The sequence below is a fragment of the Hyperolius riggenbachi genome, chromosome 9 (genome assembly GCF_040937935.1).
Source record: "Hyperolius riggenbachi isolate aHypRig1 chromosome 9, aHypRig1.pri, whole genome shotgun sequence".
Taxonomy (NCBI): domain Eukaryota; kingdom Metazoa; phylum Chordata; class Amphibia; order Anura; family Hyperoliidae; genus Hyperolius; species Hyperolius riggenbachi.
In genome coordinates this window covers 6,460,741-6,532,829 of record NC_090654.1, presented here as the reverse complement: position 1 = coordinate 6,532,829, position 72,089 = coordinate 6,460,741, and positions in this window count along the sequence as shown.

Sequence of the window (72,089 nt, the reverse complement as noted above, 5' to 3'; positions counted from 1 at the left end):
TCACACGCACGATTGCAGGACTTCACTAGGGCTGCCCCCACGTGCATCAAAAAAGGGCGCCTGGAAAAAAAGGGCGCGGGATATAGCCGAAATTATAGGTTGTAATGTAAAACAATATTTTTTGTTTATAGCTAATAAACAAAAATGTGGTGCTAAATTGGTTTAATAAACGGAAATGAAACAGCAAATACCGTCTATAACAAATAAAATTAATTCGGAAATGAAACGTCAAATAGCAGCTATACCAAAAAACGGTATTTACAAATAAATAAATAGTATATAGATTTTACAAGTATTTTACTGCAATTATACCTAACTATAGGCTCATACAGATCTCTCCCTATACTTAACCCCTAGACCTCCCCTTTGTGTAAATATACATCATTTAATAAATGTTATATATTACAAATATTGCACTGTAACTATACCTAACCCTACTCTCATACAGAGCCCTCCCTGTACCTATCCCTAACCCCTAGACCCCCCTGGTGGTGCCTAACCCTAACCACCCCCCTGGTGGTGACTAACCCTAACCAACCCCCTGGTGGTGCCTAACCCTAACCAACCCCCTGGTGGTGCCTAACCCTAACCACTCCCCTGGTGGTGCCTAACCCTAACCACTCCCCTGGTGGTGACTAACCCTAACCACCCCCCTGGTGGTGCCTAACCCTAACCACTCCCCTGGTGGTGCCTAACCCTAACCACTCCCCTGGTGGTGACTAACCCTAACCAACCTCCTGGTGGTGCCTAACACTAAGACCCCCTGGTGGTGCCTAAACCTAACCACCCCCCTGGTGGTGCCTAACCCTAAATCTCCAGCTTGTGGTTCCTAACCCTAACCATCCCCACTGCACAAACACCCTTACACACATAAGTATAAACAATATAAATCCCTAAAATACTTCACTATAAATAACATGAATAGAATAATTTATATGTTTGTAATAGAATAAATAGCCTTAAAACCACGTACACATTAATAATATTATAAATAGAAAAAGGTATATATATATATATATATATATATATATATATATATATATATACATACACAACACACACACACACACATAGTAGGTTGCAAAAGTATTCGGCCCCCTTGAAGTTTTCCACATTTTGTCACATTACTGCCACAAACATGCATCAATTTTATAGGAATTCCACGTGAAAGACCAATACAAAGTGGTGTACACGTGAGAAGTGGAACGAAAATCATACATGATTCCAAACATTTTTTACAAATAAATAACTGCAAAGTGGTGTGTGCGTAATTATTCGGCCCCCTTTGATCTGAGTGCAGTCAGTTGCCTATAGAAATTGCCTGATGAGTGCTAATGACTAAATAGAGTGCACCTGTGTGTAATCTAATGTCAGTACAAATACAGTTGCTCTGTGACGGCCTCAGAGGTTGTCTAAGAGAATATTGGGAGCAACAACACAGTGAAGTCCAAAGAACACACAAGACAGGTCCAAGACAGGTCAGGGATCAAGTTATTGAGAAATTTAAAGCAGGCTTAGGCTACAAAAAGATTTCCAAAGCCTTGAACATCCCATGGAGCACTGCTCAAGCGATCATTCAGAAATGGAAGGAGTATGGCACAACTGTAAACCTACCAAGACAAGGCCGTCCACCTAAACTCACAGGCCGACTGTGAGGATCCACTCGGCTGCCTGCGCAGGCAGGCAGCTTTTTGACCACTGTTCACGTCTGCATTCTGCAGGTCTCTGGAAGAGAGACCTTTTGTCAGTTTTGCAGCTTCTGCTGAGGAATTTGCATATGTTTGTCATGCAGATTGCCTAGCCACATTCTTTGTAGGCTCGCTCTATATATACCATGTAATATCACAGACCTGGGCTGGTCATAAGGGTTAGTCCTGTGAAACACTCCTGGAGTGTCAGCCTTGCTCATTGTTTGAAGATTAGCCTAGAGTAATTCCTGGGACTGCACTAGGCAGGTTCCCTAGTGCAGTTAGGATTGCATATCTGTTTTGTTTGTCTGTTGCGATTGTCCTGTCCCAGCGGTGGTCGACAGGAAGTCGTTCTGATCTTTGTTCTTGGAGTGTAGCTGGAGCGGTGGTTGCTACCGGCTATCTCTTCTGATCTGTCTTGCCTGGATCGCACTCGCCTTGCGCTAGTGCTGTGGATCCGTCTGATCTCCATCTCTCTTGCTGTACTTGGATCGCACTTGCTCTGGCGGAAAGAGCAGTGGATCCAGCTCGTTCTGTTTCTATGCCTGGATCGCACTCGCCTGGCGCTAGTGCTGTGGATCCGTCTGATCTCCATCTCTCTTGCTGTACTTGGATCGCACTTGCTCTGGCGGAAAGAGCAGTGGATCCAGCTCGCTCTGTTTCTATTCTTGGATCGCACTCGCTCTGGCAGAAAGAGTAGTGGATCGTATCTCTCACTTATTCCTGTTTTCGTGTATCTGTCTTGTCTGCTACGAACGCTTGCAGGAGGCTCCGTGAGGTAACCGTTAAGCAAGCACTCGCATCCTCTGTTTCATGTTTGTCTGTCGGTGGTTAGCAGGCATGCTCAGATGTACCAAAATTCGGTTCGGGTACATTCGAATTCGGGTCCGCATGACATTCGAATTCGAATTCGCCTTCAACCACGAAATTCGGTTCGAGTTCATATTCGGTTCGAGGTTACGCCAAACAATTCGTTAAAAATTCGTATTCGTGAATTTGGGGTTTTTTTGTGTGTTTTTTTAAAGTGAATTCACATTGAAATAGGTGTACTTAAAAAAACAAAACTGAAAACATGACGTGTGGCAATGACAGCAGGCAATGCATAGTGTGGACCCTGGCGGTGGGACCACTGACAGCAGCAGGATAAATACAACAGCAGCAGTAGGAGGAGGAGTGACGTGTGGCACTGACAGCAGGCAATGCATAGTGTGGACCCTGGTGGTGGGACCACTGACAGCAGCAGGATAAATACAACAGCAGCAGGAGGAGGAGGAGTGACGTGTGGCACTGACAGCAGGCAATGCATAGTGTGGACCCTGGCGGTGGGACCTCTGACAGCAGTAGGATAAATACAACAGCAGCAGCAGGAGGAGGTGGAGTGACGTGTGGCACTGGCAGCAGGCAATGCATAGTGTGGACCCTGGCGGTGGGACCACTGACAGCAGCAGGATAAATACAACAGCAGCAGTAGGAGGAGGAGTGACGTGTGGCACTGACAGCAGGCAATGCATAGTGTGGACCCTGGCAGTGGGACCTCTGACAGCAGTAGGATAAATACAACAGCAGCAGGAGGAGGAGTGACGTGTGGCACTGACAGCAGGCAATGCATAGTGTGGACCCTGGCGGTGGGACCACTGACAGCAGCAGGATAAATACAACAGCAGCAGTAGGAGGAGGAGTGACGTGTGGCACTGACAGCAGGCAATGCATAGTGTGGACCCTGGCGGTGGGACCTCTGACAGCAGCAGGATAAATACAACAGCAGCAGGAGGAGGAGGAGTGACGTGTGGCACTGACAGCAGGCAATGCATAGTGTGGACCCTGGCGGTAGGACCACTGACAGCAGCAGGATAAATACAACAGCAGCAGGAGGAGGTGGAGTGACGTGTGGCACTGGCAGCAGGCAATGCATAGTGTGGACCCTGGCGGTGGGACCACTGACAGCAGCAGGATAAATACAACAGCAGCAGTAGGAGGAGGAGTGACGTGTGGCACTGACAGCAGGCAATGCATAGTGTGGACCCTGGTGGTGGGACCACTGACAGCAGCAGGATAAATACAACAGCAGCAGGAGGAGGAGGAGTGACGTGTGGCACTGACAGCAGGCAATGCATAGTGTGGACCCTGGCGGTGGGACCTCTGACAGCAGTAGGATAAATACAACAGAAACAGCAGTAGGAGGTGGAGTGACGTGTGGCACTGACAGCAGGCAATGCATAGTGTGGACTCTGGCGGTGGGACCACTGACAGCAGCAGGATAAATACAACAGCAGCAGGAGGAGGTGGAGTGACGTGTGGCACTGGCAGCAGGCAATGCATTCTGTGGGCGGTGGGACCACTGACAGCAGCAGGATGAAAATGAGCGCAGTGTAATATGTTGCCGCTTTAGAAATACAATAAATACATAAATAAATTGATAGGTAAATCAATGCAGCAGGCCAGCAGGAGGAGGAGGAGTCCGGTAGAAATACAATAAATAAATAAATACATAAATAAATTGATAGGTAAATCAATGCAGCAGGCCAGCAGGAGGAGGAGGAGTCCGGTAGAAATACAATAAATAAATAAATACATAAATAAATTGATAGGTAAATCAATGCAGCAGGCCAGCAGGAGGAGGAGGAGTCCGGTAGAAATACAATAAATAAATACATAAATAAATTGATAGGTAAATCAATGCAGCAGGCCAGCAGCAGCAGCAGGAGTCCGGTAGAAATACAATAAATAAATACATAAATAAATTGATAGGTAAATCAATGCAGCAGGCCAGCAGGAGGAGGAGGAGTCCGGTAGAAATACAATAAATAAATAAATACATAAATAAATTCATAGGTAAATCAATGCAGCAGGCCAGCAGGAGGAGGAGGAGTCCGGTAGAAATACAATAAATAAATAAATACATAAATAAATAAATTCATAGGTAAATCAATGCAGCAGGCCAGCAGAAGCAGCAGGAGTCCGGTAGAAATACAATAAATAAATAAATACATAAATAAATTCATAGGTAAATCAATGCAGCAGGCCAGCAGGAGGAGGAGGAGTCGTCTTGTATGGCAGGCAGCAGGCAGGCACCTCATGTCCTCCTTTCGCCGACAACAGGTGCCAGGAACGTGCCTTCTATCCAGGCCTGGTTAATCTTCAAAAATGTCAGTCTGTCCACGCCCTCTGTGGACAGGCGAGAGCGCTTCTCGGTGACCACGCCACCGGCCGCACTGAAGCACCTCTCAGACAGCACGCTGGAAGGGGGGGCAAGACAATACCTCCAGGGCGTACTGCGCAAGCTCCCTCCAGATGTGCAAGCGCTCCACCCAGTACTCCATGGGGTCCACAGGCTCTTCGCTGCCGGTGTCAAGCCCACTGAAGGACCCCATGTAGTCGGCCACCATCCGGATCATGCGCTGGCTGTGACTCTCACCGAAGGTAGCTGCTGCACGCACCTCCTCTCTCGGCTGCTGTACCTTCATGTAGAACGCCTGCGTCAATTACAGCAGGTCTCCTGGGCGCCTGACGCTGCTGCTGCTGGCCGCAGGCACCTGCTGCTGTGCTGCTGGCTGCTGGACAGGGACAGAGGGAGTGGAAGGCGGGGGGAAGGCTTCCTCCAGTCGCCGAACAAGGATCTCCTGCAACTCCCTTGCTCGCTGCTCACGGTCTCTGGCAGGCAGAAACTGATCCCACCTCCCCCTCAGCCGTGGGTCCAGGATCATGCTGATGCAGGCGTCCTCCCTCGCTTGCATCCGCTTGACCCTGGGGTCTGTGCGCAGGCAGCGCAGCATGTGCGCTGCCATGGGGAACAGGGTGGACCGTCTAACAGAGACATCAGGGTCAGCGTCCTCCTCCTCCTCCTCTTGCCCCTGAGACTCTTCCTCCTCTCTCCACCCTTGCACCACTGCTGCTGCGCTCCGATGTTCCCCCCCAGCAGCAACGTCCAGCACCTCCAACTCCTCCTCCAGGGACTCAAATACCTGCGGAGCAGTGGACTGCGCAGGCGGCTGCTGTTCCAGCTGCTTCAGGGCCTCCTCTCCCAAATCCACCAAATCGCCAAGTGCCCTGTCCAGCAGACAAACAAAGGGCACTCACTGGCAGAGGGATGCCCGTTGTTCACTCACCAGGTTGGTTCCCTGCAGGAAGGGAGCCAACACCAAGCAGACCTGCTGCATCTGCCCCCATTGCACGTTGGTGAGGAGCTGGAGTGTGGTGCTGCTTCTGCTGCCGGTGCCGGCGACAGTGGCATCATAGATGTACCGGTTGACAGCCCTCCTCTGCTCAACCAGCCGCTCCAACATCGCCAGGGTGGAGTTCCAGCGAGTTGGCACATCTATGATAAGGCGGTGTCATGGCAGGCTCTCCTGCTGCTGGATGTCTGCCAGTTTTGCTGCGGCAGCTGCTGAGCGGCGGAAAGTGCGCACAATTTTCCGCGCCACTTCTAACAGCTCCTCCATCCCCAGGTAGGTGGGCATGAACTTTTGCACCACCAGGTTCAGGACGTGGGCCAAGCAAGGGACGTGGAGCAAGTCTCCACTGCTGATGGCAGACAGCAGGTTGGCGGCATTGTCGGACACCACCAATCCCACAGTGAGGCCTCTGGGGGTCAGCCACGTCCTCTCCTGCTCCCTGAGGTACCGGAGCACGTGAGTTGCTGCTGTGCTCCTGCTGCCGCTGCTGCTGGATGGGCAGGAGGGTCGGCTGCTGCTGCTGCTGCTGAAATCTGTGCAGTGGCTGTCTGGCTCTGACCACTGCCTGCACCACTTTGCATAAGCTTCTCCAACTCATTAAAGTCCTCAAAATGTCTGCTCTGTAAGTGGGTATGCAGGCACAAGGATTTATCAAGTCATCATCATCAACCCCAAACAAATCCTGGGAGCCCGACTCAACCAACTCCTCTACCCCAACATCCCCTGCATCATGCCCCTCCTCCTCAGCGCCAACAACAAACTTCTGCACCTGTAACTCCTCCTCCTCCTTGCATGGCCCCATCATCTCCAACTCATACTTCTCCAAAACATCCCTGTACATGGTCACACAGTCTCAGGGGAGAAGAGCGTGCTCTTTGAGGGCAGGCTGGTCGATGGGGTCACCGTGACCATGGCCTCAAGCGCTGGTGGAGGCCTGCTGCGGACAGGAGTGCTGGTGGCACTAGTCTCGCTGCTGCTGGAGGCCAGGCTGGAAAAGGTGGCTTCCTGCCCCGCCATCATTTCCACCACAGCCTGCACCTGACTCTCCCCAATGGGCCGTGGGCGACGACCCGTCTCAAAGATGGGCGCAACACGCTGCTGTTGCGCCTCTGCTCCCTCCTCCCTGTGGTCAGTGGCTGGCGGCGCACCAGTCCCAGACCTGCTGCCGCTGGCAGTGGCTCCTGCAATGGCGCTTCCTCTCCTGGTGGTGCCTCGCCCTCTACCTCTGCCAGTCATTGTGCACTATACAAATACAGTAAAAAAAAAATAAGTAGAAGAGGGCGGGAAAGGGTGTAAACTTTAATAAAGTCTGTGTTGGTGTGGTGACTTGGTGGTGACTAGTAGTACAGTAGTAGACACTAGTAGTATGCACGCACGCAGGTAACTGAGAAACACCTAGCGTAATAGGCTACAAGTAAGTCGTGCGGCAGACAATCGGTGACAATTACAAACGGTCACACACGGTCAGACGCAATCAATCAATAGACTCGGGCAGGTGAGGTGACAGACAGTCACAGGTCACTCACAACGGATGCTGGTGTGGTGGCCTGTATGTGTTGTAACTCTTATTTATTACACACACTACGGATGATAATAAAATCACACAGTAAAATTGAAAAAAAAATTAGTGAACGGGTACTAGTCTAGACTAGTAGACTAGTAGTATAGTAGTAGACACTAGAAGTATGCACGCACGCAGGTAACTAAGAAACACCTAGCGTACTACGCTACAAGTAAGTCGTGCGGCAGACAATCGGTGACAAAAGACCTTATAGTTTTTGAGAAAATCGATTTTAAAGTTTTGAAGGAAAAAAGTATACTTTTAAATGCGGTAAATGTCACTTTTAGTAGCAAACCTAACGGTAGTGTAATTTTACATGCATCAAACGAAAGCGCAATACATTTCCTGACGGGGTTTCCAGGGGGTCCATACGCAGCCGCAGCGCTTTGGCCAGGGATCGCTATACAGCCGCAATATGGCTGTATGAAGATCCCTGGCATTTTTTCCTATTTTCCCAATTTTTTATTTTATTTTTTTTTTTTTTTATGTTTAGAGTGTGGGAATTTAAAAAAAAAAGCCAGAATGTGGAGCTCCGACCAGCTGCAAAAAAGATCCCCTAATGCCGATTTTTGTTCCGGGGTATATGTTGGGGGGGCCCCCCAGGTTTATTTTGCCCTGGGGCCCCATTGTTGCTTAAACCGGCCCTGGTTGTAAGTAACTCTTATTTATTACACACACTACGGATGATAATAAAATCACACAGTAAAATTGAAAAAAAAATTAGTGAACGGGTACTAGACTAGTAGACTAGTAGTATAGTAGTAGACACTAGAAGTATGCCGCACGCAGGTAACTAAGAAACACCTAGCGTAATAGGCTAAGTCGTGCGGCAGACAATCGGTGACAATTAAAAACGGTCACACACGGTCAGACGCAATCAATCAATAGGCTCGGGCAGGTGAGGTGACAGACAGTCACAGGTCAGGTCACTCACAATGAATGCTGGTGGTGACCTGTCACTCACAGTCAGTAACTAACTAACACAGTACTGAAACTAATAAAGTAACAGACTACAGCAGTAATAATTAACTAAACTAGTACTACTAGTACACAACTAACTAGAATCCCTAACCTACCTAAGCTAGTAGTAGGCTAAGGCTACCTAGGCTAGCAGGCCTAGCCTGCTCACAGACGAACACTAGCCTAGCACAGTATACACTATACACTAGCTGACTAAAAACAATCAAAATACTAGCTAACTATATAAGACAACAATAAATGTGTTTAGGAGGTGTTTAGGAAGCAAAACGCTAGGTTTAGCAGTGAAAAGCACTTGCTCATACACAGCACAGCACTGGAGAATCTCTCAGTACCAGCAGCAGTCACACAAGTGCGTGGCTCCGCAAGATGGCCGCCGCCTTATATACAGGAGGGGAGGGCCAGGCTCCCCTCCTCTGATTGGTTGCTAGGGTTGCCAGCTCCTCGGCAGGAGGACTTCTGATTGGCCCAATCACGTCATCCCCGAATCCCGAAGCCGAAACCGAACCCACAGCTCCATCCGGCCGAATTCCAGCGTGCGCATTCGGCATGCTTCGTATTCGGGTTCGGCTTGGAATCGCAGCATTCGGGTTCGGGTTCGCATGCGGCAAACCAAAAAAACACCCGAATTTTTCGGGGAAACTTCGCATTCGGGGTCCTGCTGAGCAACCCTGGTGGTTAGTTAGGCGTGCTTGTCTCTGTTGTGCTTAACACGCGGAGACCGCGCATAAACGCATGCACTGTTGCGAATGAGTGCGGTGTTCGCGTTTAGTTAGCGTTTGTTATTTTCCTTATCTTCTCATTGTATGATTTGCTGTGCCTTTGCTACTCTCGTGCCCTGCCTTGCTGTAGCCTTGTGTCGCCTCTGGCAATCGCCTCTCCCGCGATTGCGTTCCTACTTCATATCTGCTGTTGTGTATGCATCGTCGCGGGTTGGTGACTAGTTTGGTGCACACACATACAATCTGTCCCTTTGCTCAATCTCATTCGCAATCGCTTCTCAGGCGATTGCGTTCTCACTCGGTTTCCTTTATTGTGTGTCTGCCGTCGCAGGGTGGCGGCTAGATTGGTGGACATACATACATTCCTCATCTGTGCTTATTCGGTCTTGTGTCGCTGTTAGCAGTCGCCATCTCTGGCGATTGCCTTCTCACTTTGTCTTCATGGTTGTGTGTTCATCGTCGCAGGGTGGCGACTAGTTTGGTGAACACACATACCCTCTGTCACTTTGATCTCTCTCTTTCAGGGCCATCTTGCCCTGCGTTTCTTCCCTTCGTGCAATTCCTGTCTGGCGTGTGTGGCAGGGCAGAGGAGCTGTTCCTCTGCACTCCACAGCTCCACCTGCCGACAGGAATTTCACCTTTTGCTGGGTTCCCTCAAATTATACGCTTGTGGAGGATTTCCGCAGTGTCAGCGCACGTCTTGTGCGCTGATCACGGAGAGAATTCCACAATCGTTACACCGAACAAGGAGAGCGCTGATCAGAAATGCAGTCAAGAGGCCCATGGTGACTCTGGACGAGCTGCAGAGATCTACAGCTCAAGTGGAAGAATCTGTCCATAGGACAACTATTAGTCATGCACTGTACACAGTTGGCCTTTATGGAAGAGTGGCAAGAAGAAAGGCATTGTTAACAGAAAGCATAAGAAGTCCCGTTTGCAGTTTGCCACAAGCCATGTGGGGGACACAGCAACCATGTGGAAGAAGGTGCTCTGGTCAGATGAGACCAAAATGGAACTTTTTGGCCAAAATGCAAAACGCTATGGTGGCAGAAAACTAACACTGCACATCACTCTGAACACACCATCCCCACTGTCAAATATGGTGGTGGCAGCATTATGCTCGGGGGGTGCATCTCTTCAGCAGGGACAGGGAAGCTGGTCAGAGTTGATGGGAAGATGGATGGAGCCAAATACAGGGCAAACTTGGAAGAAAACCTCTTGGAGACTGCAAACGACTTGAGACTGGGGCGGAGGTTCACCTTTCAGCAGGACAATGACCCTAAACATAAAGCCAGGGCTACAATGGAATGGTTTAAAATAAAGCATATCTATGTGTTAGAATGGCCCAGTCAAAGTCCAGATCTAAATCCAATGGAGAATCTGTGACAAGATCTGAAAACTGCTGTTCACAAACGCTGTCCATCTAATCTGACTGAGCTGGAGCTGTTTTGCAAAGAAGAATGGGCAAGGATTTCAGGCTCTAGATGTGCAAAGCTTGTAGAGACATACCCTAAAAGACTGGCAGCTGTAATTGCAGCAAAAGGTGGTTCTACAAAGTATTGACTCAGGGGGCCGAATAATTACGCACACCCCACTTTGCAGTTATTGATTTGTAAAAAATGTTTGGAATCATGTATGATTTTTGATCCACTTCTCACATGTACACCACTTTGTATTGGTCTGTCACATGGAATTCCAATAAAATTGATGCATGTTTGTGGCAGTAATGTGACAAAATGTGGAAAACTTCAAGGGGGCCGAATACTTTTGCAACCCACTGTATATATATATATATATATATATATATATATACAGTACAGACCAAACGTTTGGATACACCTTCTCATTCAAAGAGTTTTCTTTATTTTCATGACTATGAACATTGCAGACTCATACTGAAGGCATCCAAACAATGAATTAACACATGTGGAAGTATCTATATATATAATAGAGTAAGTGCCTCAACCTCCAAGCAAGAAGAAGAAGTAGCGTCATATCAAACCAAGGGCAAAGAGGGATAATTTGCATATTCAGTAGTAGTGCATTGTGGGTAACCACATATGTTCACTTATAGCTGAATTATTGCAGATTTCCTTCTGTTTTAAGAAGGCAAATTACACCAAGCTTTGCTTTTTTTAGTAGGAGGGCTTTTTGGTCTCTTTTATCCTCCTATACATTCTTAGTAGTTTGGGTCACCCTGAGCTGCTTGGATACTCTATTGTACTGGTCCAAGCCCTATCTCATACAGCCATATCAAGCCTTGCCATGTACTGATGAGGACCAAAAGTCTGAAACAGGCTGTCTACATGTGGGTTTGATATGACTGTGTAAAATTTAAAGCTATATGCTTGCTATACACCAGCGGCTCTGGATGCTTGCTTGGCTTACCAAAGGGGAAAAGGGGCCATCTGCATATTTAGTAGCAGTGCATTGTGGGTAACCACAAATGTTCACTTATAGCTGAATTATTGCAGATTTCCTTCTGTTTTAAAAAGGCAAATTACACCAATACAGTGTGCGGCATTGCAGGAAGTGACGACAGCAGGGCCGGCGCTACCATTAAGGCAAAGGAGGCAGCTGCCCCAGGGCCCCAGAGCTTGTACGGGCCCCCAGTAGCTACAAGAGGAAAAAAAAATTTCAAATCGGCCTTATAGTTTGAGAAAATCGATTTTAAAGTTTCAAAGGAAAAAAAAATACACATTTAAAAACCTGCCGATTTTAATGGTTAATAGCAAATCCACCTTAAATGCTAGAAACCCTACATTTGCAGGATATGTTAAGGAGATCATTAGGAATAAGAGGAAAAAAACAATTTTTCAAAAAGACCTTATAGTTTTTGAGAAAATCGATTTTAAAGTTTTGAAGGAAAAAAAGTATACTTTTAAATGCGGTAAATGTCACTTTTAGTAGCAAACCTAACGGTAGTGTAATTTTACATGCATCAAACGAAAGCGCAATAAATTTCCTGACAGGGTTTCCAGGGGGTCCATACGCAGCCGCAGCGCTTTGGCCAGGGATCGCTATACAGCCGCAATATGGCTGTATGAAGATCCCTGGCATTTTTTCCTATTTTCCCAATTTTTTTTTTTTTTTTTTTTTTTTTTTTTTTTATGTTTAGAGTGTGGGAATTTAAAAAAAAAAATTGTGCGGTCCCCCCTCCTGAAACTTTTTAACCCCTTGTCCCCCATGCAGGCTGGGATAGCCAGAATGTGGAGCTCCGACTGATTGGGACTTCACACCCTGACTATACCAGCTGCAAAAAAGGTCCCCTAATGCCGATTTTTGTTCCGGGGTATATGTTGGGGGGGCCCCCCAGGTTTATTTTGCCCTGGGGCCCCATTGTTGCTTAAACTGGCCCTGGACGACAGTGGAACGCACGATGGAACAGGGAAGAGGTGAGTCATCCCCGCCTGCTACCTCTTACTAATAGTGGCTGCTGCTACTGTGCTTAAGCAGGAGGGGGAGCGCACATGGGGGACCCAGGTGAGGGGGGGTCCAACCCCCCTCCCCGCCGCTGTGCCCAATACCCCCTTCCTGCCCTCTACCCTCTTATGCGGCGTATGCTACGCCGCGGGTCGGCTAGTAGTACATAATAAAACAGTGTGAAACAACTGAAAATTTGTCATATTCTAGGTTCTTTAAAGTAGCCACCTTTTGCTTTGATTCCTGCTTTGCACACACTTGGCATTCTCTTGATGAGCTACAAGAGGTAGTCACCTGAAATGGTTTTCACTTCACAGGTGGGCCCTGTCAGGTTTAATAAGTGGGATTTCTTGCCTTATAAATGGGGTTGGGACAATCAGTTGCGTTGTGGAGAAGTCAGGTGGATACACAGCTGATAGTCCTACTGAATAGACTGTTAGAATCTATATTATGGCAAACAAAAAGCAGCTAAGTAAAGAAAAACAAGTGGCCATCATTACTTTAAAGGGAAGGTTCAGGGACTTTTTGCAAAAAATAAAAATCGATATCCACTTACCTGGGGCTTCCTCCAGCCCGTGGCAGGCAGGAGGTGCCCTCGCCGCCGCTCCAGAGGCTTCCGGTCGTCTTCGGTGGCCGACCCGACCTGGCCAGGCCGGCTGCCAGGTCGGGCTCTTCTGCGCTCCAAGGCCCGGCACTTCTGCGTCCCACGCCGGCGCGCTGACGTCATCGGACGTCCGCCGGGCTGTACTGCGCAGTAGTAGCAGTAGTTCTGTGCCTGCGCAGTACAGCCCGGCCTTGGAGCGTGGGACGCAGAAGTGCCGGGCCTTGGAGCGCAGAAGAGCCCGACCTGGCAGCCGGCCTGGCCAGGTCGGGTCGGCCACCGAAGACGACCGGAAGCCTCTGGAGCGGCGGCGAGGGCACCTCCTGCCTGCCACGGGCTGGAGGAAGCCCCAGGTAAGTGGATATCGATTTTTATTTTTTGCAAAAAGTCCCTGAACCTTCCCTTTAAGAAATGAAGGTCAGTCAGTCCGAAAAATTGGGAAAACTTTGAAAGTCTCCCCAAGTGCAGTCTCAAAAACCATCAAACGCTACAAAGAAACTGGCTCACATGCGGACTGCCCCAGGAAAGGAAGACCAAGAGTCACCTCTGCTGCGGAGGACAAGTTCATCCGAATCACCAGCCTCAGAAATCGCAGGTTAACAGCAGCTCAGATTAGAGACCAGGTCAATGCCACACAGAGTTCTAGCAGCAGACACATCTCTAGAACAACTGCTAAGAGGAGACTGTGTGAATCAGGCCTTCATGGTAGAATATCTGCTAGGAAACCACTGCTAAGGACAGGCAACAAGCAGAAGAGACTTGTTTGGGCTAAAAAACACAAGATATAGACATTAGACCAGTGGAAATCTGTGCTTTGGTCTGATGAGTCCAAATTTGAGATTTTAGGTTCCAAACACCGTGTCTTTGTGCGATGCAGAAAAGGTGAACGGATGGTCTTTACATGCCTGGTTCCCACCGTGAAGCAATAGCATGGAGGAGGTGTGATGGTGTGGGGGTGCTTTGCTGGTGACACGGTTGGGGATTTATTCAAAATTGAAGGCATGGCTTCCACAGCATCTTGCAGCAGCATGCTATTCAATCCGGTTTGCGTTTAGTTGGACCATCATTTATTTTTCAACAGGACAATGACCACAAACACACCTCCAGGCTGTGTAAGGGGTGTTTGACCAGGAAGGAGAGTGATGGGGTGCTGCGCCAGATGACCTGGCCTCCACAGTCACCAGACCTGAACCCAATCGAGATGGTTTGGGGTGAACTGGACCGCAGAGTGAAGGCAAAAGGGCCAACAAGTGCTAAGCATCTCTGGGAACTCCTTCAAGACTGTTGGAAGACCATTTCAGGTGACTACCTCTTGAAGCTCATCAAGAGAATGCCAAGAGTGTGCAAAGCAGTAATCAAAGCAAAAGGTGGCTACTGTGAAGAACCTAGAATATGACATATTTTCAGGTGTTTCACACTTTTTGGTTATGTATTATACTTCCACATGTGTTAATTCATAGTTTGGATGCCTTCAGTGTGAATCTGCAATGTTCATAGTCATGAAAATAAAGAAAACTTTTGAATGAGAAGGTGTATCCAAACTTTTGGTCTCTAATATAATATTATATATATATATATATATATCTATATATATAAAATCGGATGTGTGTGTGTGTGTGTGTGTGTGTGTGTGTGTGTGTGTGTGTGTGTGTGTGTGTGTGTGTGTGTGTGTGTGTGTGTGTGTGTGTGTGTGTGTGTGTGTGTGTGTGTGTGTGTGTGTGTGTGTGTGTGTGTGTGTGTGTGTGTGTGTGTGTGTGTGTGTGTGTGTGTGTGTGTGTGTGTGTGTGTGTGTGTGTGTGTGTGTGTGTGTGTGTGTGTGTGTGTGTGTGTGTGTGTGTGTGTGTGTGTGTGTGTGTGTGTGTGTGTGTGTGTGTGTGTGTGTGTGTGTATGTGCCGCGATCACTCGAAAACGGCTTGACCGATTTGAACGAAACTTGGTACACAGATCCCTTACTACCTGGGATGATATGTTCTGGGGGTCTCGCGGCCCCCCTGCACACCTGGGCGGAGCTACAAACAGCAAATCAGATTTCACCCATTCATGTCAATGGGAAAAATGTAAAAGGCTGCCATTCTCACAGTAATCAAGCCAGAGTCCCCACACTTGGCACAGTTGGTCACTTGGTGACCGAGGCTACAAATCCAGGAAAAGTGGGCGGAGCATAAATCAGCCAATCAAATTTCAGCCGTTCATTTTAAATGGGAAAATGTAAACTGCAGCCATTCTTACACTGTTAATCGCAGGGTTCTCAAACTTGGCACATTTGGTCACTGGGTGAATGCGATTAAGATTCAAGAAAATGGGTGGAGCCTACAACAGCCAATCAAAATTCACCTATTGATTTTCAAGGGGAATATTTAAATTGCTGCTCTTCTTACACTTTTAATGGCAGAGGCTTCAAACTTGCTACAGTCGGTCATTGGGTGACTGGGGTCCAAATTCACTAAAGGGGCGGGGCCACATACAGCCAATCAGATTTCCTTGGTGGATAAACTGCTTCCATTCACACATTTTTGATGCCAGGAACCTGAAAGGTCACACACTTGGCCATTGAGTGACTGTGTGTCAATGTTACAAAAAGTGGGCGGAGCCAAAACAACTTTTACTGGGAAAATATAAACTGCAGCCATTCTTACACCGTTAATGGCAGGGTTCTCAAACTTTGCACAGTTGGTCATTGGGTGACTGAGATTAAGATTTTGGAAGGTGGGTGGAGCCTACAACAGCCAATAAAAATTCACCTTTTGATTTTCAAAGGGAATATTTCATCTGCTACCATTCTCTTATACTGTTAAAAGCAGACTCCTCAAACCTGGTACAGTTGGTCACTGGGTGATTAGGGTCCAAATTCAGAAAGGGGGCGGAGCCACAAACAGCCAGATTTGTTTATTTTTCAATGGGAATATACAAAGTATTGATACCAAGGACCCCAAAGCTGATAAACTTGATAATTGAGGGACTGTATGTCAAGGTTTGAAAAAGTGGGCGGTGCCAACAACTACATTTTTAACATGGCAGGGTTCCCAAACTTTACACAATTGGCCACTGGGTGACTGGGATGAATATTCAGAAATGTGGGTGGAGCCTACAACAGCCAATCAAAATGTACCTATTGATTTTCAAGGGGAATATTCACACTGCTACCATTTTTACACTGTTAGTGTCAGAGGCCTCAAACCTGATACAGTCAGTCACTGGGTAACTGGGGTCCAAATTCACTAAAGGGGTGGAGCCACAAACAGCCAATCAGATTTGTTAGATTGATTTCAGCCATTCTGTTATTGGCAGGGTTCTCAAACGTGACACAGTTGGCCACTGGGTGACTGGGACTAATATTCAGAAAAGTGGGTGGAGCCTACAGCAGCCAATCAAAATTCACCTTTTGATTTTCAAGGGGAATATTTACATTGCTGCCATTCATGCACTCTTAATGGCAGAGGCCTAAAATCTGCTACAGTCAGTCACTGGGAGACTGGGGATTAAATTCTGAAGGAAGCGGGCCAAAAACAGCCAATCAGATTTGTTTAATTTCAGTGGTAAAATGCAACTTATTGATGCCAAGGACACCAAAGCTCATAAAGTTGGTCATTAAGTGACTGTATGTCAAGATTAGAAATAGTGGGCGGAGCCAAAAACAACTAACTTTTTACATGGGAAAATGTAAACTGCAGCTTTTTTTACACTGTTAATGGCAGGGTTCTCAAACTTCACACAGTTGGTCACTGGGTGACTAGGATTAATATTCGGAAAAGTTGGTGGAGCCTACAAGAGCTAATCAAAATTCACCTATTGATTTTCAAGGGGAATATTGAAACTGCAGCCATTCTCACACTGTTAATAGCAGAGGCCTCAAACCTGCTGCAGTCGGTCGTTAAGTGTCTGGGGTTCAAATTCAGAAAAGGGGCGGAGCCAAAAACAGCCAGATTTATTTGCTGTATAAACTGCTTCCATTAGCACAATTTTGATGCCAGGAACCCAAAAGCTCACAAACTTGGTCATTGAGTAGTGACTGTGTGTCCAGGTTACAAAAAGTGGGTGGAGTTAAAAACAGATTTTTCTGGGAAAATGTAAACTGCAGCCCTTCTTCACTGTTAATGGCAGGGTTCTCAAACTTAGCTGGTTACTGGGTGACTGGGATTAATATTCAGAAAAGTGGGTGGCGCCTAAAAATGCCAATCAAAAATCACATGTCACTTTTCAAGGAGAATATTAAAATTGCTGCCATTCTTGCACTGTTAATGGCACAAGCCTCAAACCTGGTACAGTTGGTCATTGGGTCACTGGCGTTCAAATTCAGAAAAGGGGACAGAGCCACAAACAGTGAATCAGATTTGTTTCATTTCATGGGAAAATACAAATTATTGTTGCCAAGGACCCCAAAGCTCACAAACTTGGGCATTGAGTAGTGACTTTGTGTCCAGGTTGCAAAAAGTGGGCGGAGCCAAAAACAAATTTCACTGGGAAAGTGTAAACTGCAGCCCTTCTTACACTGTTTATGGCAGGGTTCTCAAACTTTGCCCAGATGGTCACTGAGTGACTGAGATTAATATTCAGGGAAGTGGGTGGAGCCTATAATAGCCAATCAAAATTCACCTGTTGATTTTCAAGTGGAATATTTAAATTGCTGCCATTTTTACACTGTTAATAGCAGATGCCTCAAACCTGCTACAGTTGGTCATTGGGTGACTGGGGTTCAAATGCTGGAGAGGGGTGGAGCCACAAACAGCGTATCTGATTTAATTTCTATGGGAATATACAAATTATTGATGCCAAGGACCCCAAAGTTCACAAACTTGGTCATTGAGTGTGCGTTAGTGTTAGAAAGTGGGCGGAGCCAACACCAGTCAAATACATATCCGGGCAACGCCGGGTCATCAGTGGGTGGAGACAAATACAAATTTCACTGGGAAAATGTAAACTGCAGCCATTCTTACACTGTTAATGGCAGGGTTTTTAAACTTTGCGCAGTTGGTCACTGGGTGACTGGGATTAATATTCAGAAAAGTGGGTGGAGCCTACAAAAGTGAATCAAACTTCACCTATTGCTTTTCAAGGGCACGGGCCTCAAACCTGGTACAGTTGGTTATTGAGTCACTGGGGTTCAAATGCTGGAGAGGGGCAGAGCCACAAACAGCGTATCTGATTTAATTTCTATGGGAATATACAAATTATTGATGCCAAGGACCCCAAAGCTCACAAACTTGGTCATTGAGTGTGCGTTAGTGTTAGAACGTGGGCGGAGCCAACACCAGTCAAATACATATCCGGGCAACGCCGGGTCATCAGTGAGTGGAGACAAATACAAATTTCACTGGGAAAATGTAAACTGCAGCCATTCTTACACTGTTAATGGCAGGGTTTTTAAACTTTGCGCAGTTGGTCACTGGGTGACTGGGATTAATATTCAGAAAAGTGGGTGGAGCCTACAAAAGTGAATCAAACTTCACCTATTGCTTTTCAAGGGCACGGGCCTCAAACCTGGTACAGTTGGTTATTGGGTCACTGGGGTTCAAATTCAGAAATGGGGTGGAGCCACAAACAGCCAATCAGATTTGTTTCATTTCAATGCAAATTACTGATGCCAAAGACCCCAAAAGCTCACAAACTTGGTCATTGAGTAATTGTATGTTAGGGTTAGAAAAAGTGGGCGGAGCCAACACCAGCCAAATACATTCCCGGGCAACGCCGGGCAATCAGCTAGTATATATATATATATATATATATATATATATTGTGACTGGTTTGGCAGAGAGTCGTCCTAGATGATGTGTATGTTGCACCTGGTTTCAGGTATTGGGCACAATAAAGCTCCGCTACAGTTGGTGGAGGATGCGGGCATAAGAGACAGTGAAGATTACAGTCGGTTTAAAGGGCCAGTGACCTCTTTACCAAAAAGGATTGTTGCAAGCATCCAGACATGGACGAGGTCATTAAACAGATACTGATCTCCAACGCTGCGCAGCAGTAGGCTAATGCAGTCCAGAGGGAAACCAATAACCAACTCCTGTGGGCGGTCACAGCGCAGCAGGAAGCAGTCATGGCCCAACAGGAAGCAAACCGACTACTGTGCGCCCAAATGACTGACATCGCCAAGGTTGTCAAAAGTGAACGGAAGTCCCTCACTGAAGTGGTCCAGCAGTTAGCCGAGCAACCTCGAGGGGAGAATCGTGAGGAGTAATCCACCAGAGGTACCATCCGTGCTAGCCATTTTCTCCAGAAAATGACTCCGTATGATGAAGTGGAAGCTTTTCTACACACGTAGAGGCCTGGCCGGTGGCGCAGTGGGCTGGACTAGTTGCACCCTTCTTGATTGGCAATTCCCAAAAAGCCTACTATGAATTGACCCCAGAAAATGCTAAGTGCTATTCCAAACTGAAGGAAGAGATACTCCGGCGGTTAGGGGTAACGCCAGCGTTGAGAGCCCAGCGGGTGCATAAATGGACTTACAGCCCCGAGAAGTCGCCACGATCGCAAATGCATGACTTGGTTTACCTGGTGAAGAAATGGTTGCAGCCTGATGTTCTCAACCCCTCCCAGATCGCCGAAAGGGTTACTATGGACCGTTTCCTTCGGTCATTACCTCCCAAACTGCTTCAGTGGGTGAGCCACGCGGATCCAAAATCGGCTGATGAGTTGGTCGAGCTTATGGAGCGGTTCCTTGCTGCAGAGGATATCCTGGCCTCGTCCCCAAACAAGGATGGGACCCGGCCGAGACGAGTGTTGTCCCCAGCGTCCAGAAAGAGGGCGGACTTCCGTGGACCAGGAACTGAGAGTGTGGGTATATCACGCTCCAAGGAGGACAGTAAACTCCGCGTTCACCCGGTGGTGAGAGGAACTGGTCACATACAGTGTTGGAAGTGCAACGAGTGGGGCCATATTGCTGCTCACTGTCCAGCCCCTGAGGACACTATGGAGTGTGACTTTGCGCGGAGGAGTTCGCTGTTCGCAAGACCGGTATGTACTGCTAATCCAGAAATGCATATGGCGGTAGTAAAAATTAATGGTAAATCTGTGCACGCATTACTAGACTCTGGCAGTTTGGTGACTATGGTACATGCTAAAGTAGTGAGCCCAGAACTCTTGAATGAACTACGTCTAGGGGTCATCTGTATTCATGGAGACACCAAGAGTTATCCCACAGCCTTGGTGACCATTGAAACGGACTTTGGGACTATGTGTCATGAAGTGGGAGTGTCTTCAGTATTGTTACACAATGTAATTTTGGGTCGAGATTTTTCTCTGTTCTGGGAGTTATGGGGGGGCAGAAGTCCTCAGGGTCACCTGCATGGAGATGTTGTAGGAGATGATAAAGCTTTGCCCCTAGCACCTATGCTTGAGATATGTGTTGAGGAGGAGGAGGAAAACCTAAGTGGGGGTGCTGATACTCCTTTGTCAGTCTTTGCTGGAGAACCGGAATTGCCTCTGTAAACCTCGGAGGGTCCATCGATCCAGGACTTAGAGGTTTCAAGAGATAATTTCGGGACAGCCCAGCTAAAGGATCCCACCCTGACTAGAGCATGGGAAAATGTGCTGGTATTTGATGGTGTGCCCCAGCAGCCTAATTGTGGTGAAAACGCGGAAAAGCCGCCGCAAGTACTCAGAGTAAGGCGGCTGATTCCGCGTTCAACATGGCAGCTTGCGCGCAGAGACCTGCATTCACTGGCTTGACGGAGCGCGGAGAAACCGCCGCGTGCCCAGAGAACAGGGCGGCGGATTCCACGTCCGACGCGGCGATTTGCACGCATAGGCCTACTTCTGTCAGTACTGCTGAACGCGGAGAAAACGCTGCACGCTCAGACAGCGGTGCGGGGGATTCCGCATCCAAAACATCAGAGGCATTACAACACATGTCTGGTGTGGCTGGGACTGATAGTCCACACAGATTCAGAAGGACGCGTGCGCGCGTGGAGAGGCAGAGCATTTATGACAGCCAGAAGGGTGTCAGCTGACCAGGCCGGTCAGCTGACAATTCTTTCAGTTTTCATTGGTCCAGCACCTAGGGGAGGCGCAGGAGAGCGCTGGTGTATATATACTGGGTGCTGGTCATTCCTCTGGTGTCTGGCATTGTGATCACTACGTGGTAGCACTCAGACCTTGTCAGTATCTGTGTTTCATTAGACCAGTTTCCAAGGTGTTGATGACCATGGAACTCACACCTTAGTCTAGGAAATTCTGTTATCATCTGTGTTATTATCTAGACCAGTTTCCAAGGTGTTGATGACCAAGTAACTCACACCTTAGTCTAGGAAATTCTGTTATCATCTGTGTTATTATCTAGACCAGTTCCAAGGTGTTGATGACCAAGGAACTCACACCTTAGTCTAGGAATTGTTGATTATTTGTTATGACCTTCTGCTTTCCTGACCATTCTTCTGATTTTGTACCTTTGTCATTCTGATACTCTGTTGCCAAACTCGGCTAGTCTTGGGATTCTGCATCTGTCTCCTGTCTCTGTACTTTGTCTGTCCGTGTGTTGACGACCTGGCCTGCCCGACCTCGAGAGCTATCTCTCCTGTTGAGAGATAGTTCACAGATCTGTCAGTGACACTCCCTCATTGGTGTCACTCACGTTCTGTCCTTCCCACTCTCGACCTGACTCCTCCCTGCGGAGAGTCCAGACCAACGGAAGGAACTTGCTGCGGAACAGTACTCCTTATTGCTCTAGCACCTGATATTCAGGTGCGGTCCTCAAAGTATTACTGTTGCACCAAAACACTCTCATCACTCAGGTGTCCAGAGGTTAGAGATATATCTGATTATCGGTGATACTGCAGATCATCAATAATCGCGTATATATTTGCATTCTCGGTGATACTGCAGATCACCGGTAATCAGATCCTCTCTGTGTTACACCGATCGTTACACTAATACTGGGAATGTTGTTCCACGTTTTGCTGTAGTGCATGATTTGTTGTATCGAGTGGTACACGAAAAGGGTGAAGTGGTCGAACAGTTGGTTGTACCCCAACCATACCGCATATCTGTATTGAATTTAGCACATGAACACGTTATGAGTGGCCACCTTGGAGCAGAGAAAACCCTACAAAGAGTGCTCCAGAGGTTTTATTGGCCAGGGGTGTTTGTAGAAGTAAAAAAGTATTGTGCATCTTGCCCCGACTGTCAGAGGTCTGCTCCGCTGGTGCACTTTCGGACCCCACTTCTTCCATTGCCTATCCTTGTAACCCCTTTTGAGCAGCTGCCAATGGATCTGGTGGGGCCCCTGGTGAGATCCGCCCGGGGACACCAGTACATTCTGGTAGTCGTGGATTATGCAACTCGGTACCCCGAGGCGATATCCCTTCGAAACATGTCCTCAAAAACAATTGCCAAAGAGCTGGAGCATGTGTTCGTGTGTACGGGTATACCCGCAGAGATCCTGACTGATCACGGAACCCCCTTTATTTCAAAAGTAATGAAGGAATTGTGTCGGTTACTAGGCGTTAAACAACTCCGCACTTCGGTCTATCATCCACAGACTGATGGTCTTGTGGAGCGGTTTAACAAAACCCTGAAAGCAATGCTTAAAAAAAGTAGTGCACAAGGATGGCAAAGACTGGGACTGTCTCTTGCCATACCTGATGTTTGCGGTTCGGGAAGTTCCCCAGTCTTCTACGGGGTTTTCTCCGTTTGAGCTGGTTTATGGGAGACATCCGCGTGGACTTCTCGATATTGCCAAAAAATCCTAGGAACAGGAAACCACTCCCTATCGAAGTGTAATTGTACATGTGGCGTCGATGCAGGACAGGATCTCGGCGGTTATGTCGGTCATACGGGAACACATGCAGCAGGCGCAGGAGGCCCAAAGTCGGGTGTATAACAGATCGGCGAGAATTAGATCTTTTGACCCTGGAGATCGATTACTGGTACTGATTCCTATGTTCGAAAGTAAATTCTTGGCAAAATGGCAGGGGCCCTACGAAATACAGGAGAAAATAAGCGACGTGAATTACAAGGTCTACCAGCCAGATAAAAGGAAGAAAGAACAGATTTATCACATAAATTTGATAAAACCTTGGAAGGACAGAGAGGCTCTGTCAGCCACGGTGTTATCTCCTGTCACTGACGCAGAGGGGATTCGGAAAGTGACTGTTGCGGATTCTCTGTCCTCGGTCCAAAAACAGGAGGTCAGGGAATTCTTGCAACAAAATGTGGATGTGTTCTCTGAGCTACCGGGATGCACGAGAATGATTAAGCACAATATTATAACGGATGGAAAAGTGCGGGTGCGTTTGAAACCTTACCGAATCCCTGAAGCTAGACAGCAGGCTATAAAAGAGGAGGTGGAAAAAATGTTGGAGCTAGGGGTGATTAAGAAATCGCAAAGTGAGTGGAGCAGCCCCATTGTTTTGGTGCCAAAACCAAATGGTACCATAAGATTTTGTAACGACTTCAGGAAATTAAATGCAGTATCGAAATTTGATGTGTGAGAAAACGCGGAAAAGCCGCCGCGTGTGCTCAGAACAAGGCGGCTGATTCCGCATCCAACGCGGCGGTTTGCACGCGTGGGCCTACATCTGCCAGTATGGCTAAACGCGGAGAAACCGCCGCATGCTCTGATAGCGGTGCGGCTGGTTCCGCGTCCAGCGCGGCGGGTGGTACACAACATGTCTGGTGTGGCTGGGACTGATAGTCCACACAGGTTCAGAAGGACGCGCGCGCGTGCTGAGAGGCAGAACTTTTATGACAGTCAGAAGGGAGTCAGCTGACCAAGCCGGTCAGCTGACGATTCAACCAGTTCCCATTGGTCCAGCACTTAGGGGAGGCGCTGGAGAGCGCTGTGCTATATATACTGGGTGCTGGTCATTCACTGGTTGTCTGCCGTTGCGATCACTACGTGGAAGCACTCAGACCTTATTGTCAGATTCTGTGTTATCATTCTGTTATACTTCAGACTAGTTCCAGGGTGTTGATGATCAAGGACCTCACACCCAAGATTAGGGACTTGTGTTACCATTCTGTTATACTTCAGACTAGTTCCAGGGTGTTGATGATCAAAGACCTCACACCCAAGATTAGGGACTTGTGTTACCATTCTGCTACACTTCAGACTAGTTCCAGGGTGTTGATGATCAAGGACCTCACACCCAAGATTAGGGACTTATGTTACCATTCTGTTATACTTCAGACTAGTTCCAGGGTGTTGATGATGAAGGACCTCACACCCAAGATTAGGGACTTGTGTTACCATTCTGTTATATGTCAGACTAGTTCCAGGGTGTTGATGATCACGGAGCTCACACCCAAGACTAGGCATTGTTTATTATCTGTTGTGACTTACTGCTTTCTTGACCACTCTTCTGTTCACGGATTCGGTACTTCGCTATATCTGATACTCTGTTGCCAAACCCTGCTTGCCATAGGATTACCGTATCAGCCTCCTGTCTTTGTACTTTGTATGACCGTGTGTTGCCGACCTGGCTTGCCCGACCTTGAGAACTATCTCCTCAGTTAAGAGATAGTTCACAGATCAGTCAGTGACATCTTTCATTGGTGTCACTCACGCTCTGGTCCTTTCCTCTCCCAGCCTGACTCCTCCCTGCGGGAGATTCTCAGGCTGCTGAAAGGTACTCATTCTCTAGTGCAGTATTCCTTACTGCCTTTGTACCTGTCCTCCTGATATTGTTCTCAAAGTATTACTGTTACACCAAACACTCATATTACTCAGGTGTCCGGAGGTTAGTAATATATCTGATTATCGGTGATACTGCAGATCATCAATAATCAGGTATATATCTATATTCTTGGTGATACTGCAGATCACCAATAATCAGACCCTCTCTGTGTTACACCGATCGGTACAGAACGGCAGACCAAATGCAAATGGACGCACTCACCAGCCGTCTGGGCACACTTACCACTTCTGTGGAAAACATCAATATAGTGCTGGGCAGCCACCAGACGTTAATTGACGCCCTGTCTGGATCTATACAAACCCTCCAGACGGCTGTGGATGAAGTGCGATCTCCTCCTAGCACAGACATACGTATGCCTGTACCTGAAACATTTTCTGGTCACAGATCTGACTTCCGAAATTTTAGAAGTAGAGTGTTATCATACTTTGAGTTAAGACCTAATTCTTCAGGAACTATGGCCCAAAGGGTTACCTTTATTAAAACCTTGTTATCAGGCGATTTTCAGACCTGGGCATATAGCCTTCCCATCAGTCACCAGGCCCTAACCTCTGTAGAGGAATTTTTTAAAGCTATGGCTATCATTTACGACGATCCAGACATTGCCTCGACTTCTGAGCGGAAGCTCAAACTTTTACGTCAAGGCAAGAGTCCGGTAGAAGATTATGCTGCTGAATTTAGGAGATGGTCAGTATCGGCCAGGTGGGACACATTTGCCCTTTTAGATTGTTTTTTATCAGGGTTGTCAGATGAGGTCTCTGATCTTATGTTCAGTCAGCCGGAACCTAAATCCATCGATGAGGCCATTTCATCGGCCATCAGGATAGATCGCCTGCTGCGCTATCAGAGACAGACCCGGGGTAAAAACCATGTGAGAATGGTGTCCCACGCTGCACCCCCAGTGACTCCACCTCCACCCGCTTCACCTCCACCGGAGCCAATGCAGATTGGTCGGTAAAGTTGTCTCAAGTGGAGCGAAAACGCAGAATATCAGAGCATCTCTGTCTTTATTGTGCAGAGGGGGGTCATAGAGTGCAGAATTGCCCTAATAAGTCGGGAAACGCTACTGCCTAGGTGTAGTCGGGGGTAATACCCTAGGCATGCAATTTTTACCCCTAGATGATAAACGTTTGCTTCTTCCCTGTACTATTTCGTGGGAAGATAGGTCTGAAGTCACTGAAGCCTTCATTGACTCGGGCTCAGCGGCTAATTTTATGGATTTTGAATTTGCAAAAAAATTGGGTATTCCGGTCACCCCGGTAAAACCACAGATACAGGTTACTACAGTAGATGATTCCCCTCTACAGGGTAACAGTCCTCTGTCACAGACTCCAGAAGTGGGAGTCACTATCGGGGTGTTGCATAGAGAAAACTTGTTTTTTTTTGTGTTACGAATGACAACCTCCACGATCATTCTTGGCATGCCTTGGTTACAACTTCACTCACCTCAGATTAATTGGGCCACTGGTCAGCTAACGAGCTGGTCTTCCCATTGCTTTCATCATTGTTTAGCGAAGGTGATCCTTGGGTAAGACCAAGATTAACGTGGAAGGATTGCCAGATCAGTATTCTGAGTTTGCAGACGTATTTTGTCCTAAATCAGCCAATAAACTTCCTCCACACCGCCCTTTCGATTGTCCTATTGATCTCCGGTCTGGTTGTATGCCCCATAGAGGTCATCTCTACAATTTATCTGGGCCCGAAAAGTTGGCCATGCAGGAATATATCCGTGAAAACTTAGCTAAAGGGTTCATTCGCCCTTCCCGGTCGCCTGCTGGAGCAGGTTTCTTTTTTGTAAAGAAAAAAGACGGAGGCCTTCGGCCATGCATTGATTATCGGGGCCTGAATAAAATCACAGTAAAAAATTGCTATCCATTGACTTTGATAGACGATTTATTTACTCAGGTCACCAATGCTAAGATTTTCTCAAAATTGGATTTGCGGGGTGCATACAACCTGGTACGGATCAGAGAGGGCGATGAATGGAAGACGGCCTTTAACACACCCGATGGGCATTACGAGTACCTGGTGATGCCCTTCGGGTTGTATAACGCCCCGGCCGTCTTTCAGGAGCTCATTAATGAGGTGTTCAGAGAGGTTTTAGGCAAATTTGTCCTGGTATATTTGGATGATATACTAATCTTCTCAGCCAACCTCTCAGAGCATAGGGATCATGTCAGGTTTGTGTTGCGCAAGCTAAGACAAAACATGTTATATGCCAAGTTGGAGAAATGCATCTTTGAGGTAACATCTGTCACCTTTCTGGGGTACATAATTTCTACCTTGGGCCTTTCTATGGACCCTGGCAAGGTCTCTGCTGTTCTGGAGTGGCCTCAGCCGGTGGGACTGAAGGCTCTCCAGAGATTCTTGGGGTTCGCTAACTACTATAGAAGGTTCATAAAGGGGTACTCCACAGTCATCGCACCCCTCACCAGCCTCACAAAGAAAGGGGCAGATACTAACCACTGGTCCCCCGAGGCTCTTGCTGCTTTCTCCACCCTGAAGGAATTGTTTTGTACTGCACCCATTTTGAGACACGTCGACACCTCCTATCCCTTTATTGTGGAGGTAGACACCTCGGAGGTCGGGGTAGGGGCTGTGCTGTCTCAGCGTTCTGGGTTGCAGGGAAGATTACACCCGTGTGCCTATTTCTCTCGTAGATTTTCACCGTCTGAGAAAAACTACGATATAGGCAACAGGGAGCTCCTAGCCATTAAATTGGCCTTTGAAGAATGGCGTCATTGGCTAGAGGGAGCAGAAAATACGATTACAGTTTACACTGATCACAAGAATCTGGAATACATTGAGGGGGCTAAGAGATTGAGTCCCCGACAGGCTCGGTGGTCACTGTTTTTTCTCGAGATTCAGATTTATAATTACGTATACCCGGGTAGTAAAAACACCCGGGTATACGGTATAAACAGCACAGCCCTCAGACCCAGAGTCTATTCTCCCACAGAAAGTGGTGTTGGCAGCCACAGAGACCTGGAGGAACTGGACTGAAACTTTAAGTCCCTTCCAGCAGGATGTCCCTGAAGGAAAGCCTGAAGGGGTGATGTTTGTACCGTTGCCATTCCGCCTCCAGATATTGCAGATGTTCCACTCTCACAAGAATGCTGGACATCCTGGTGCCACCAGAACACAGGACCTTGTTGCTAGGTGTGCATGGTGGCCTTCATTGGCAACTGACTGCAAGGAGTATGTGAGAGAATGTGCAGTGTGTGCAAAAAGCAAACCCACCCGTCTGGCACCTGTGGGAACATTGCAGCCTTTACCCACCCCGAGTGAACCATGGATCCATTTGTCCATGGATTTTGTGGGCGAACTCCCGAAGTCTGAGGGCATGTCGGTCATTTGGGTGGTAGTCGACAGATTCAGTAAAATGGCCCATTTCGTGCCCCTGAAAGGACTCCCCTCGGCCCAGGAGTTGGCCGATCTCTTCATCCTGCATATCTTCCGGTTACATGGTATTCCGGAAAATATAGTGTCAGATCGGGGAGTCCAATTTGTTTCTAAATTTTGGAGGGCATTCTGTCATCAGCTGGGCATGGAACTTTCGTTTTTGTCGGGCTACCACCCACAGACCAATGGTCAGACCGAGAGAATTAATCAATCTCTGGAACAGTTTCTAAGGTGTTATGTTGCGGATGCACAGACTGATTGGGTCAAGTTATTGCCGTTTGCAGAATTTGCACACAATAATTTGAAAAGCTCTTCTTCTGGATTCTCTCCATTCCAGGTGGTAACAGGAAGGTTGCCTAGGTTCTCCCCATTGCCTGTAGCTTCTACTCTGTTTCCAGCTCTGGAGGCTTGGCAAAAGTCATTTAAAAACATTTGGGGAATTGTGAAAAAGAATCTAGAGAAGGCTTTTCAGAGTCACAAAGGTCAAGCTGACAAAAAACGTTCCATAGAGTGGAAGTTTCAGCCAGGAGACTTGGTCTGGGTGTCCACTCGTCATTTGGCCCTAAAACAGCCTTCACCCAAGCTAGGACCCAGATTCGTGGGTCCTTTCCCAGTAACCAGGAAAATCAATAATGTTACTTATGCCATTGATCTTCCTGCCAGTATGCGGGGTGTGAGACCATTCCATGTGTCCCTGCTTAAGCCAGCAGTGCATGTGGATTCCACTCCTCCTCCCCCTGTGATGGTGGATGACCAACCTGAGTATGAAGTGGAAAAGATTTTAGACTCACGTATTGTACAGAACTCAGTACAGTATTTGGTTCACTGGAAGGGTTATGGCATTGAGGAAATTACATGGGTACCTGATTGCCGCATGCATGCGGATGAATTAAAGAGGGGGTTCCGGGGGGCGTGGCCAGCAGGCAATGTGAGCGGACGTGTCTCACACAGCTCCCGGCTTGATCCTGTTTATCAGATCCTGTGTGAGGGCTACGGACACCCGATATTCCCTGCAATAGCACCCAGTGAAAAGGGGGACAGACGGAGAGCGAGCGGACCCGCGGAGAAGCGATGCAAACGGGCAAGATGAAGGGAAAGAGCAAGGAGGAAGGCGGCCCGGTGGAGACGCCGCGCAGACAAGATGGCGCCATCTCTAAACAAACACGCTCGCAGACATTGAGCGCCCCGCGGGAAGACGTGGCTGCCAGGCTGGGAAAATTTGCCCATAAGGATGCCAGGTCAGTGAAGGGCAATGTGCAGGAGAAGCGGGCTCAACAGGACGAAGTAGAAGAGGGGACTCGGGGAATATGAGGAGGCAGAAGCAGAGAGCCAAGATGGCGCTGACGCTGCAGAGCTAGAGTGGGAAACTAGCAGGGAGCTAGGAGTACCTGCTGCAGCGAGCAACAGTGAGAGCATGGAGGATGGTACCAACCAGCCCATCACTAAAGAACCATCTCTAAGTGAAATATTGGCAGCAGTCAATACATGCAATGCGGCTATAATGTCTCTTACGCAGCAGACGGGAGGTCTAAAAGAAGAGCTGATCCTTATAAGACAGGATATGTCTAGTATAAGAAAAAGAACATCAGAGCTGGAATCCAGGGTCAGTGAAGTAGAGGACTCTCTGGCCCCTGCAATACGAGACCTGAAGAGGGTAATTAAGCACTCGATCACTAATACTGATAAATCAGATGACATGGAGAACAGACTGCGTAGGAACAATGTAAGAATTGTGGGCCTGCCGGAAAAGACGGAGAAGACGGAACCCACTGCTTTCATAGAACAATGGCTGATTGAGCTGTTTGGAAGAGAGTCCTTCTCACATGTATACGCAGTTAAACGAGCGCACCGAGTCCCCTCAAAACCCCCCAAACCAGGCGCTGCTCCGAGACCAATACTAGCCAAGTTGTTGCACTATCAAGATTGAGAAGTAATCCTGCGGCAGGCACGCCTAAAGGGTAATATTAAATATGGCGAACATAAAATCTCCTTTTATCCGGATTTTTCGGCTGAGGTTCAAAAACAGAGAATGAAGTTCTACGATGTAAAGCAACGATTGCAAAAGTTGCAGCTGCAGTACGCCATGTTATACCCGGCTAAATTGAAAATCCTGGCGATGAATGAAGCTCATTTCTTTCTTACAGCTAAAGATGCCATGATATGGTTGGACGAAAATGAGCAACACCTGGCCAAAAAATCTACGCCTGCACCAGAGGTGGACTGATGGTAGCCGCAGGGTTGAAGTATGGTTAGATACGTTTCTGTCATGTTGATCTGAAATATAGTTATCTGTGCAAACAGGGAAACTAATTGATAACACCATTCAGTGGATGCTTGGCAAAACAATGATACTATTCATGTGTGTTGGTTGGGAAAACCTGAGGGTGTAGCCTCTTACACCGTATCGTTAATATTACAGTATGATTATAATATGCCAATAGGTTGGGAGGAGAGAAAACAGCTGGTTTTTGTGACTCTCTAATCTCTGTTGGCAAAGGAAAAGAGACACTATTCACGCCTACTGTTGAAGCATCACTGCATAAACAGTGCTTTCAGGACTACTACATAAATATCAGTTCTATTGATCTTATACTTGAAATGAAGGTTATTTTACTAGTAAAGCAGTGGGTGCAGAATGCTTTGGAGGGAGGAAGAGTTTGTTATGTATATGTTAATTCTGTTCGTTCTTTAAAATACAGCAGCGACAATTTTTGTTTATTTGGGGACAGCCATGCATATTGGATGATGATGGGATCCTCTGGGGAATATGGCTGAGGTAGCAGTACTAAGCTGGAATGTGAGAGGTTTAGCTGACTCAATTAAGAGACAATCAATACTCTCGTTTATCCAAAAACAGGGCCCTTCGGTGATATGCCTACAAGAGACGCACCTAACCCCACAAACGGTAAATTGGCTTTCTAAGTGGTGGCTAGCTTATACCTACCACTCCACCCATACCTCTTACTCTAGAGGAGTATCTATTCTTGTACATGCCAAAATAGGGTTCCAGCCCATCTACTCTCATATAGACAATGAAGGACACTTTGTAATACTCCATGGTAAATTCAACACCATGGAATGTATAATAGTGGCTATATATATCCCACCCCCGTTCTCACCTTCCAGCTTACAAATAATAATAGATTTGTTAAAGAACAAAATGTTCCTTCCTATGCTATGGATAGGGGATTTCAATATGATTCTGAACTCAAAGCTGGATAGATTCAGAACTAGGCAGCAGGAGAGCCAGCCCTCACCCCTTGCAAGGTTAATAGGAGAATTAAATCTAGTTGACTTATGGCGGAAAAGCCATCCTAAAGATCTGATTTACTCATGCTACAGTAAGTCTCACATGTCTCTCTCTAGAATTGACCTGGCTATTGGAAATTCAGAGATCCTACCATTGGTGGAAAGGACAGAATATATGGTGCGTGCAATTTCGGACCACTCACCTTTAAGGGTTTGGCTTAAGAATTCACTTTATAGTAGTAAACCAAAACTACCATGGAAATTGAACCCCTATTGGTTGACACTAATAACCACACATCCAAAGATTATTGATGACCTTAATACTTTTTTCCAATTTAATAATGACCCGGTGAAAAAGATATTAGTCTGGGAGACGCTAAAAGCATTCTTAAGAGGAGTCTTTGTAAAGGAAATTAATAATGTCAGGTCGGTAACTAGGGAGAGGCATGAAATGTATGTTAGAGAAATGATGGAATCAGAAATAGCGTTTGTGGCAAACCCAACTGATGATCTGAAGGCAAAATGGCTTCAGGCGCAGGATGCTCTTAATGAGTATCTAGCGACTAAGGCCAATCATAAGAGATTCTTCTTAAAACAGGCTTTTTTCGAACAGGGAGACCAAACTGGTCATCTGCTATCGGTTATAACTAAATCCCAGGAGCCACAGAACCATATAGGGGCCCTTATGTCCCACTCAGGGGAGGTAGTATCTGATACACCCCAAATTGTAGAGGAGTTGCAGCAGTTCTATAAGGAGCTATACAGCTCCAAGGTAAATTTTGAAAAAGAGGAATTATCCTGTTACCTAAATGCAATTCCCCTTCTTAAACTCTCCGACGAGGATAGAGCCATATTGGATGCCCCCCTATCATTAGAAGAACTGGAAATTGCAGTTGCTTCATTCCCAACAAATAAAGCACCCGGCTGTGACGGCCTGCCAGTCGAGGTTTATAAAAGATATTTAGAGTTACTACTCCCAAAACTCCTAGAGGTCTTTCAAGAAATTTATGGAAAAGGGACACTGTCACAATCAATGGCGCAGGCAGACATCATTTTGCTCCCGAAACCGGGTAAGGATACTCTACTACCAGACTCATACAGGCCCATTTCATTACTGACGGTGGATGTCAAGATTCTGTCGAAGGTCTTGGCTAATCGATTAGCTAAAACAATTACTAGTGTAATTAAAATAGATCAATCAGGTTTTATACCATCAAAATCTACAGCCATTAACCACTTTACCCCCGCGCGTACGGATTTCTCCGCCCCTTTTTCCATCCTTTCACCCCCAGGGACGGAGAAATCCGTACTCTGCGCACTCCCGCCGCTGTCCGCGCTCCCGCTCGTAAACACGCCGCCCGCCACTAGTAAACACGCCGCCGCCCGCTCGCCCAGAGATCAACGAACGGGAAAATCCATTCCCGTTCGTTGATCTCAGCCCCGCAATGATCTGCTGCCGCTCGGCTGAGCAGCGCGATCATTGTGAAAAAATAACAAAGTCCCAGCCTCTTTCTACTTCCTGCAAGAGTCCGGAAGGACGCTTGCAGGTCGTATGAAACAAATTGGTCGTATGAAACAAATTGTGGCCAAATAGTAAAACTACACCCTAACCATTTTTTACACACAAATAAACTTGTTTTACACAAAAAATTAACTCCTTACCTCCCACACTCCCCAATTTTTTTTTTTTGTAATTAAAAAAAAAATAAAAAATTTACAATTTAAAAAAAATACATAAATAGTTACCTTAGGGACTGAACTTTTTAAATATTTATGTCAAGAGGGTATAACACTGTTACTTTATAAACTATGGGCTTGTAATTAGGGATGGACGCAAAACTGAAAAAAATGCACCTTTATTTCCAACTAAAATATTGGCGGCAAACATTGTGATAGGGACATAATTTAAACGGTTTTATAACCGGGATAAATAGGCATATACATTTAATGGGTTTTAATTACAGTAGCATGCATTATTTAAAAACTATAAAGGCCGAAAACTGAAAAATAATAAATTTTTTCCCACATTTTTTCCTATTTTCCCATTAAAACACATTTAGAATAAAATTATTCTTGGCATAATGTCCCACCTAAAGAAAGCCTAATTGGTGGCGAAAAAAACAAGATATAGTTCATTTCATTGCGATAAGTAATGATAAAGTTATAGACGAATGAATGGAAGGAGCGCTGAAAGGTGAAAATTGCTCTGGTGGTCAGGGGGTAAAACCCCTCAGTTGGGAAGTGGTTAATATCAGGCGTACCTTTTTAAATTTACAGCTTCCGGCTGATAACGTAGGGGATAGAGCAGTCCTTTCACTCGATATAGCCAAGGCCTTCGACAGTGTTGAATGGGTTTATCTACAGGAGGTCCTTCAAGAGATGCAATTTGGCCCAGTATTTTGCAGGTGGGTTCAGATCCTATACCATGCTCCCAAGGCTCGCCTGAGGGTCAATGGGCACCTATCACAACAATTCAGTTTAGGTAGAGGGACACGGCAGGGGTGTCCTTTATCACCCCTGCTATTCGCGATAGCAATAGAACCTCTGGCAGAATTGATAAGAATGAATGATAAAATAAAAGGTTTTAAATATGGGACAATTGAAGAGAAAGTAGCATTATATGCAGACGACACGCTTCTATTTCTACAGGATACAGGAGGGACACTATCCGAAATTATGGATACCCTTCATAAATTTGGGGAATTTTCGGGCCTAACAGTGAATTGGGAAAAATCATCAATAATGCTTATTGATAAACCATACAGTTCTTTACCAGAAGGTTGCAATCAGATCCCGAAAGTAACATCTTTTAAGTATCTGGGAGTTGTCATAACACCAGATGTTACTCTGTATGAACAATACAATATTACTCCTCTGCTACTGAGGATTAGGCAGAAGCTTAAAACCTGGTCCAGATTGCCTCTCTCCCCGGTTGCCAGAATAAACCTGCTAAAAATGGTTACCATGCCTCAGCTAATATATGTATTACATAACGCTCCAATATGGCTCAACCTCAAACTCTTTAAAACTATAGACAAAATATTCAGGGATTTCATATGGGGACAAGGCAGAATTGAGATTAAACTTCAATACTTGCAGAACTCAAAAGAGGAAGGGGGGCTGGCAGCTCCAAATGTTTTGGTATACTATCTGGCTTCACAGGCCCAACACTTGGTGGGATGGGACAAGCAGGAATTACTAGACTCCAGTAGATTACTACTTAACCACTTCATGGGGGAATCATCAATATATGCGGCATTGGAAGCTGGAATTAGTAACTGGCTGGGCAATAAGATTCCCAGCCTGTTAATGATGCAAAAAATCTGGAACCGCCTCCGTACTATGCAGGAGATTAAAGGGATTACAACATACACTCCACAAAGCAAAAATGAAAGGTTGACAGAATTAACAAAATTAGAATTTTTACAATACTGGGCGAGAGAGGGAATCTCTTCAATAGAAACATTTTTGATAAGGGGAGTTTTAAAACCTCTGCCAGATATATTACAATCAATGGGGGGGAAAATAAATACACCTATGCTAGAGTATCAGTACTTTCAACTCTCACATGCGCTACAGAAGCAGAAACTTACTCACTCTCTGGAGCATTATCCCTCCCCTATATATAATCTAATAGCACAAAACTCGGAAAGGAGGGGTTTTATTTCATCTAGCTATACTATGATACTTGGACAATTCTTGAAGAAGTTCCCTCTTAAATGTTACATAGGATGGGCTCGGGATTTGGGGGAATTGTCGGAGGAAGATTGGGTAGAGATATTACAAGTGATCCCAATGATGTCGTCAAATGCCTCCCAAAAATTATCCCAACTAAATATCATTCACAGGAATTTATTAACTCCTAAAAGAATGCATGCAATGGGTAGGCGGGAAGACCCAATTTGTCCAAAGTGTGAAAGAGACCATGGGGACCTACTCCATATGTTATGGAAATGCCCCAAGCTTCAAAGGTATTGGAGGGAGGTGCTTGACATAGTTGATACTGTTTCAAAGCAAAAGATCACAAGAACATTGCAATCCTGTGTTTTGGGACTGTTGACGGGGATGGGTAATCAAGATCCACTGCATACAATGCTCCAAAGGTTACTGTTTCAAGCAAGAAAGCTTATTTTGGTTATGTGGAAGGATTCTAACCCGCCAACAGTAAACATGTGGATAAAACAAGTAAACGCATATTTAAAATTAGAAAAATTAATATATACACATAGAGGAACCCCAAGTAAGTTTGAAAAAATTTGGGATGGTTGGCTGGATACTCCGGGTTTAGCAGAATTTTCCATGATACAAGATAGGATATTAGGACTGGTGGGTTAAGGCTGATTGAATAGGCATGGGTAGTATACGGATAAGGGATGTATGAGATGGGATCCTTGGTTATTATAACATAGGGAAAGCGATACCTCGAATGTTTCACACTATATAATAATATGTATAACCTGTACTGGTGAAGAGAAATGCATGGTTGTACGGATATAGGATATCTGTTTTTTCCCCTTAAATGGGGTATAGTTTGGCTGCTGTATTTTGGGCCGTGATATGTTTGGTCCATGATTATTATTTGTTCCTTTAAAGCTTTAAATAAAGGCTGATTTAAAAAAAAAAAAGAGGGGGTTCCACGCCCTACATCCTGAGAAACCGGGTAGAAGCTGTCCGGAGTCCACTCCTCAGGGGGGAGGGGGGGTACTGAGAGAAAACGCGGAAAAGCCGCCGCGTGTGCTCAGAACAAGGCGGCTGATTCCGCATCCAACGCAGCGGTTTGCACGCGTGGGCCTACATCTGCCAGTATGGCTAAACGCGGAGAAACCGCCGCATGCTCTGATAGTGGTGCGGCTGGTTCTGCGTCCAGCGCGGCGGGTGGTACACAACACATGTCTGGTGTGGCTGGGACTGATAGTCCACACAGGTTCAGAAGAATGCGCGCGCTGAGAGGCAGAACTTTTATGACAGTCAGAAGGGAGTCAGCTGACCAAGCCGGTCAGCTGACGATTCAACCAGTTCCCATTGGTCCAGCACTTAGGGGAGGCGCTGGAGAGCGCTGTACTATATATACTGGGTGCTGGTCATTCACTGGTTGTCTGCCGTTGCAATCACTATGTGGAAGCACTCAGACCTTATTGTCAGATTCTGTGTTATCATTCTGTTATACTTCAGACTAGTTCCAGGGTGTTGATGATCAAGGACCTCACACCCAAGATTAGGGACTTGTGTTACCATTCTGTTATACTTCAGACTAGTTCCAGGGTGTTGATGATCAAGGACCTCACACCCAAGATTAGGGACTTGTGTTACCATTCTGTTATACTTCAGACTAGTTCCAGGGTGTTGATGATCACGGAGCTCACACCCAAGACTAGGCATTGTTTATTATCTGTTGTGACTTACTGCTTTCTTGACCACTCTTCTGTTCACTGATTCGGTACTTCGCTATATCTGATACTCTGTTGCCAAACCCTGCTTGCCTTAGGATTACCGAATCAGCCTCCTGTCTTTGTACTTTGTATGACCGTGTGTTGCCGACCTGGCTTGCCCGACCTTGAGAACTAACTCCCCAGTTAAGAGATAGTTCACAGATCAGTCAGTGACATCTTTCATTGGTGTCACTCACGCTCTGGTCCTTTCCTCTCCCAGTCTGACTCCTCCCTGCGGGAGATTCTCAGGCTGCTGAAAGGTACTCATTCTCTAGTGCAGTATTCCTTACTGCCTTTGTACCTGTCCTCCTGATATTGTTCTCAAAGAATTACTGTTGCACCAAACACTCATATTACTCAGGTGTCCGGAGGTTAGTAATATATATGATTATCGGTGATACTGCAGATCATCAATAATCAGGTATATATCTGTATTCTTGGTGATACTGCAGATCACCAATAATCAGACCCTCTCTGTGTTACACCGATCGTTACATGATGCTTACCCCAGCTGAGAATTGATGAGCTCACTGAAAGGTAGAGGTGTACCGAACGGTTCGCCGGCGAACGGTTCCAGGCGAACATTGGGGGTTCGCGTTCGCCTGCGCCAGGCGAACTTTTCCGGAAGTTCGATTCGCCCCATAATGCACTATGAGGGTCAACTTTGACCCTCTGCATCACAGTCAGCAGGCACATTGTAGCCATTCAGGCTACAGTAAGCCCTGGAGCCCCACCCCCCCTTATATAAGGCAGCCTCCGGCGGCCATTACAGTCACTCGTGTGCCTGCTAGAGAGAGGAAAGGGACAGCTGCTGCAGACTTTTTCTCTTAGGGACAGATTAGTTAGGTTCTAGGCTGCTTTGCTTGTTCCTGACTGATTAATATTGCTTTTAAAGCACCCAGCAACAGCTCTTTTCAGAGCTCAACCTGTACATTTTTTTTTCCTGACACTTTTGTTGCATGCGCAGCCTTGCTAATTGATAGTGTGTGTGCCACTGCCAGCAGCCCAGCACATTCAGTGACTGACCGCCTGTGTGTGTGACAGGGAGCTGCACATTGTACTACCCAGTACTGCATATACCCCAGTACCTGTTGTGTTTACTTAACCCACCTCATCACTGCATATACCTAGCTTTGTGTTGAGTGAACCCAGCTCACTGCATCTAACTACCCAGTACCTGTTGTGTTTACTTAACCCACCCCATCACTGCATATACCTAGCGTTGTGTTGAGTGAACCCAGCTCACTGCATCTAAGTAGGGTTGCCAGGTCGGCTGATGGAGAAAACCGGACAGGGGGTGGAGTTAGGGGTGGAGTTAGGGGCGGAGTCAGAAGCGCACTTTTATGTAGAGTGGGGCTAAGCAATGGGCTTTTTAAAAAATGTTTTTTACAGTATTTATATCGCACTGACATCTTCTGCAGCACATTACAGAGTACATAGCCATGTCACTAACTGTCCTCACCAGTACATGCACATAAGAGACCACTTTTCACCAGTAAATGCACATAATAAGAGACCGCTTTTCACCAGTAAATGCACATAATAAGAGACAGCTTTTCACCAGTAAATGCACATAATAAGAGACAGCTTTTCACCAGTAAATGCACATAATAAGAGACAGCTTTTCACCACTAAATGCACATAAGAGACATCTTTTCACCACTAAATGCACATAAGAGACATCTTTTCACCACTAAATGCACATAAGAGACATCTTTTCACCACTAAATGCACATAAGAGACAGCTTTTCACCAGTAAATGCACATAAGAGACAGCTTTTCACCAGTAAATGCACATAAGAGACAGCTTTTCACCAGTAAATGCACATAAGAGACAGCTTTTCACCAGTAAATGCACATAAGAGACAGCTTTTCACCAGTAAATGCACATAATAAGAGACAGCTTTTCACCAGTAACTGCACATAATGACAAACAGCCAGTTGTCCCCAGTATATGTAGCCAGGGATATATGTGCCCAGTATATGTAGCCAGAGGTATATGTCCCCAGTATATGTAGGCAGGGGAATATGTCCCCAGTATATATAGCCAGCGGTATATGGGCTCAGTATATGTAGCCAGGGTGTATATGGGCCCAGTATATGTAGCCAGGGTGTATATGGGCCCAGTATATGTAGCCAGGGTGTATATGGGCCCAGTATATGTAGTCAGGGGGTATATATGCCCAGTATATGTAGCCAGGGTGTATATGGGCCCAGTATATGTAGCCAGGGTGTATATGGGCCCAGTATATTTAGCCAGGGTGTATATGGGCCCAGTATATGTAGCCAGGGTGTATATGGGCCCAGTATATGTAGCCAGGGTGTATATGGGCCCAGTATATGTAGCCAGGGTGTATATGGGCCCAGTATATGTAGCCAGGGTGTATATGGGCCCAGTATATTTAGCCAGGGTGTATATGTCCCCAGTATATGTAGCCAGGGTGTATATGTCCCCAGTATATGTAGCCAGGGTGTATATGTCCCCAGTATATGTAGCCAGGGTGTATATGGGCCCAGTATATGTAGCCAGGGTGTATATGGGCCCAGTATATGTAGCCAGGGTGTATATGGGCCCAGTATATGTAGCCAGGGTGTATATGGGCCCAGTATATGTAGCCAGGGTGTATATGGGCCCAGTATATGTAGCCAGGGTGTATATGGGCCCAGTATATGTAGCCAGGGTGTATATGGGCCCAGTATATTTAGCCAGGGTGTATATGGGCCCAGTATATTTAGCCAGGTAGTATATGGGCCCAGTATATGTAGCCAGGGTGTATATGTCCCCAGTATATGTAGCCAGGGTGTATATGGGCCCAGTATATGTAGCCAGGGTGTATATGTCCCCAGTATATGTAGCCAGGGTGTATATGGGCCCAGTATATGTAGCCAGGGTGTATATGGGCCCAGTATATGTAGCCAGGGTGTATATGGGCCCAGTATATGTAGCCAGGGTGTATATGGGCCCAGTATATGTAGCCAGGGTGTATATGTCCCCAATATATGTAGCCAGGGTGTATATTTGCCCAGTATATGTAGCCAGGGTGTATATGTCCCCAATATATGTAGCCAGGGTGTATATTTGCCCAGTATATGTAGCCAGGGTGTATATGTCCCCAGAATAGTTAGCCAGGTGTCCCCCCCCCCCCCCCCAGGAGGGGAGCAGAGAAGAGGGAGAGCGGTGAAGAAGGGGGCCATCTCCCCCCCTTCGCTCACCTTAGGGTCCTCTCCCTCCCTCGCTGTCTCTCCTCCGATCGGTGTGTGCGTGCGGTGGCTGGCAGAGGGGCGGAACTTACCTTCCGTGTCTTCTCCGTCTCGTCGCCGGCGCGGGATGAGTTGCCACTACTCTGGTCTGATCCAGACCAGAGCAGCGGCTGCGGACCAGAACTTCCGGCTGGCGCTTGGAGCGACATGGAAGGTAAGTCCCGTCCGCTGCCAAGCGCCACCGCCACACAGATCGGAGGAGACAGCGAGGGACGGAAAGCATCTAAGGTGAGAGAAGGGGGGGAGATGGCCCCCTTCTCCGCCGCTGCCCACCGCTTTCCCTCCACTGCGCTGCTCTCCTCCTGCTGCCGGGAAAAGGCATAAAACCGGACATCTTAATTGTCCGGTTTAACATGCCTTTTTACACCGGACACAGGGGCCAAAAACCGGACTGTCCGGTGTAAAACCGGACACCTGGCAACCCTACATCTAAGTCTAACTACCTGTTGTGTTGAGTGAGAACCCACCTCACTGCATCTTAAGTACCTTTACTGTATACTGTTCAGTGAACCCAGCTCACTGCATCTAACTACCCAGTACCTGTTGTGTTTACTTAACCCACATCATCACTGCATATACCTAGCGTTGTGTTGAGTGAACCCAGCTCACTGCATCTAACTACCTGTTGTGTTGAGTGTGAACCCACCTGGCCACCTCACTGCATCTAACTACCTGTTGTGTTGAGTGAGAACCCACCTCACTGCATCTTAAGTACCTTTACTGTTGAGTGAACCCAGCTCACTGCATCTAACTACCCAGTACCTGTTGTGTTTACTTAACCCACCTCATCACTGCATATACCTAGCCTTGTGTTGAGTGAACCCAGCTCACTGCATCTAATTACCTGTTGTGTTGAGTGTGAACCCACCTGGCCACCTCACTGCATCTAACTACCTGTTGTGTTGAGTGAGAACCCACCTCACTGCATCTTAAGTACCTTTACTGTTGAGTGAACCCACCTCACTGCATCTAACTACCTGTTGTGTTGAGTGAGAACCCACCTCACTGCATCTTAAGTACCTTTACTGTTGAGTGAACCCAGCTCACTGCATCTAACTACCTGTTGTGTTGAGTGTGAACCCACCTGGCCACCTCACTGCATCTAACTACCTGTTGTGTTGAGTGAGAACCCACCTCACTGCATCTTAAGTACCTTTACTGTTGAGTGAACCCAGCTCACTGCATCTAACTACCTGTTGTGTTGAGTGTGAACCCACCTGGCCACCTCACTGCATCTAACTACCTGTTGTGTTGAGTGAGAACCCACCTCACTGCATCTTAAGTACCTTTACTGTTGAGTGAACCCAGCTCACTGCATCTAACTACCTGTTGTGTTGAGTGTGAACCCACCTGGCCACCTCACTGCATCTAACTACCTGTTGTGTTGAGTGAGAACCCACCTCACTGCATATAGCTAGCATACCCCCGAGATGGACAAAATGGACAAACCAGGTAGAGGAAGAGGTAGAGGCAGACCCAGAGGAAGGCCACCAGGCACCGGCAGGTCTGTGGCTGTGCGAGGTGGTGTTGCTGTGATTTCATGCGGACCTGCCCCAAAATACAGTGCTCAGAAGAAGGCACGTGCCATCACTTCCCAAAATCGTGAGGAGGTGATTGAGTATTTAACACAGAACACCTCATCTCCCGCAGCCACCAGCGCTACAACAAGCACCACATCCACTGCATTTGACACTTCGCAGGAGTTATTTGGTGGTGGTGGTGAAATCACTGATTCCCAGCCACTACTGCAAGAACAACAAGAAGGCGCAGGTACACCACCTCATACGTCTGAGTTAGGTGGCGATAGTATGGACGTAACGTGTGTGGATGGGGATGATGGTGGACCACCTGAAGTTGGTGCACTTGAGGAGGTGTCTGAGGAAAGCGCAGCTGGCCAGGAGGATTATGATGACGATTATACGGATACCACATATGGTCCCGGTAGAGGAGATGACCAGGGGGACAGTTCAGAGGAGGAGTCAGAGAGGAGTAGGAGGAGACGACTCCATGATAGAAGCAGAGGGAGCTCGTCCTCAGAAACAGCTGGGGGCAGTGTCCGGTGCCATGTATCGCCAGCTATGGCCAGGGAGCACACATGCCCTTCAACGTCAGCTGCTGCTGATGCCACCGTAGCGCCATCACCCCAGGGGGGCTCAGCGGTTTGGAAATTTTTTCACGTGTGTGTCTCAGATCGGAGCAAAGCCATCTGTTGTCTCTGCCAGCAAAAATTGAGCCGTGGAAAGGCCAACTGTCACGTAGGGACAAGTGCTTTACGAAGGCACCTGGAGAGAAGGCACAAACAGCTATGGCAAGAACACCTGAGGAAAAGAAGCACCCCTCAAAAGACATGCAGCGGAGAACAACCGTGGCAGCCGTCACAGGGGGCTTCTGCTGCTCCACGTTCCCATGGTATTGTTCGTGGCTGGGGGGAGGAAGAATAGATACACTTTTAAACAATTTAAAAATACAACCATCTAAACTTTCAAACAATTTAAAAATACAACCATCTAAACTTTCAAACAATTTAAAAATACAACCATCTAAACTTTCAAACAATTTAAAAATACAACCATCTATCATTTTCAAAAAAATTTAAAAAAAGGGCAAAAAAACTTGCCCTCCGTAAAACATTCTTGGCAAATGCTTTCGACTTGGTTTGTCTTCCGCTGGCTCAAGGGTCCATCTGACCACAGATGCCTGGTCTGCAAAGCACGGTCAGGGCAGCTACAGCATGGGTCTCAGCAGGCTCCCACTTCGGGCCGCAATCCAACCTTCATTCCCCGCGGTGACAATGGCAGACTTGCCCTCCATAACGGATTCCCGTTAAAGGATTTAAAGTTAATTCATTTCAAATACACAGCAGGGCCTCGAAAGTCCGCCTCCTGTATTGTTATTTTTGGTCACTACCTCGGGGCGGGCGTGCATGCCTACCTGCTGCCCTCCTTGGTTGTGTAGTGGTAGTCGTTTCTCAGGCTCCACACCGGATTCCATCCCTCATTCCCCGGCCATTACCCGGGGTCACAAATGACAGACTTGCCCGCCTCCATATGATTCTCGTGAAAGGAATGTGGTGTCATCTTTGCCCGCCATAACTGGTTTTCGTTAAAGGATTTAAAGTACATTCATTTCAAATACACAGCAGGGCCTCGAAAGTCCTCCTCCTGTATTGTTATTTTTGGTCACTACCTCGGGGCGGGCGGGCGTGCATGCCTGCCCGCTGCCCTCCTTGGATGTGTAGTGGTAGCCGTTGCTCAGGCTCCACACCGGATTCAAACCTCTCATTCCCCGGCCATTACCCGGGGTCACAATGGCAGACTTGCCCGCCTCCACAGGATTCTCATTGTAGCGGTACTGAACAAGTACACAGCAAGTAGAAAATGTAAATTAAAAACAAAACGTAAGCTTTTTAACAATGCCATGGAAAGTTGAGAAGGAAGTCACACATTACCTGACATCACTGAGTGAGGAAGAGCAATCACGCCATGTTGCGCAGAAGTCCAGCATGGCCGTCACTACACAAACAGCTGTTTGCGGTGCGTTACACAGTGAGTTTGGTGTGTCAGTGTGAAGCAGTACTCTAATTACACTCCCTGTTTGATGTATACACATGCAAGATGTTTGAAAGCACGTTAGGCCTGCAATTTAGCATTCAATGTGATTTCTGCCCTTAAAACGCTGCTTTGCGTCACATCCAGATTTTTCACCGGGACTTTTGGCATGTATCCCACTCCGCCATGCCCCCCTCCAGGTGTTAGCCCCCTTGAAACATCTTTTCCATCACTTTTGTGGCCAGCATAATTTTTTCTATTTTTCAAAGTTCGCCTCCCCATTGAAGTCTATTGCGGTTTGCGAATTTTTCCGCGAACCGAACCTTCCGCGGAAGTTCGCGAACCCGGTTCGCGAACCGAAAATCGGAGGTTCGCGACATCTCTACTGAAAGGTTGGGGCCAGCCAGATATATCACGACGCTTGATCTAACCAGAGGGTATTGGCAAGTGCCTCTAACAAAAACGGCTAAGGAAAAAACTGTGTTTTCCACGCTATATGGTCTCCTCCAGTATGTGTGTATGCCTTTTGGGTTGCAGGGAGCTCTGGCAACCTTCCAGCGCATGATGGATGAGATTTTACGACCACACCAGCAGTTTGCGGCGGCCTATCTGGATGATGTGGTCGTGTTTAGCTCGGACTGGAAAAGTCATCTACCAAAACTCTAGGCCGTGATAGACTCGATAAGACAAGCCGGGTTAACAGCCAATCCCAAGAAATGTACAATAGGGCTAGAGGAAGCCCGGTACTTGGGACACGAGAGGGCTTATAAAGCCCCAATTGAACAAAATAGAGGCTATCAAGGAATGGCCCCAACCTATAACCAAGAAGCAGGTGAGAACTTTTCTCGGCATGATCGGTTATTATCGGAAGTTCATACCAAACTTCGCTATCATAGCAGCCCCGTTGTCAGATCTGACAAAGAGGAAGGAGTCTGTGATAGAGTTGGGCCGAACCTCCGATTTTAGGTTCGCGAACCGGGTTCGCGAATTTCCGCGGAAGGTTCGGTTCGCGTTAAAGTTCGCGAACCGCAATAGACTTCAATGAGGATGCGAACTTTGAAAAAAAAAAAATTTATGCTGGCCACAAAAGTGATGGAAAAGATGTTTCAAGGGGTCTAACACCTGGAGGGGGGCATGGCGGAGTGGGATACACGCCAAAAGTCCCGGGAAAAATCTGGATTTGACGCAAAGCAGCGTTTTAAGGGCAGAAATCACATTGAATGCTAAATGACAGGCCTAAAGTGCTTTAAAACATCTTGCATGTGTATACATCAATCAGGTAGTGTAATTAAGGTACTGCTTCACACTGACACACCAAACTCACCGTGTAACGCACCGCAAACAGCTGTTTGTGTAGTGACGGCCGTGCTGGACTGGTGCGCACCATGGCGAGAGTGCAGGTTTTGGTGGCTTTACAGCCCATATGGTCGCCTGGCTGATGTAGCTGAATGACAGAACAGTGACTGTCCAGCTGATCAAATTTGGTCTGACCACAATGAAGCAACGACCTTATTATCTTTTGTGTGCCCCCCGAGACACTCATCTAGGCGCCGGTCATTGCTTCATTGTGATACGCAAGCCCCTTCACCACGGCAAGGTAATGATCACGAAGGGGAATGGGCGCATGTACATGCCTTTTCTTTTGTTGTTGCAGCTGCCCGCAGTGCAGCCAGAAAAATTAGGCAGTCATGTACACGCACCAGAAAAATTATTACAGCGGCCGCTGCTAGCAGCGGCCTAAAAAATTCAGCAATCCGCCTGGAGTCCCGGACCCTGTTGGTGGTGGCGGAGAAGGTAGTCAAGCGGCCTGCAGGCAGACATGCTGTGTGGAGGGACTGGGAGCGACTTAGTCTTCTTGGGGCAGCCCAGGCAGCCAGTCACACGGCGTGCAGGCAGAGATGCTGTGTGTGCGGGGACTGACTTAGTCTTGGGGCGGGCAGCAGCCCTCCGGGATCCATGCCTCATTCATTTTGATAAAGGTGAGGTACTTAACACTTTTGTGACTTAGGCGACTTCTCTTCTCTGTGACAATGCCTCCAGCTGCGCTGAAGGTCCTTTCTGACAGGACGCTTGCGGCAGGGCAGGAGAGAAGTTGGATGGCAAATTGGGACAGCTCTGGCCACAGGTCAAGCCTGCGCACCCAGTAGTTCAAGGGTTCCTCATCGCTGTTCACAGCAGTGTCTACATCCACACTTAAGGCCAGGTAGTCGGCTACCTGCCGTTCCAGGCGTTGGTGGAGGGTGGATCCGGAAGGGCTACGGCGAGGCGTTGGACTAAAGAACGTCCGCATGTCCGACATCACCATGAGATCGCTGGAGCATCCTGTCTTTGATTGCGTGGACACGGGAGGAGGATTAGTGGCAGTGGTACCTTGCTGGCGTTGTGCTGTCACATCACCCTTAAAGAGGAACTGTAACGACAAAACGGCCCCTGGGGGGTACTCACCTCGGGTGGGGGAAGCCTCAGGATCCTAATGAGGCTTCCCACGCCGTCCTGCGTCCCTCGGGGGTCTCGCTGTAGCCCTCCGTACAGCCGTGACGCAATATTTACCTTCCTGGCTCCTGCGCAGGCGCTCTGATGCCTCTCGGCGCCGAAGTAGGCGGAAATACCCGATCGCCGTCGGGTCTGCTCTACTGCGCAGGCGCAAGTTTCCGGCGCCTGCGCAGTAGAGCGGACCCGACGGAGATCGGGTATTTCCGTCTATTTCCGTGCCGAAAGTCGCCACAGCGCCCCCGCTGGAGCCAGCAAAGGTAAATATTGAACTGACAGTCGGCACAGTCGCCGGCTGTTCGGAGGGCTGCGGCGAGACCCCCGTGGGACAGAGGACGGCGTGGGAAGCCTCATTAGGATCCGGAGGCTTCCCCCACCCGAGGTGAGTACCCCCCAGGGGAGGTTTTTGTTGTTACAGAGTCTCTTTAAAGGCATTGTAAAGCATAGTTGACAGCTGGTTCTGCATGTGCTGCATCCTTTCCACCTTCCGGTGAGTTGGTAACAGGTCCGCCACTTTGTGCCTGTACCGAGGGTCTAGTAGTGTGGCCACCCAGTACAGCTCATTCCCCTTGAGGTTTTTTATACGGGGGTCCCTCAACAGGCAGGACAGCATAAAAGACGACATTTGCACAAAGTCGGATCCAGTACCCTCCATCTCCTCTTGCTCTTCCTCAGTGACGTCAGGTAAGTCAACCTCCTCCCCCCAGCCGCGAACAATACCACGGGAAGGTTGAGCAGCACAAGCCCCTTGCGATGCCTGCTGAGGTTGTTCTCCTGCCGCTGTCCCCTCCTCCTCCTCCTCCTCCCCCAAAGAAACACCTTGCTCATCATCCTCTGAGTCTGACTCGTCTTCTGCACACGACTTCTCTTCTTCCTCCTCCTCCCCCCTCTGTGCTGCCGCAGGTGTTGAGGAAACAGCTGGGTCTGATGAAAATTGGTCCCATGCCTGTTCCTGCCGTAACGGTTCCTGGTCACGCTCATTCACAGCTTCATCCGCCACTCTACGCACAGCACGCTCCAAGAAGTAAGCGTAGGGAATTAAGTCGCTGATGGTGCCCTCACTGCGGCTCACCAGGTTGGTCACCTCCTCAAACGGCCGCATGAGCCTGCATGCATTTTCCATCAGTGTCCAGTTGTCGGGCCAGAACATCCCCATCTTCCCAGACTGTTTCATTCTACTGTAGTTGTAGAGGTAGTGGGTCACGGCTTTCTTCTGTTCTAGCAGGCGGGAGAACATGAGCAGGGTCGAGTTCCAGCGAGTCGGGCTATCGCAAATGAGGCGTCTCACCGGCATGTTGTTTTTGCGCTGAATTTCCGCAAAGCGTGCCATGGCTGTGTAAGACCGCCTCAAATGCCCACAAAACTTCCTGGCCTGCTTCAGGACATTCGCTAAGCCAGGGTACTTTGCCACAAATCTTTGAACCACTAGATTCATGACATGTGCCATGCAGGGTATGTGTGTCAGCTTCCCCATATGCAAAGCGGCAAGCAGATTGCTGCCATTGTCGCACACCACGTTGCCTATCTCCAGGTGGTGCGGGGTCAGCCACTCATCCACCTGTTTCTTAAGAGCAGCCAGGAGAGCTGCTCCAGTGTGACTCTCCGCTTTGAGACAAGACATGTCTAAGATGGCGTGACACCGTCTTACCTGGCATGCAGCATAGGCCCTGCAGAGCTGGGGCTGTGTAGCTGGAGAGGAGAACTGCCACTCAGCCAAGGAGGAGGAGGACAGCGAAGAGCATGTAGCAGGAGGAGAGGAGGTGGCAGGAGGCCTGCCTGCAAGCCGTGGAGGTGTCACAATTTGGTCCGCTGCGCCCTGCTTGCCATCGTTCACCACCAGGTTCACCCAATGGGCTGTGTACGTAATGTAGCGGCCCTGCCCGTGCTTGGCAGACCAGGCATCCGTGGTCAGGTGTACCCTTGACCCAACGCTCTTCGCAAGAGATGACACCACTTGCCTCTCAACTTCACGGTGCAGTTGGGGTATGGCCTTTCTCGAAAAATAAGTGCGGCCTGGCATCTTCCACTGCGGTGTTCCGATGGCCACAAATTTACGGAAGGCCTCAGAGTCCACCAGCCGGTATGGTAACAGCTGGCGAGCTAACAGTTCCGCCACGCCAGCTGTCAGACGCCGGGCAAGGGGGTGACTGGCCGAAATTGGCTTCTTCCGCTCAAACATTTCCTTCACGGACACCTGACTGCTGCTGTGGGCAGAGGAGCAGGAACCGCTCAAGGGCAGAGGCGGAGTGGAGGAGGGTGCCTGTGAAGGTGGAAGGGAGAAAGCGGCAGAAGCAGATAATGCACCTGATGGAGGAGGAAGAGGAGAAGGAGGGTGGCTTTGCTTTTGTGTGCTGCTGCTGCTTTTGCTCAGGTGGCCATCCCATTGCTGTTTGTGCCTTTTCTCCAGGTGCCTTCGTAAGGCACTTGTCCCTACGTGAGTGTTGGCCTTTCCACGGCTCAATTTTTGTTGGCAGAGCGAACAGATGGCTTTGCTCCGATCTGAGGCACACACATTAAAAAATTTCCACACCGCTGAGCCACCCTGGGATGTGGGCACTATGGGGACCTCAGCAGCTGATGCTGAAGGGCAAGTTGGCTGGCTGTACATAGGTGGCGATACATGGTGCCGGACTCTGCCACCAGCTGTTTCTGACGAAGAGCTGCCCCAGCTTCTTTCAGCAACTTCTCTCCTCCTACTACTCTCTGACTCCCCCTCTGAACTGTCCCCCTCTTCATCTCCTCTATTGGGAACATACAGAGGATTCCTATCATCGTCATCATCGTAATCATCCTGCCCAGCTTCGCTTGACTCAGAAAAATCCAAACATGCACCATCAGTAGGTCCTTCATCCTCCTTACACATTACATCCATAGTGTTGCCGCGTAACGCAGACATATGAGCTGGTGAAAATTCATCTGGCTGTAACAACAATGGCTGTGCATCAGTGATTTCACCACTAAATAATTCTTGCGAAGTGTCAAATGCAGCGGAAGTGGTGCTAGTAGTAGCGCTGGTGGCTGAGCAAGATGAGGTGTTCTGTGTCGCTAAATACTCAACCACGTCCTGACAATCTCGGGACGTGATGGGACGTGCCTTCTTCCGAGCACTGTACTGTGGGCCAGGTCCACACGAAATTACATTTACACGACCTCGCGCAGACCTGCCGGGTGGCCTTCCTCTGGCTCTGGCACTACCTCTTCCTCTACCTGTTTTGTCCATATCGGGTATGCACGGAGTGGTATATCACACTGCGTGCACTCACGTAGGTAGGTGGGTTCACTTAACTGCACAGGTATGCGCACTGATGCGGTGGGTTCACTGAACAGAACAGGTATACAGTGGCGGGTTCACAGAACAGGTATGCAGTGGCAGGTTCACTGAACAGAACAGGTATGCAGTGGCGGGTTCACTGAACAGTACAGGTATACAGTGGCGGGTTCACTGAACACAACAGGTATGCAGTGGCGGGTTCACTGAACACAACAGGTATGCAGTGGCGGGTTCACTGAACAGAACAGGTATACAGTGGCGGGTCCACTGAACAGAACAGGTATGCAGTGGCGGGTTCACTGAACAGTACAGGTATACAGTGGCGGGTTCACAGAACAGGTATGCAGTGGCAGGTTCACTGAACACAACAGGTATGCAGTGGCGGGTTCACTAAACAGTACAGGTATACAGTGGCGGGTTCACTGAACACAACAGGTATGCAGTGGCGGGGTCACTAAACAGGTATGCAGTGGCGGGTCCACTGAACAGAACAGGTATGCAGTGGCGGGTTCACTGAACACAACAGGTATGCAGTGGCGGGTTCACTGAACAGGTATGCAGTGGCAGGTTCACTGAACACAACAGGTATGCAGTGGCGGGTTCACTAAACAGTACAGGTATACAGTGGCGCGTTCACTGAACACAACAGGTATGCAGTGGCGGGTTCACTGAACAGGTATACAGTGGCGGGTCCACTGAACAGAACAGGTATGCAGTGGCGGGTTCACTGAACAGAACAGGTATACAGTGGCGGGTCCACTGAACAGAACAGGTATGCAGTGGCGGGTTCACTGAACACAACAGGTATGCAGTGGCGGGTTCACTGAACAGAACAGGTATACAGTGGCGGGTCCACTGAACAGAACAGGTATGCAGTGGCGGGTTCACTGAACAGTACAGGTATACAGTGGCGGGTTCACAGAACAGGTATGCAGTGGCAGGTTCACTGAACACAACAGGTATGCAGTGGCGGGGTCACTAAACAGGTATACAGTGGCGGGTCCACTGAACAGAACAGGTATGCAGTGGCGGGTTCACTGAACACAACAGGTATGCAGTGGCGGGTTCACTAAACAGTACAGGTATACAGTGGCGGGTTCACTGAACACAACAGGTATGCAGTGGCGGGTTCACTGAACAGGTATACAGTGGCGGGTCCACTGAACAGAACAGGTATGCAGTGGCGGGTTCACTGAACTGAACAGAACAGGTATACAGTGGCGGGTCCACTGAACAGAACAGGTATGCAGTGGCGGGTTCACTGAACAGAACAGGTATACAGTGGCGGGTTCACAGAACAGGTATGCAGTGGCAGGTTCACTGAACACAACAGGTATGCAGTGGCAGGGGGTCACTAAACAGGTATACAGTGGCGGGTCCACTGAACAGAACAGGTATGCAGTGGCGGGTTCACTGAACACAACAGGTATGCAGTGGCGGGTTCACTGAACAGGTATACAGTGGCGGGTCCACTGAACAGAACAGGTATGCAGTGGCGGGTTCACTGAACAGAACAGGTATACAGTGGCGGGTTCACAGAACAGGTATGCAGTGGCAGGTTCACTGAACACAACAGGTATGCAGTGGCGGGGTCACTAAACAGGTATACAGTGGCGGGTCCACTGAACAGAACAGGTATGCAGTGGCGGGTTCACTGAACACAACAGGTATGCAGTGGTGGGTTCACTGAACAGGTATGCAGTGGTGGGTTCACAGAACAGGTATGCAGTGGTGGGTTCACAGCACAGGTATGCAGTGGTGGGTTCACTGAACAGGTATGCAGTGGTGGGTTCACAGCACAGGTATGCAGTGGTGGGTTCACAGCACAGGTATGCAGTGGTGGGTTCACAGAACAGGTATGCAGTGGTGGGTTCACAGCACAGGTATGCAGTGGTGGGTTGGTATGCAGTGGTGGGTTCACAGCACAGGTATGCAGTGGTGGGCTCACTGAACAGGTATGCAGTGGTGGGTTCACAGCACAGGTATGCAGTGGTGGGTTTACAGCACAGGTATGCAGTGGTGGGTTCACAGAACAGGTATGCAGTGGTGGGTTCACAGCACAGGTATGCAGTGGTGGGTTCACAGCACAGGTATGCAGTGGTGGGTTCACAGCACAGGTATGCAGTGGTGGGTTCACAGCACAGGTATGCAGTGGTGGGTTCACAGCACAGGTATGCAGTGGTGGGTTCACAGAACAGGTATGCAGCCAGACAGGAACAAGTTAAGCCTAACTAATCTTTCCCTGAGAGACAGTCTGCAGCAGCTCGCCCTACTCTCACTAACGCAGGCAGCACACGAGTGACCGTAATGGCCGCCGCTGCCTGCCTTATATAAGGGGGGGTGTGGCTCCAGGGGCTAGTGTAGCCTAATTGGCTACACTGGGCCTGCTGACTGTGATGTAGAGGGTCAAAGTTGACCCTCCATGTGCATTATGGGGCGAACCGAACTTCCGCAAAGGTTCGCCTGCGGGACGCGAACGCGAACTTGGAAGTTCGCATGGAACCGTTCGCAGGCGAACCGTTCGGCCCAACTCTAGTCTGTGATGGTCAGGTGGAATTCTGAAGCTGATGGGGCTTTTCAAAGCTTGAAGGTAGCCCTATGTCAGCAACCCGTTTTAGTGGCCCCAAATTTCGAAATACCGTTTGCAGTACAAACTGATGCCTCGAGTGTTGGGTTGGGAGCTGTCCTGTCACAGGTCGTCAGGTGTAAGGAGCACTCAGTGGTTTATCTAAGCCGGAAGTTGACGCCAGCGGAAAAGAATTATAGTATCGTGAAGCGAGAGTGTCTAGCAATTAAGTGGGCACTGGAGTCGCTGCGGTACTATTTGCTGGGGCGTCACTTCTGGCTTGTCACGGATCACTCACCCCTGACTTGGATGTCGCAGGCTACAGAGAGAAATGCTAGGGTTACCAGATGGTTCCTGTCGCTTCAGAATTTCTCCTTCACCATCGAGCATCATGCAGGAAGATAGCAGGGGAATGCAGATGCACTCTCGTCCGCAGAAAATTTTCCAGGGGGGGGCAAAAAGGGGGGAGGAAGAAGTTTTTGGAGTAGCGCTGTGTGGCGCGCCAAAAAATGGGGTACGGCGCCGCGCCGAAAAATGGGTGTTGTCATGAACCATAATGTGGGTGTGGTCATGGGTGGAGACAAGTTTACATGAACTTAGCAATGGTGGGACATTAGATTAGGACAGTGGTGGTGAACCTTTTGGAGGTCGAGTGCCCAAACTGCAAAGTCACTTTACTATCACAAAGTGCCAACAGCAATTTAAACTAAATACAAACATTTTAACTCATACATGAACATTATGGAAAATCCAAGTTGAAAATAAACTGTGAAGATAAACAATTTCATCCATCCTACTCCTGAAAAATGTATTCAATTTTTTAGAACCTCCCAGTTTCATTTTCTGTTTTAAAAAGCTAAAAAAGTCGGTTTAATGCTATTGTCTCATGATGACGATTCAGCTTTTCCCATAGTCTCGCAGTTAGCAATCATGTGACCCCCAACAAGACAAATTCAGCAATCATCATGAGGCCCCCCCCATCAAGACAAATTCAGCAATCATGAGGCCCCCAACATGACCAACTCAGCAATCATGAGGCCCCCAACGTGACCAACTCAGCATCATGAGGCCCCTACAAGACAAATTCAGCAATCATGAGGCCCCCAACAAGACAAATTCAGCAATCGTGAGGCCCCCAACAAGACAAATTCAGCAGTCATGAGGCACATAAATAGACAGCATTTCACATAAATAGGCAGAATGCCCCCTTAATATGTAGACACCTCTCACCTGGCAGCAGTTCCCCAAAATACACTCAATCTGACAGCAGTGGTTCCCCAAAAATAGGTAGCCCCAGGTCTATAGGTGTCCCCAGAAAAGGTGGCCAGTGGTATAGATGTCCCCAGAATAGGTGGCCAGTAGTAGAGATGTCCCCAGAACAGGTAGCCAGGGGTATATGTGCCCAGTATATGTAGGCAGGGGTATATGTGCCCAGTATATGTAGGCAGGGGTATATGTGCCCAGTATATGTAGTCAGGGGTATATGAGCCCAGTATATGTAGCCAGGGGTATATGTGCCCAGTATATGTAGCCAGGGGTATATGTCCCCAGTATATGTAGCAAGGGGTATATGTCCCCAGTATATGTAGCAAGGGGTATATGTCCCCAGTATATGTAGCCAGGGGTATATGTCCCCAGTATATGTAGACAGAGGTATAGATGACCCCAGTATATGTAGTCAGGGGTATATGTGGCCAGTATATGTAGCCAGGGGTATATGTGCCCAGTATATGTAGTCAAGGGTATATGTGCCCAGTATATATATTCAAGGGTATATGTGCCAAGTATATGTAGTCAGGGGATATGTGCCCAGTATATGTAGGCAGGTGTATATGTCCCTAGTATATGTAGGCAGGTGTATATGTCCCAGTATATGTAGGCAGGTGTATATGTCCCAGTATATGTAGCCAGGGGTATATGTCCCCAGTATATGTAGCCAGTGGTATATGTCCCCAGTATATGTAGCCAGGGGGTATATGTCCCCAGTATATGTAGCCAGGGGGTATATGTCCCCAGTATATGTAGCCAGGGGGTATATGTCCCCAGTATATGTAGCCAGGGGGTATATGTCCCCAGTATATGTAGCCAAGGGGTATATGTCCCCAGAATATGTAGCCAGGGGGTATATGTCCCCAGTATATGTAGCCAGGGGGTATATGTCCAAAGTATATGTAGCCAGGGGTATATGTCCCAGTATATGTAGGCAGGGGTATATGTCCCAGTATATGTAGGCAGGGGTATATGTCCCAGTATATGTAGGCAGGGGTATATGTCCCAGTATATGTAGGCAGGTGTATATGTCTCCAGTATATGTAGGCAGGTGTATATGTCCCCAGTATATGTAGGCAGGTGTATATGTCCCCAGTATATGTAGGCAGGTGTATATGTCCCCAGTATATGTAGGCAGGTGTATATGTCCCAGTATATGTAGGCAGGGGTATATGTCCCAGTATATGTAGGCAGGGGTATATGTCCCAGTATATGTAGGCAGGTGTATATGTCTCCAGTATATGTAGGCAGGTGTATATGTCCCCAGTATATGTAGGCAGGTGTATATGTCCCCAGTATATGTAGGCAGGTGTATATGTCCCCAGTATATGTAGGCAGGTGTATATGTCCCCAGTATATGTAGACAGGTGTATATGTCCCCAGTATATGTAGACAGAGGTATAGATGACCCCAGTATATGTAGTCAGGGGTATATGTCCCAGTATATGTAGCCAGGGGTATATGTCCCCAGTATATGTAGCCAGGGGTATATGTAGCCAGTGGTATATGTCCCCAGTATATGTAGCCAGGGGGAATATGTCCCCAGTATATGTAGCCAGGGGGTATATGCCCCCAGTATATGTAGCCAGGGAGTATATGTCCCCAGTATATGTAGCCAGGGGGTATATGTCCCCAGTATATGTAGCCAGGGGTATATGTCCCCAGTATATGTAGCCAGTGGTATATGTTCACAGTATATGTAGCCAGGGGGTATATGTCCCCAGTATATGTAGCCAGGGGGTATATGTCCCAGTATATGTAGCCAGGGGTATATGTCCCCAGTATATGTAGCCAGGGGTATATGTCCCCAGTATATGTAGCCAGTGGTATATGTCCCCAGTATATGTAGCCAGGGGGTATATGTCCCCAGTATATGTAGCCAGGGGGTATATGTCCCCAGTATATGTAGCCAGGGAGTATATGTCCCCAGTATGTGTAGCCAGGGGGTATATGTCCCCAGTATATGTAGCCAGGGGTATATGTCCCCAGTATATGTAGCCAGTGGTATATGTCCACAGTATATGTAGCCAGGGGGTACATGTCCCCAGTATATGTAGCCAGGGGGTATATGTCCCCAGTATATGTAGCCAGGGGGTATATGTCCCCAGTATATGTAGCCAGGGGGTATATGCCCCCAGTATCTGTAGCCAGGGGGTATATGTCCCCAGAATATGTAGCCAGGGGGTATATGTCCCCAGTATATGTAGCCAGGGGGTATATGTCCAAAGTATATGTAGCCAGGGGTATATGTCCCAGTATATGTAGGCAGGGGAATATGTCCCAGTATATGTAGGCAGGGGTATATGTCCCAGTATATGTAGGCAGGGGTATATGTCCCAGTATATGTAGGCAGGTGTATATGTCCCCAGTATATGTAGGCAGGTGTATATGTCCCCAGTATATGTAGGCAGGTGTATATGTCCCAGTATATGTAGGCAGGTGTATATGTCCCCAGTATATGTAGGCAGGTGTATATGTCCCCAGTATATGTAGACAGGTGTATATGTCCCAGTATATGTAGGCAGGTGTATATGTTATTATTATTATTATTATTATTTTTTATTTGTATAGCGCCAACATCTTCCGTAGCGCTGTACATAGTACAAACAAATAATGGGGAACAAATATACATAAGAAATACAAGACACTGTACAGTCATGCCATTGAATAGAATAAATACAGATACATACATAGTTGATATGTAGTTGGTACATGTACATATGTTAAAATTACAGCAGTATGAGAAAAACTAGGAGGAGGTCCCTGCCCTTGCGAGCTTACAATCTAGAGGGTAGTGGGGAGGAAACAAAAGGGAAGGAAACACAAGGATTAGTGGGTGAGCCAGTGTGCCTTCGGTGCTGCCTATAGCAAATTATAGGCTTGTCTGAACAGGTGTGTTTTCAGAGTACGTTTGAAGGTTTCCAGACTCGTGGCATGACGAACCGGCTGAGGGAGAGAGTTCCAAAGGAGAGGGACCGCCCGTGAGAAGTCTTGGATGCGAGAGTGAGAGGAGGTGACTAGGCTGGAGGACAAAAGGGTCTCCTGTGAGGAACGGAGGGTCCGAGCGGGGAGGTATCTGGAGATTAAAGAGGAAATGTATGGAGGCGACAGCTTGTGTAGAGCTTTGTATGTAAGCGTGAGAAGTTTAAACTGGATCCTTTGGGCAACTGGTAACCAATGGAGGGATTGGCAGAGGGGGCTGCCTCAGAGGATCTAGAAGAGAGGTGGATGAGACGGGCCGCAGAGTTTAGTAGGGATTGGAGAGGTGCCAGTCTGCTTTTTGGTAGACCACAGAGTAGGGTGTTGCAGTAGTCAAGACGGGAGATGATTAGGGCATGCACAAGCATTTTAGTTGCTTCTTGTGAAAGGAAGGGACGGATTCTGGAAATGTTTTTGAGATGGAAGTAGCAGGAGGTAGTTAAAGTGTTAATATGTGGTTTAAAGGAGAGCTCAGAGTCCAGAGTTACCCCTAGGCAACGAGCTTTGGGGGTTGATGCTATTGGGGTGTTATCTACATTGATTGTGACAATGGGAGGTGGAACAGAGAGCGAAGGTGGAAATATCACAATCTCCGTTTTGCTCATATTGAGTTTAAGGAAGTGGGATGACATAAATGTAGATACAGCGGATAGACATTTGGGGACTTTTGATAGTAGTGTGGAGAGGTCTGGGGCAGAACAATAAATTTGGGTGTCATCAGCATAGAGGTGGTATTGAAACCCAAAAGAGCTTATTATCTGTCCCAGGCCATGGGTGTAAATGGAAAAGAGGAGGGGTCCAAGGACGGACCCTTGTGGTACTCCCACAGACAGTGGGCGTGGAGAGGAGTTGGTATTGGCATAGGAGACCATGAAAGAACGTCCAGACAGGTAAGAGTTGAGCCAGGAGTGTGCTAGGCCCTTGATTCCCAGTGTTGAGAGGGTCTGGAGAAGCAGGGTATGATCAACAGTGTCGAAGGCAGAGGACAGATCTAGGAGTATTAGTACCAAAAATCTGCCTTCGGCTTTAGCAACTAGGAGGTCATTGGCAACCTTAGTAAGAACGGTTTCCGTAGAGTGTTGAGGGCGGAAGCCAGACTGGAAGGGGTCCAACAGGGAATTAGCAGAGAGAAAGTTAGACAACTCTGAGTAAATGTGGCGTTCCAGCAGTTTGGAGGCAAAGGGAAGGAGAGAGACTGGGCGGTAATTAGAAAGGGCAGTAGAGTCTAAAGAGGGTTTTTTGATTAGTGGTGTTATGATAGCTTGTTTAAATGAAGAAGGGAAAATGCCAGTTGAGATGGAAAGGTTAAACAGTGTTGTTAAAGCAGGAATGAGGGGGAGGAGAGCTGGGGGATAAGATGAGAGGGAATAGGGTCTGAGGCGCATGTAGTAAGATGAGCTTTAGAGATTAGTGAAGAAAGACGCTGTTCAGTTAAGGCAGAGAAGATTGTTAGCAGGGAGGGGGTTTGAGTGGGTGAGTGGTTATGTGGAGAGGGATAGTTAATAGTAGGGGAGCTGCCGGGAGGAGAGGAAAAAGGAAGAGGTGATTGGACCGGTGAAGAGGGTTGCTTTTGAAAGCTGTTCTGTAGCGTTTCAATTTTGCTCACAAAATATGCTGCAAAGTCCTCTGCAGACAAGCTTGTGGTTGTAGGGGGAGGCGGGGGGTGGAGAAGAGAGTTGAAGGTGTTAAAAAGTTGTTTAGGGTTATGGGAATGTGAAGAAATGAGTGTAGAGAAGTATGACTGCTTTGCAAGTGAGAGAGCGTCCCTGAGCTGGAGCAGCGTGTTTTTATAGTGGGCAAAGTCATCTGCGTTGGAGCTTTTCCTCCACTGCCGTTCTGCTGCCCTGGACTTTCTTTTCAGTTGTTTGATGGGTTCAGTCAGCCAGGGCTGTCTGTTGATGTGGCGGGGGAGGAAGTTGGTGAGAGGGGCGGCTGTGTTCATGACAGCGGTGACTGTGGTGGAGTAGTAGATGGATGCTGACTCTGGGTCAGTGTAGGATGACAGGGAGCTCAGGGGTTTTAGAGAGTCAGCTAGGGAGCAGAGGGCAGCGGGCGGCCAGGGTCGGGCAGATGCCCCAATTTGCCCTACGTAGGGACGCCCATGACTCTCGAGGACACATTTCATGGTGGCAAGCAGTGTCCAACCCCACAGGGTTGAACAGAGGGGGGGATATGTGACAGGGTGTCACTGGTTTGGCAGAGAGTCGTCCTAGATGATGTGTATGTTGCACCTGGTTTCAGGTATCGGTCACAATAAAGCTCCGGGGGAAAAAAAAAAAAAGAGATGCAGCTTGATCTGTGTTTCTGGCTCTTTCAAGAGCTGGCTATTGGGTCCCGGAGCTAGCCAGTGGAAGAGTGGGAGGGTTCCCTGGCCACCTGGCCCAGTCCAGGTATTACCCTGAACAGGGTGTGGTTCAGTCCTGTGTATAAAGCTGGGTTAGATAAACCAGGAAGTAGCTCAGAGTGTTCCTAGACACTGGAGGGAACAGAGCTCGCCCAGAGGATTCTGGGAAAGAAAAGCTGCTTACTGTGTTGTAAGTTGCATACTTTGTCATGGACTATTATATGCCGTACTACTCTGTTAGTAAGTTAGGGATATTGTAGTGAGACAGATAGTTGCTCAGCCGAGCCAGTATTTTTGTTTGCTGTTTATTTTTGATTTAATAAACCAGGCAGGAGCCTTTCTTTTGTAAAACTTGAACATCTGCTGTGAACCTCAGTCACCCAATGACCAACTGTAGCAGGTTTGAGGCATCTGCTATAAACAGTGTAAAAATGGCAGCAATTTATATATTCCCCTTGAAAATCAACAGGTGATTTTTAATTGGCTATTATAGGCTCCACCCACTTCCCTGAATATTAATCTCAGTCACCCAGTGACCATCTGGGCAAAGTTTGGGAACCCTGCCATAAACAGTGTAAGAAGGGCTGCAGTTTACATTTTCCCAGTGAAATTTGTTTTTTGCTCTGCCCACTTTTTGTAACCTGGACACACAGTCACTCAATGATCAAGTTTGTGAGCTTTTGGGTCCTTGGCATCAATAAAAACAAATCTGATTGGCTGTTTCTGGCTCCAGCCCCTTTTTTTAATTTGAACCCCAGTGACCGAATGGCAAACCAGGTTTGAGGCTTGTGCCATTAACAGTGCAAGAATAGCAGCAATGTTAATATTCCCCTTGAAAATCAACAGGTGAATATTAGTTGGCTTTTTTAGGCTCAACCCACTTTTCTGAATATTAATCCCAGTCACCGAGTAACCAACTGTGCAAAGTTTAAGAATCCTGCCATTAACAGTGAAGAAGGTACTGCAGTTTATATTTTGCCTGGGAATTCTGTTTTTGACTCCACCAAGTTTTTGTAACCTTGACACACAGTCACTCAATGACCAAGTTTGTGAGCTTTTGGGTTCCTGGCATCAAAATTGTGTGAATGGAAGCAGTTTATCCAGCAAGGAAATCTGATTGGCTGTTTGTGGCTCCACCCCTTTAGTGAATTTGAGCCCCAGTCACTTAATGACCAACTATAGCAGATTTGAGGCCTCTGCCATTAACAGTGTAAGAATGGCAGCCATTTCAATATTCCCCTAGAAAATCAATAAGTGAATTTTGATTGGCTTTTGTAGGTTCCACCTACTTTTGTGAATATTAATCCCAGTCACCCAGTGACCAACTGACCAACTGTGTCAAGTTTGGGAACCCTGCCATTAACAGTGTAAGAATGGCTGCAGTTTATATTTTCCCATGTAAAAAGTTAGTTGTTTTTGGCTGCGCCCACTGTTTCTAACCTTGACATACAGTCACTCAATGAGCAAGTTTATGAGCTTTGCGGTCCTTGGCATCAATAAGTTGCATTTTTACATTGAAGTTAAGCAAATCTGATTGGCTGTTTGTAGCCCACCCCCTTTTCAGAATTTAAGCCCTAGTCTCCCAGTGACTGACTGTACCAGATTTGAGGCCTCTGTCATTAAGAGTGTAAGAATGGCAGCAATGTAAATATTCCCTGTGACGGAAGAGCCGTGAGAAAAGAGAACGCAATCGCAATCGGTTTACCGCACCGATTGCCGTTGACGTGCCAGATCTGGATTGGTTGTGTAGGGGCTACCTGCAGTCCAGCCTGGGGTCTCTCCTTCTTTCAGCAGAGAAATAGCCTTAACTTAAGTGCCGGATGACTGTTGATTTGCTAATGAACTAGGAACAAATGCTTGTGTTCAAGAGGCTAGTGTTTACTTTTAATTACCTGAGGACAAAGGGTCTGCACTTTGGCAGAACCTCAGATAGGTGTCAATTGCTTCCACCATTTGGTGAGCCCAGCAAAGGGAGCTTCCCTCACAACATGAGGCCAGACGGTCTGACTCCGTCAGCAGCAGAGGGTAGAGGAATGCTGTATATGATTCTTTGACTATTTACGGAATACCGTAAATAGGATAGTTATGAGAGCAGTATCATTGGGTTTGTAGTGTCTTGCTGAACTTTTTGATACCAGTCTTGAGGGGCAAGGGGTACCCTACAACCAAGTTATTAAACTTCTCAGGAACTGGACAATCTACCCTAATCAAGTCTGATGTCATATGAATTGTCATAATCTGAGGAATATTGATCTGTTATCAGCGCAAATGTGGCATTTATCGGTTTTGAGTTACAGCATTTTATAAGTTTAAAACTAAATCTCTCTCCAAGGACTTGAACTGTGATTGGTTTGTAATTCAGAGGGGGCAGGCATTGCCAAACCCCCGAACCAGCTTCATCAAAAGCACATTGCCAGCAGGCGGACCTCATTACTCCAAATTCCATCTTCTTGGCAGCATGCTGCCGCTTTGAGGAACAGTGGCGGCCATCTTGTCTGAACTTTGCTCCTGAACTGAAACAAAGGAACTTTACGAATTTTCCCAGAAAGGACATATGTCCACGAACTTTAAGTATCCGTATTTTCTTCCCTTTTATTTTTTATACTGTGCTATTATTTGTCTCTATAGTTGATTTTAACATTTTTCTGTATTTATTAATTATTTATATTGCATATTTAATAAACGACACTAATGTCCTTTATTTGTTAAGCTACCCTATTATTCAGCCACACAAACTGAACCCTGGTTTCTGAAGAGTCGCTACTATTGTTGATAGCTAGATAAAATAGAGTGTGTTTAACTGTTTTCTATTTGCAGGTTTAGAGTCAGTCAGTCAGTGGGTTCCTCTGTCCCATGGTAACAGAGGTGGTGGCAGTTATACCCTGAAATAGTGTGTAAATTGTATTACCGTAACTCACAGGCTCCCTTCTAGTCGGTCTTCTGCCAAAATCCCAGCGGTTTCTGCGCACTGATTGCGACCACAGATTGCATGGTCTGTGTGCAAAAACCGATTGGGAGGCATTGTGCGGTCCGGCCACTAGGGGCCCTGTGACATTCCCCTTGAAAATCAATAGGTGAATTTTTATTGGCTGTTGTAGGCTCCACCCACTTTCCTGATTATTAATCCCAGTAATCCAGTGACCAACTGTGTCAAGTTTGAGAACCCTGCCAATAACAGAATGGCTGAAATCAATCTAACAAATCTGATTGGCTGTTTGTGGCTCCACCCCCTTTAGTGAATTTGGACCCCAGTCAATGACTGACTGTATCAGGCTTAAGGCCTCTGCCATTAACAGTGTAAGAATAGTAGCAATGTAAATATTACCCTTGAAAAAATCAATAAGTGGATTTTGATTGGCTTTTGTAGGCTCCACCCACTTTCTAAATATTAATCCCAGTCACCCAGTGGCCAACTGTGTCAAGTTTGGGAACCCTGCCATTAACAGTGTAAGAATGGTTGCAGTTTATATTTTTTCATGTAAAAAATGTAGTTGTTGGCGCCGCCCACTTTTTCTAACCTTGACATACAGTCACTCAGTTACCAAGTTTATGAGCTTTGGGGTCCTTGGTATCAAAAATGTGTATATTACCATTGAAATTAAACAAATCTGATTGGCTGTTTGTGGCTCCACCCCCTTTAGTGAATTTGGACCCCAGTCAATGACTGACTGTATCAGGTTTGAGGCCTCTGCCATTAACAGTGTAGAGTGCACAGTGTTTTGATTGGCTGTTGTAGGCTCCACCCACTTTCCTGAATACTACCCCCAGTCACCAAGTGACCAACTGTGAAAGTTTGAGAACCCTGCCATTAACAGCGTAAGAATGGCTGCAGTTTATATTTGACCAGTGAAATTAGTTTTTGGCTCCGCCCACTTTTTGTAACCTTGGCACACAGTCAATCAATGACCAAGTTTGTGAGCTTTCAGACTCCTGGCATCAACAATGTGTGAATGGAAGCAGTTTATCCAGCAAAGAAGTCTGATTGGCTGTTTTTGGCCCTGCCCCTTTAGTAAATTTGGACCCCAGTCACCCAATGACCGACTGTAGCAAGTTTGAAGCCTCTGCCATAAACAGTGTAAAAATGGATAGGGAACTGGCTAATGGACAGAAAACAAAGAGTTGTGGTCAATGGATCGTACTCAAAATGGGAGACTGTTAGCAGTGGGGTCCCACAGGGATCTGTTCTGGGTCCAGTGCTCTTCAATTTATTTATTAATGACCTAGTAGATGCAGTAGTGAGCAATGTTGCTATTTTTGCAGATGATACAAAATTGTGCAGAATCATCAACTCTCAGGAAGATAGTGTCATATTGCAACAGGATCTGGATAGGATGGCTATATGGGCACATAAGTGGCAGATGAAATTCAATGTTGAAAAATGTAAAGTCATGCATTTTGGACGTACTAATGGTCTAGCACCATACAAAATAAATGGGATACAGTTGGGGACATCAAACTTGGAGAAGGACTTAGGAGTACTCATCGACAACAAGTTAAATAATCGTACTCAATGCCAAGCCGCTGCAGCTAAAGCGAACAAAATTTTGGGATGCATTAAAAGGGAAATAAAAACTCGAGATGCTAGCATAATATTGCCCGTTTAACTTTCTAGTAAGGCCACATCTGGAATATGGAATTCAGTTCTGGGCACCACATTACAAAAAAGATATTGCAGTTTTAGAGCAGGTGCAGAGACGAGCAACAAAATTGATACGTGGGATGGAAGGTCTCACTTACCAAGAAAGGTTAGATAAACTGGGTTTATTTAGTCTAGAGAAAAGACGCCTTAGAGGAGATCTAATTAACATGTATAAATACATCAGAGGGCAATATAATAGCTTGGCGGATGAGCTTTTTGTCCCTAGGCTTTCTCAAAGGACTAGAGGACATGATCTGTGCATGGAGGAAAAACGTTTTAGCCATTTTTTTAGGAAAGGGTTCTTTACAGTAAGAGTGATTAAGATGTGGAATGCATTGCCACAGGAAGTCGTTATGGCAAACTCTATACCTGCATTTAAAGGGGGCTTAGATGCTTTCCTTGCGTTGAAAGACATCCATGGCTACAATTACTAGGTTATGCCTAATGATGTTGATCCAGGGATTTTATCTGATTGCCATCTGGAGTCAGGAAGGAAGATGGCCGCCGAAGCCCTGTATTGGAGACTATTTGTCTCCAGTACAGGGCTTCGGGCGCCATCTTCCCGTAGCCCTGCACTCTGCCTGTCAGCGGCAGCGCGGGAGACTCAGCTGCAGATGAACGTCCGGGGGAGATGCGCGCCAGAGCCCAGCCGAGAGAGAAGACTTCTGTCAGGTGAGTACATTACTTTTTTTGCAGGTGAAATGCGACCCACTGTGTTATTTTCTGCTAAATGCTATGTTTCCCACATTGTGTTTATTTGCTGTGAAATGCTGCCCACTGCATTTGTTTTCTGGTGAAATGTGGCCCACTGCGTTTATTTTCTCTTGAAATGTGGCCCACTGCGTCTATTTTCTGGTGAAATGTGGCCCACTGCGTTTGTTTTCTGGTGAAATGTGGCCCACTGCGTTTATTTTCTCTTGAAATGTGGCCCACTGCGTCTATTTTCTGGTGAATTGCGGCCCACTGCGTTTGTTTTCTGGTGAAATGTGGCCCACTGCGTTTATTTTATCTTGAAATGTGGCCCACTGCGTCTATTTTCTGGTGAAATGTGGCCCACTGCGTTTGTTTTCTGGTGAAATGTGGCCCACATTGCAAGATTTTCTGCTGAAATGTTGCACACATTGCGTTTATTTTCTGGTGTCTGGGGTAACTTTTGCTGCATTTATTATTAAGGGCTCATTCACACTACTGAACGTACGCACGAATGCGATTTCATGCATGTGCTGCCAACGCACAAGGATCGCACGGAATGCACGTTGTGGTGCGCTAAAGCGTGGACGTCGGCAGCTGTACCCATCGGGGAAACTTATGCGTTGTGCGTTAAAATGTTCCCAGATGCGTTACAACGTAACGCATGGGAACGCACACCTGTAGTGTGAATGGTAACATGGAAGTTTATTGACTTTCATGTTACCATATGAATCTTACATTATGTGCGTTGCGTCAAAACTGACAGTGCAGCACATAGTGTGAATGAGCCCTTAATGGTCATAGTTGGCTATATTTGCTGCTTTGGGGTTACGGCGGGTATAAATAGCATCATACAGTTTCTGCACACCCATGATGCGAATCCTCGTTTCACCACATCATGGCGGAAACACTGTTTTCTTATGCCTCGCTGTTACATCATTATGTTAGCTCCGCCCATACAATATCATGGCCACGCCCATTTTTCGCCCACCCCCCATTGGCACTCGGAGGTAAATAAGTTGGTGTTAGGTCGCAGTTTGGGCACTCGGCCTCTGAAAGGTTAGCCATCACTGACCTAGTAGATTCAGTAGTGAGCAATGTTGCTATTTTTGCAGATGATACAAAATTGTGCAGAATCATCAACTCTCAGGAAGATAGGGACATATTGCAACAGGATCTGGATAGGATGGCTATATGGGCACATAAATGGCAGATTAAATTCAATGTTAAAAAATGTAAAGTCATGCATTTTGGTCGTACCAATGGTCTAGCACCATACAAAATAAATGGGATACAGTTGGGGACATCGAACTTGGAGAAGGACTTAGGAGTACTCATCGACAACAAGTTAAATAATCGCACTCAATGCCAAGCCGCTGCAGCTAAAGCTAACAAAATTTTGGGATGCATTAAAAGGGAAATAAAAACTCGAGATGCTAGCATAATATTGCCCCTGTTTAACTCTCTAGTAAGGCTACATCTGGAATATGGAATTCAGTTCTGGTCACCACATTACAGGAAATATATTGCAGTCTTATGCTAGGTACACACCATACAATTTTCTGTTAGATTTTCTCTTAGATTTACCTGCCAGATAGCTTTTTTCCATGTTGTAGGTAAATCTAACAGAAGAATCTAACAGAAAATTGTATGCTGTGTACCTAGCATTAGAGCAGGTGCAGAGACGAGCAACAAAATTGATACGTGGGATGGAAGGTCTCACTTACCAAGAAAGGTTAGATAAACTGGGTTTATTTAGTCTAGAGAAAAGACGCCTTAGAGGGGATCTAATTAACATGTATAAATACATCAGAGGACAATTTAAAAGCTTAGCGGATGAGCTTTTTGTCCCTAGGCCTTCTCAAAGGACTAGAGGACATGATCTGCGCATGGAGGAAAAACGTTTTAGCCATTTATTTAGGAAAGAGTTCTTTACAGTAAGAGTGATTAAGATGTGGATTGCATTGCCACAGGAAGTACCCCATTTTAGAAAGACAACACCACAAGGTATTCTGTTAGGAGTATGGTGAGTTCATAGAATATTTTTTTTTGTCACAAGTTAGCGGAAATTGACACTTTGGCGTCAATTCACCAGAGAGGATTTACTAAGAGAACAAAGGTAGGTAGTTTATCTCATGAGGTATTTTAACACTCTGGAGTCAATTCACCAGTGTGAGAGGACAGAGAGAAAAGTGTTCGATAGCAGGGGATATTGGAGAGATATGCATGAGGAAAGTGTGAGAAAGCAGAGAGTTAGGTAATCGGTATTAATGATTTACATGGGATACTTTTCCTCTCTGTAAGCTTGAAAGTGAAGCATTGTGGGTAGGAGGCGGAGTTTTACCACTACGTGACCAGAGTATTCCTGCCTTTTACTGCCGGATCATATCAAAAATCATATCACGAGTGAGTCTGAACTTCTTCACCACCTCTGTCTCAGTAAAATTATCAAGAACTGTTCTCTCACGAAAAATACGAGGGGTGATTAAACAGACCCAGGGATGCTCGGATGTGCCTCATCCACGAATTCGGAAATCCGGGTGGTTGAAAAAAAAAATCCGCATTCGGCCCCGCCGCATGCGGATTTGCGGTCGCGTCCACGCAACCACGCGGATTTTTTTCCGTGAATGGCGTAATCACGCGTGGATTCACGCCCGGAGGCGGATTTTCTTTTAACGTTAATAACAAAGCCCCCATACATGCTACAGTCCCCCAAATAGCATGGATTATCGAGGTGATAAGGGGCAACATAACTTCAACATAAAAAATTCCCAACATTTTTTTTTTCTAGAGAAAATGGATTTTAAAGTGAAATCAACACTTTAAATGGGGCTATTAATTGGTAATAAGTGGTTTTAAAAAGGGATATACGCGTTAAGCAGTCAAAGAGGTGAAGGCGAGTTCCAATGGCACTTGGCGGCGAAGGTACCGCTGGAGGAGGATGAGTGGCTGACGGCAAAAAGGCTCCAGAGAGGTTTTTGTAATTTTTTTTTTTGTTTTTTTTGCAGCAATTAGCAATGACATCGCAGCAGAGTTGTCAGTGGACACGGGCAGTGTGAACGCAGAGTGCAGTGGTGGTAGCGACTGAGTCAGGAGAAGGACTATGCGGGCGGTCAGTTCAGCAGCACAGAAGGACCACGGCAACATACTGGTGGTAGTAGTAGCAGCACAGCGTCATAGTGCTGGCCAAAAAATTAAATGCACCCGGTGACCCGGGCAGTGTGAACGCAGAGTGTAGTAGCGACTGAGTCAGGAGGACAAAGCGGGCGGTCAGTTCAGCAGCAGCAGCACAGTAGTAGTAGCACAGCGTCATAGTGCTGGCCAAAAAATTAAATGCACCCGGTGACCCGGGCAGTGTGAACGCAGAGTGTAGTAGCGACTGAGTCAGGAGGACAAAGCGGGCGGTCAGTTCAGCAGCTCAGAAGGAGGACCATGGCAACTTACTGGTAGTAGTACCATAACACCAAAAAATTAACCAAGGTAGGCACTAGGCAGGTAGTAAATGTCTTTATAAAGGCAGGCATAGTTAACAACAGCACATGCAGCAGCCACTTCATGTCCCCCTGTGTCCGACAATAGGGGCCAGGAACTCACCTTCCACCCAAGCCTGGTTGATTTTCAGGAAGGTGAGTTTGTCCACAGAGGCGTGGGAGAGCCGAGAGCGCTTCTCTGTGACCACGTCACCGGCCGCACTAAAGCATCTCTCTGAGAGGACACTGGAAGGAAGGCAGGATAGGAGTTCCAGGGCGTACTGGGAAAGCTCGCTCCAGATGTCCAGTCTCTTGACCCAGTACTCCAAGGGGTCCACGGGGCTGTCGGTGTCATTGAGCCCGCTGGATGACCCCATATAGTCAGACACCATGGTGGTCAGTCGTTGCTTGTGCTGGTTGGTGGTGGATGCTGTGGCGGGCACCTCTGTTCTGGGCTGCTGCACTGCATACAGGCTCTTGCTTAGGCTCTTCAGGTCTCCGGGGCGCCAGTTGCTGCTGCTGCTGCTGGTGGTTGTTGTTGTGCTGCTAGTGGCAATGGCAGGCACCTCTTGCTGGCTTGGCAGAGCAGTTACAGTGGGGGTGGAAGGCTGGGGGAATGCTTACAGTAGTCTGCGCACAAGGGCCTCCTTCAACTCCCTTGTGCATTGCTCGGTGGTGGATGGCGTCATTAAGTCTCCCAGCTTCCCCTTCAGACGGGGATCAAGCATCAAGGTAATCCAGATGTCCTCCCTTGAACGCATCTGGATCACCCGGGGGTCCCTGCGAAGGCAGCGCAACATGTGCACAGCCATGGGAAACAAGTGGGCCCTGCCAGCAAGATCTTCCTCGTCCTCGCCATTGTCCCATAACGCATGCCTGTCCTCTTCCTGTGCCATGTCGTTGTCCTCCTCAAACCGCCATCCACGTACAACGCCTTCTGCACTCTGCTCCTCCTCCTCCTCCTCCTCATTCAGGTTAGGGACCTCCAACTCTTCCACTACCTGCTGTGAGCCCTCCTCTGAGCTGGACTGTGCTGCCATCTGCTCCTGTTCTTCCAACTGCCTCAGGGCTTCATCCCCACGCTCAATTGAATTGTCCATTGCCTGCTCCAGTAGACAAACCAAGGGCACCCACTGGCACACAGAGGCCCGCTCCTCACTGACCATCTTGGTTGCCTCCAGGAAGGGACTCAGCACCAGGCATACTTGCTGCATCAGTGTCCACTGAGTGGCAGTAATCATGGGGACTTGCTGGTTGCTGGGGACACTTGGGTCTAGCATGTAGACCCTAACAGCCAGCCTGTGCTGACACAGCCGCTCCAACATGGCCAGAGTCGAATTCCAGCGAACTGGCATGTCGATGATCAGCCGGTGTTGTGGCCTTCCATACTGCTGCTGTAAGGTGGACAAGAGTGCAGAGGCAGTGGCTGACAGGCGGAAAAAGCGTACCACCGCCCGGGCATCCTGCAGCAGCTCGCTCATCCCCTGGTAGGTGCGCAAGAAGCGCTGCACCACAAGATTGAGCACGTGGGCCAAGCAGGGGATGTGCTGGAGGTTTCCCTGCTGCACTGCTGCCACCAGGTTGGCCCCGTTATCGGCTGCCACATACCCCACTTCCAGGCCTCTGGGGGTCAGCCACCTCCGCTCCTGCTTCCTGAGGGCGGCCAGGACGTTGGTGGCCGTAAGCCTCTCCTTCCCCAGGGTCACCAATTTTAAAAGGGCTTGGCAGTGCCGAGGCTTGGCGCTGCTGCTGCCGAGGCGGGCTTGCTTTCCGGGTGCTGAGGGAGTGTCGTGACAGGACCCTTCTGCATCCCCCCTGATCCCGCGTGGTGGCACCACTAGCTGGGCTGATGCGCTCTTGTCCTCCCTCCCTTCCATCAGTGTCACCCAGTGGGCCGTAAAGGACAGGTAGCGACCTGTCCCAAATCTGCTACTCCACGAGTCCATGGTCACGTGGACCCGCTTGCCCACAGAGTAGTCCAGGGAACGGGCCACGTTTTCCACCGCAAACTTGTGGAGTGCTGGGATCGCGCTCCTGCTGAAATAGTGGCGACTGGGGACTTGCCACTCGGGGATGCCAAATTGGAGCAGCGTCCGCATGGCGCTCCCCTCCTGCACCAGGGAGTAGGGAAGCAGCTGTGATGCCATGGCCCGGGCCAGCAAGCCATTTAGTTTGCGGATCCGCCTTTGGCTTGGAGGCAGAGGCTTGGTCAGACCCTGAAAGGTGTCGCTCAGCAGGGTCTGACGACGCTGGGATGCAGGGGAGACAGAGGAGAGAGACGAACACTGGCTGCCAGCCTCAATGTCTGTGTCCTGAGCAGCCGAGGTGGAAGAGCGCTTGCGTGCTACTACTGCTGCTGCTGTGGGGGATTCACGACCCTGAGGGAGGGAGGATGCTGCTGCGCTGGTGGGCCTTCTGCTCTCAGGAACCCCTGCCAGCAGTGCCTGCTTCCTCTTAAAGTCCGCATACTCGCGGCAGTGGCGGCTTCTCAGGTGGCCCTGGAGGGATGAGGTACCCATCTTGCTCAGACTTTTCCCACGGCACAATCTTTTGCTGCATAACCTGCACACCGCATACCTTTTGTCATCAGTACATTCCTCAAAGCAATCCCACACTGGTGACTTTAATTTACTGCGGCCCCCACTAGCAGAGGGTGCAGAGGAGCAATGTGTGGTAGTAGTTGCCGGGGGTTGCATGGTGGTGGTGCCGGCTGAAGCAGTGTCCTGTCTACTTCCTCCACGCCCACTGCTGCCGATGCCCCTGCCCCTGCCTGACATATGGCGATATCCTTGCCTAGGCCGAGGTGACTGGTTATCCTGCTCTGACCATTCTTCCACGGACTCAGCAGGCTGCACATAGTTAGGGTCCACAACGTCGTCATCATCAGCAGCATCATCATAATCCAGCTCTTCCTCTGACTCCCCCGCCTCCTCTTCTGTCCCTACATCCCCAGACACAGACCCCTCTTCTTCATCACCAGAACTCAACAACGCTTGTGATTGTGGCCCGATCTCAATCTCTGCCACATCAGTCCCCAGTAAGTCCTGAGCTTCTTGCATCAGCAGGTTCCCAGATGCCGGACTGAGGGACAGAACGCTGTCATCCTGGGAGGGCTGCTGACCAGTGGGTGCTGGGGTGGATGTCACAACAAGCGTGGGATGTTGGCTGCTGCTGCTACTGCTTGGAGTGGTGCTCACAGAAGAGGTCTGGGAGGAAGTCATGATGTCCATGAGTACGTCAGGTTGCATTTGCTCAACCACCACACGGGGACCAGAAACTTTAAAATATTTGGACAATGGCGTCCGCTGACTCGGCCCAGGCTTTGCTGCCCCCCTTTCTGCTGCATCACGACCACGTACAGCTGGGTGTCCTCTCCCTGGACGTGGAGCAGTCCCAGAAGTGGCTGAGGCAATTGAACTCCCTTTCCTCTCACCCCGCGAAACCCTGCCAGACATGTTGCTAGTAATGAATCACTGGATGCAGTGGGCACAGTACAAGGTCACTGAAGGATGCAGTGGGCACAGTACAAGGTCACTGAAGGATGCAGTGGGCACAGCAGTGGGCACTGGATATACAACTAGGTCACTGAAGGATGCAGTGGCCACAGTACAAGGTCACTGAAGGATGCAGTGGGCACAGCAGTGGGCACTGGATATACAACTAGGTCACTGAAGGATGCAGTGGCCACAGTACAAGGTCACTGAAGGATGCAGTGGGCACAGTACAAGGTCACTGAAGGATGCAGTGGGCACAGCAGTGGGCACTGGATATACAACTAGGTCACTGAAGGATGCAGTGGCCACAGTACAAGGTCACTGAAGGATGCAGTGGGCACAGCAGTGGGCACTGGATATACAACTAGGTCACTGAAGGATGCAGTGGCCACAGTACAAGGTCACTGAAGGATGCAGTGGGCACAGCAGTGGGCACTGGATATACAACTAGGTCACTGAAGGATGCAGTGGGCACAGTACAAGGTCACTGAAGGATGCAGTGGGCACAGTACAAGGTCACTGAAGGATGCAGTGGGCACAGCAGTGGCCACTGGATATACAACTAAGTCACTGAAGGATGCAGTGGCCACAGTACAAGGTCACTGATGGATGCAGTGGGCACAGCAGTGGGCACTGGATATACAACTAGGTCACTGAAGGATGCAGTGGGCACAGTACAAGGTCACTGAAGGATGCAGTGGGCACAGTACAAGGTCACTGAAGGATGCAGTGGGCACAGCAGTGGCCACTGGATATACAACTAGGTCACTGAAGGATGCAGTGGCCACAGTACAAGGTCACTGAAGGATGCAGTGGGCACAGCAGTGGCCACTGGATATACAACTAGGTCACTGAAGGATGCAGTGGCCACAGTACAAGGTCACTGAAGGATGCAGTGGGCACTGGATATACAACTAGGTCACTGAAGAATGCAGTGGGCACACACGGATGTCACTCTGCGTAATGAGATGCTCATATGCCAGCGAGCGAGCGAGCAGTGGGCACTGGGCACGGCACAAGGTCACTGACAGAATGAATGAACAGCGCTGGCAGAGAGTGGCGGCGCCGGCGGTGTGACTGGCTGCCTGCAAATAGTACAAGTGTATAACTGTCACTGGAATATACAAGTGAACACTGCAGCTGCACTAACCTGCCTGCCTGCACTCTACACACAGATAATGCCCACTCCCACTACACTGACTACACTGCAGC